The sequence below is a fragment of the Acanthaster planci genome, linkage group LG09, assembly GCF_054643075.1.
Source record: "Acanthaster planci isolate LZ-2023a linkage group LG09, COTS_SCS, whole genome shotgun sequence".
NCBI lineage: Eukaryota > Metazoa > Echinodermata > Asteroidea > Valvatida > Acanthasteridae > Acanthaster > Acanthaster planci.
This window is the reverse complement of record NC_141785.1, coordinates 2,444,838-2,512,375: the sequence shown is the minus strand read 5'-3', so window position 1 is coordinate 2,512,375 and position 67,538 is coordinate 2,444,838. Positions and strand designations below refer to the sequence as shown.

Here is a 67,538-nt window from a genome sequence, read left to right as displayed (position 1 = left end):
GGAATGAATGGCCGTCGCCACTTCCAGCCCTCCCCTAAAACGGGGCGTAGCGAAGGCGGGGCGGGGGGGTGGTGTCAGAGTCAATTTGCTGACTTGTCAATTGTTTGCCAACCTCTTGTCATGTAAAATGGAAATCCGTGATTTGCTGTATTTCATGCTTCAGGGGAAATGGCCAATGTATACTGTTTATGTACCAATTTTGGATTAATTTGCCAACTGAAGCTCTTTTTGCTGACTGGAACTTAATAATGGGGAGTGCTGCTTCCAACCCCCTTCCCCCAGTCGCTACACCCAGCTCAAAAAAAAAACGTACTCTTGGGTGTGTGGGGGGGTGTGTACCTTCTAGGATTTGCATCCCTTTCTGGTACATTCATTTTGTGCTTTCATGTATTAAAGGGTTTATTGGTTCAGAAAGGCACATTCAGGTTGAAATCATCAATAAATGTCCAGCCCAAAGTGCCTCTAAACATTACTCAAACTATCCGAACTCCATAATGTGATGGGGAATGTAGAGCCTGATGAAGCAATTAAAACGAAGCATGCAGCCAAACAAACACAATATGCATCTGTACTCTCACAGGAATCCTTCCATACTCCTGGGTAGTGGGGGGGATACAGTAACTTGCCTATAAGGTCACAGCATGTAAGCAACTGCTGATTTTGATACCCCAACCTTTAACTGGGAACCATGTCACAGATTCTAAACCCAGACTTTTAAACTGGGAGCCATGTTACAGATTCTAACTGGTATCTATGATGTCAATCCATTTCAGTCCATCACTGCTTGGAAATAAAAAGCAACACATGTTGCGTTACTAGTCTAATTCCATGGGGTCGATTTCTGCCACTTCATCTGACAGGTGAGGTTGAGCCAGAACGGACCTAGGAAATTCTTGTTGCATCAAAATGGCAATGTGCAAAATTTATCTGTTCTGGAACAGATCCTTGTTAAAAATGCAGAAGAGAGCAACTGTGGCAAATCAGAGCAAACCGTCACTGCTGCTGAAAGTTAATGGGACAGTGAGTTCTCTTGTCCAGTGTATTAGCTTCTACCATCATCGTAATGGCTTGATTTGTCTTACAAAGAAACCCACATTACGTGTCATTCTTTAATGTGCTAAACATTACATATGAGATCACTGTGTGGCAACAAAAGATGATAAGATAAAGTGCTTTGTAAAGTCAAAGAAAAATACAAACTGCATCTTTCAGTGAAAATGAAAGTCTTCTAGGAGCAACGATCTACATGTAACAGGCTAACAGCGACACTGATACACAGAATAAATGGACTTATTTTAATTTAGTCAGCTATTTTGTATTGTTTGGTAATTCCATGAAGTTTCTGGAAATGCTCATCCTTAGCTTCCATTTGCTTGAGCACCATATTCATTAACTAAACACCTAATCACACTGGACCAGTGGCAAAGCTAGGATTTTACTAGTGGGGGGAGGGAACACAAGGAGGGCACCAGCATCTTATGTGGGGGGGCACCAGCATCTTATGTGGGGGGGGGCACCAGCATCTTATGGGGAAGCACCAGATTTCAGTGGTGTGTTTTATTTGTCAGCCTTGTTTAATATCCATTCATCATTTTTTTTGGGGGGGGGGCACCAGGGACATGCTCCCCTCCCCGGCTATGCTCCTGCACTGGACCGAGGAGTGTTTCATCAGAGAAAAATGAACAATCCAAACAGAGAACAAATTCACTGTCATCAAATTTGGATAAACTGAGAATATTATTTGATAACTGAACTTGAATACTCATTCATTTGTGTGAAAAAAAGGGGTTAGATTTTCATATTTTGCTATTAAAGGTTTCCATTTTCCTTGCCCATTATTGTTGTTAATGTGCATGGCAATGAGCCAGTGAACAACCTATTCTCAGAAATGTTTTCATACAGCAACTTTGGGGTTCAAAATGTGAACATGAAAACATGTAAACTGAACAATGTCTGTCTGGATTTATATCACACTAACAGCGCACTCATTTGAATGAACTGTGCATTCCTGTGATTTGTAGATAGAATACAACTGTCTTTATGATGTATTTACAGTGGAGTAATAACGGAATATGTTAATTTCTAATCTAGTATTTAACTAAGAACCTTTGGGTTATTGTTAAAAAGTGGGAAAAATAACTGTACATTGTAGGACTTCTTATACTGACATATTCCTTGATTTAGAGTAATGCCAGCGCAGACCAATGACAGAGGTGACCCTTATCACGTGACCTCACTTCTTGAACAACTTCACTCGATGTGATTACATTGCATTACATACGTTATGAATTCTAGATCAGAGTTTTAATGAGTACCTTGCTGGTATGTTGAAAAGAGTGATAATATGTATGATAATATGTATGTATAGAAAGCACAACAATCAGTTACATAACACATGGGGTTAAACCTAGTGGGGTGGCTTGGGAGAACCCGAGGCATTTCAAGGGGACAACGAAGCCAAATGAAGTGAAACCTATGTATGTTTTTGTTTCTAAGATTGCATCAAAGTTCCAAAAGTCAGGTCTACCTGAATCATATGTGGGAGGATGTAGAACTTGCAGCCACACATTGTCATTGTTTTTATGACTGCAATGCAAGCGCTCAGTGTGGACACTTCACAAAAAACGTGTCGAAAACAGATGTGGTGTCAGGAATCATTTGAAGCAAGATATGGGACGGGTAGAACTCCCCGCCTTTGTGTTGGTCATTGTTTGATTGGAATCTCAGGAATTCTACTTCTAGGTGGATGAGTTAGGTAACAATAGTCTAGAGTGTGTATAGGGATTGGACAGGTAAGGGCGTACCTTTCTGTCCCATATCTTGCCTGGTATATCAGGAATTGGCATCTGCCACTGCTCACAGCATACTGTGAACTTTTCATAATAAACTTGATATTTTTGCACCAACACACAGTCATGTTGCAGATAAACCTTTCAGATTTTCCACAAATTTATTCCATCCATTTACTTGTGGGTTTAAGAAGAACTGCACCTGGCAACTTTTTAAAAAGGGAGAAATTCATTTAGTAAAACCACACTTACATAAAGCTGTAAATTCTGTGAAAACAGAGCAAACTCATCAAGTACCACCAAGTGTCAATTTTAGGTGTCAGCAAAAACATAACACATTCACTGGAAGGTCAGCCTAGGCAAAACAGCAAATACTCAGACTAGTACCAACCTTTCTGCCTTGAGACTCAGACTAGTACCAAACTTTCTGCCTGTAGACTCAGACTAGTACCAACCTTTCTGCCTGGAGACTCAGACTAGTACCAACCTTTCTGCCGAGACTCAGACTAGTACCAACCTTTCTGCCTGGAGACTCAGACTAGTACTAACCTTTCTGCCTGGAGACTCAGACTAGTACTAACCTTTCTACCTGGAGACTCAGACTAGTACCAATCTTTCTGCCTGGAGACTCAGACTAGTACTAACCTTTCTGCCTGGAGACTCAGACTAGTACCAACCTTTCTGCCTGGAGACTCAGACTAGTACTAACCTTTCTGCCTGGAGACTCAGACTAGTACCAACCTTTCTGCCTGGAGACTCAGACTAGTACCAATCTTTCTGCCTGGAGACTCAGACTAGTACCAACCTTTCTGCCTGGAGACTCAGATACAATGTCAGTTGGCAAGGCTTCCTCTCTCCTTCCTGGAAATAAATGGCAAATTTCGGGCCGCTTCTCAACATCGATGGCTTCCTGAGAGTAAAGCAAAGTTGAAAAGAAGACGGAAATGTTTTTTCCAAAGAGCACAGTCTTCTAGTCTAACATTTATAATATCAGTCATGTTTAGGGTAGAGCAAATTGTTGTGCAAGTAAAGGCCACTGAATTAGGAGTAACACAATAAACATCTTAAAAGTGTCACACTAAATGAGACAACAATACCCCATACAATGCTGGGGTTACATTACCAGCCACATAAACACGCTAAGTTTTTCACATATCATACATGTACTGATACTAAGGACTAAAAATAATCTTCTTCAGTCCCAAAAATAAACTGAAACTGCTTGCAAATGTAAAAGTCAACGAATTCATGAACAATACTATACAACATTGAATGTTCAAGGAACAGTCTCTTCAGATGTGTTCATGCCATATATCCGTGTTCCTGACTCATTGCAACTGCATCTTATTGGGCACTGAATTATATAGTCCATATAATGAAAAGCTAACTTAGAATTTTAAAATAATTTGTAAAAAAAAATAACTACCAACTCACCCTCTACTTCTTTTTTCCCTTCTCATTTTATTTTGGAGGTCAAACCCACTCACAACACCCATCGTACTTGATTAAACATTTACTTGATCAGTTTTCTTCTTCTGATGTTACTAAATTCTCACAGACCCCAACTTGTCCCGTAACACAAAATATATACAACTCTGATCCAACTCAACAAAATAAGTTTGAAATCACCAGAACTACTGGTAGTTTGGGGGTTATGTGCCCTTGAACATATCTTATGCAATGGAAACCAAAAGGAAAGGTTGTTTTTCACTCATGAAATCCATCTTAAACAAGGTGTAAAACCGGTACACTGTGGTACAGTGAGGAAATTAATATAGTGAAGTACTTTATGGGGGATACATCAGCTACTGACATGCTCATGGAAGCCACGCCACTGGCACATTGACTTCATCAATTGGGAAAGTAATAGACTGATTGCGCCCGCTCAATCATGTGACCTACAGTGGGTATCAGCCCCATATAAATGTGTGTTGAGTGTTGTTTACAAACGATAAAGCCAATTTACATTATAGTACCCAGCACATTTATTTTTGGTAAATGATACTTTGCTTTTAGTGGACGCTGTGTTTGTTGATATTTAATACCCACTATAGGTCACGTGACTTAGCGGCATGCACAAACGGTCTATTCACAGAAACTCCAGTAAGCTCTAAGCAGGAAACCAATGGTGTCATCTGCCAATGAAGATAAGACAGGAAACAGAGAATTGCAACATCTATTGAAGTGTCAAATCACCATCGACAAATATGTCACCAGGCTCTTCAGTAGAAATGACTGTGTAGACTACCAATCAAAGAATCATAAACTAATGACAAGCAACTCACATGACTTGATATTTGAGCCAGTGACTAATTGTTACGACGCTAAACTTGCATTTTCTGTTGTAGTATACTGGAGAGGCATGTAGCCAACAACAAATGGAATTCAACAGCTGAGATCTCACAGTAGGGCTCACTACTCTTTGGAGTTTCTGAAAAATGATGCAAACACAGATACAATGCTTCATGAACTATGGATGAAGACTTCAAAGATAACTATTCCATTGGGAGGACTGATGTTTTAGAGTATCTTGAGAGCTATCGCAGGATTGAACAAAGAAGCCTACAAATACAGCTATTAAGTACTGAAATCATCGCACCAATCGGCCTCTTCATAAACATAGTCTTCCTCTACACTGTCATGCGAGTGAAGTCCATGCATACAATCATCAACATCTACTTATCCAATCTGGCAGTTGCTGATTCACTTTGGCTCCTTAGTTGCTTAGTGTTTTCACTACTTTCACCTTTGGAGTACACATTGCTTTTAAACCAAGCAATTACGAGTATCCAAAGTATGCTCCAAGCTGCTTCTAATTTCTTTGTGGTTGTCATAGCAGCTGAGAGGTTCTCGGCAGTGCACCATCCACTGACTTTCAGAGAGAAAGCTTCTAAATCGCGAGCCGTAAAGATATCAGCAGGGCTCTGGGTGCTGATAGTAACCACTGGTGTGACTTTCACATTCTTACCAATCTCAAAGGACTTCTTTTTTGAAATAATCTTATGGACTGAATTCATCATTTCCATTGTTTGTTTGACTGTAACTCTCGCTTTGTACATCTACATAGTTGCAAAAATCTGCAATCAAACGACCAAACTGCCAAAGCATCCAAAAAAAGCAGGCAAGGTGCTACGTATGGTTATCATCAATACTGCAATTTTCTTCACACTGAACTCACTTGACACTACTTTTGCCATAATTTTCCTTGTTGCAAAAAATTACATTATAGACATACCTAGCCAGACTCTGGAAGCTTTGAAACTTTTAACTACATTACAGATTATGGTTGCATGTTCAGCAATCTTGCAGGTGATCAGCAGCTCCATTGATCCCCTAATCTACAGTGCCACTAACTCTGACTATCGTACAGCTGTAGTCCAAGCTTTCTCATTTCTCAAACTGTGCTGTCCTTGCTGCCCAAGACAGAATCCCAGCCAACCATCACAGCCAAGGAAACAGATTGACCTTCATGTGATTCCACAACCACAAAATGATCAACGGCACCATGCTGTCAGACCAAGCAGCAGCAGTAAGCCACCAAGCCAAGGCCTTGCACAACACACACAGAGTCAGCAACCACTGCACAGCTGCCAACAACAATGTTCCAGGCCAAGTAGCAGCAAGGCATCCATGCACAGTCAGCAGCATGTTCTAGTGCATGCACATGTACATGCAGAACCAGCAGGGATCCCAGCACTTGCAAGTTCTCATCAGGAACAAAATGCTCCAGTCTGACTGACTGTAAGCCATCCATGCAAGGCGGGCAGTGTTACATCTAGAACCAGCAGTAGAGAGCCAGCAGTCACTATAGCAAGTACTCAGGAACAGTGTCCTGGGTTGACTGACGCTTAGCTCTCAGCACAAGGGGAGCAGAGAGTGCATCCAGAACCAGAATGGATTCAGTCATTTGACAGTTGTCAAGAACAATGTTCCCTAGCAACTGGTAAGAACAAGTTAAACAGGTACAGGGAGTGAACAGTGTGCGGGCTCAGCAGTTAGTCAGAGTCAGTTACAAATAGAGTAGACTGTTACCAAGATGAACATAGGTAGCTGTTCCTTACATGTGGGCATAAAGAGATGTCCTCTTTGGCTCATAAAACGTTTTTGCTATAATTACTGTTGAATGCCTCAATTTCTAATTACCATGTATATGAATTGACTAAAAATAAGGGGAATATCTTGTGAAGATCAAAACTCACCGCAGATGCAGATGGTCTGTGGGAGGCTCTTAATTTCAATCTTGTTGATCTATCTCTGAAGTGAGGTGCCATTGCATCAGGTACCAAAGTGGTACAGATCATGGCAGTCCTAGCCATGCTAGTGGATATGTTGTCTTGTGGGTCCAACTCATGAACAGGAACTCAAGTAGTATTAGTGTACAGATTCAACTCACTTAGCCTGTAGTTTTACAATATTAAACAGTAATTTGCCCATGATTAGTGTTCCTTTTGCCCATGATTGGAGCTCATGTAGCATATAAGGGAGGGAGGAAAAGAGTTTCAGGGATTGAAAGTGCGGTATTTCACCCATCTCCTACCCCCCATCATCTCACCCATCTCCTACCCCTCCCCCCAATCATCCCATCCATCTCCTACTCCTCCCCACCCATCATCCCACTCATCTCCTACCCCTCCCCACTCATCATCCCACTCATCTTCTACCCCTCCCCACCGGTCATTTCACCCATCTCCTACCCCCATCATCTCACCCATCTCTTACCCCTCCCCCCAATCAACCCATCCATCTCCTACCCCTCCCCACCCATCATCCCACTCATCTCCTACCCCTCCCCACCCATCATCCCACTCATCTCCTACCCCTCCCCCCAATCATCCCATCCATCTCCTACCCCTCCCCCCAATCATCCCATCCATCTCCTACCCCTCCCCACCCATCATCCCACTCATCTCCTACCCCTCCCCACTGATCGTTTCACCCATCTCCTACCCCGGCCCCATCATCCCATCCATCTCCTACCCCTCCCCCAATCACCCCATCCATCTTCTACCCCTCCCCACCGATCTATAGTTTCACCCATCTCCTACTCCCCATCATCCCACCCATCTCCTACACCTCCCCACCCATCATCTCACCCATTTCCTACCCCTTCCCCGCCCGTCATCCCATCCATCTCCAAGCCACCTCCATTCCATCATCCCATCCATCATGTATATCACCCCAACCCCATTACCCAGTCCATCTCCTACTCAGCCCCCTTACCTCATCATCCCAATTTGTCTTCAACCAACATCAGCTATAAATGTGTGCATATAGATCTATGTTGTACAATTCCAAAGTTTGTGGAGACATTTGCTTTACAGGAGCACATACGATACAAGAGTGCAGTTTTTCATGAAAATTCAGTGAACAGCTCAACATCAACAATGTAGGGTTCTGAGAGATTGTACATAACCATGGAGGCATAATAACCGATCACCCAAGTACTAGGGGTAGTTGTCATTAAAATCACTTGAGAATGAGCAGCGAAGAAATAAGTTTTTATACTCTCGTGTCTAGAAATGTCCTCTTTCGGTACTGCTTGTAGAATTACCAGAAGTTTTAAAGTGCAGTTTTCTTAAATTCATCCAGCAAGCATCTGACATATCATTCTTGCTTCTCACTAATACAGTTTTGAGTAGGCATGAAGAAAATAAGAACAAGGTGCTATCAAATTGGCTTGATAAGATGAAATTATTTCCTGCTGGATGATGATTCAATGCTATCAAAGTCCAGCACATTTTTCTTCATGTTAAGAGTAAGTGCTCGTACCTCTCCCTTTCCAGTCTGCTGTTTTCCTCTACCTGCAGCTGCAGCACTCAGTATCTCTTCACAGTGATGCTCTTCTGTACAGGTCTTTGACAGGTTTTTGCCAACTATGGAAAGGTCAAGAAGGCAATATACCGTTGTATCAAAGTGTAATCAGGGCAAATATTCTGCAGTGTAAATAGCAGATTTTCGTTTAAAGAATGAACTTGTTTAAGTCCACATTTTGAAAGAAGTGGGTCTTTTTAAATTTTATTTTATATCTAAGATGGCCTCCATTTTCTTCAGAATTTATGACAACTGTTAGAACAGAGACATCCATGTATTTGCATTGATTTTAGCAGTTTAATGGGCTTGTAGCGATGTTCCACAGGTGACTACAACTACTTCCAGATTAGTCTGAAATTACATACATGCTTTGTAGCAGTACGGTGGGCTCAACAATTTGGAAGTGACCATAGGATGACATGTTTGGATATCAGACTGGGCCAGTTAGGTTAATGATATGGAAAGTGATCAGAAGAACCTGGAGCTAGAAGTTTGGAATTCTGCCTACAAGACATGTGACCTTGTAAAGCCCACATGCATACTCTAGTTGTAATGAAAGTCTCCTACTACAGAAGTTAAAAGGATGGTTCTTATAAGATATTAATTATTCATCATCATCATCGATTCTGAAAACCAATCCAAGAAGCGTGGCTAGAATTTTCCTTATGTTTTCTTACTTCAACTACAAACTGTATAAGCCCTATGGAACCCTGTCACGTAGATAGTTCATCTGAGTGAGAATAAAATAAGAGGTATAAGAGAGTTTATCAACAGCTCAGTCCTATAAGTCGATCAATTAAGTCTTCTTGTCAAATCAAGTTATTTCTCAGTCTGTAGAGATGTAGCAGTCAGTTGTAGTATTCCTAAACAAGTACTCCAGTTCACTAGAAGTTCTATCGCAACCTTCTCAGTCACTGTTGTCGTTGAGTACAGTGACAGAAAATCAAATTGTCAAGAAATGTGTTTCAGTTATCTTCATCTATAATAATATCCAGCTGACAATGCAAGCAGTACTGGTCGTATATTGGTAAACAATGGTCCCAAGGTTCTTTCAGATCAAAAGTAATATGCTAAGGACAATCACTTTGGGCATATAAATTTGCTAAGGAGTTCCTGAATCTTCAAAATCCATGACTGGGTGAGAACCCAAAGGCATAGAGTAAGAATGGTCAGGTATTTTCACCTTTGTAAACCCAACAAAATTTTCCAAAAACTTCTGGTGGAATTTGATAGATAGGGGAGAAGATCAGGGTAAACATACATGTATACAATGTATGTACATGTACGTACATGTAGTCTGCGGTACATACATCACAGTACATTTGAAACAGCTTGTCCAAATGGTTTGGAAATGGAAAGTCCATTGATTTTCCAATGCACATGAACAAGGCTTGGGTATGTTTGCATATATACATTCTTGGCAAGTCTGAAGAGGGAGATCTGAAGATATAGCATAGTCAAAGCGAAGGGCATTGGACTGAAAGAAAGGAAGAAGAAAAGGCATTGCTCTATCTTTTAGCTTTTCAACAAAGTTACTGAATAAACATAAGTATGCAATATATGTATTGAAAGAATTAATTGGTCTCTTCTACTTTCTTTTTCATTACTCTGATATCAGATGTTGAAATACAAGGCCAGTTTCAATCTCAAGGAGATAAATCGAGTAACTTCATGGTTTCAATTCCTTGTTTGTGATGTGACTTTTTATTTCCAATCCATGTGAGCTTATCCAAACAACAAAGTTGAGGGTTGTTTTTCCAGCACGGTTTTCATTAATTTACTCAGCACTTTCAGCACTGAACATATTCACTCCGAACGGCAACCAGGTTTCTGACTAATCCTCTTGACGCAGGTCCTGCCAGCAAAGATCCCTGAATCAGAAATGGCATTAAACCATAAATCACACTTGTCTACTTATCTCATGCCAGTCACTATTTTTACTATTTACCAGACACACAAGTACCCACACACAAGTGAAATACATTTAAATGCTAGTGTACTAAGCTGAGCCTCAGTAACAGTTCAGTGGAACAATCACAAAGGGTAAAGTACACACATGTAAGCATCAGCCTAGCTACTCTACATGCATTTCACATGTACAAGTATATTACACCCCTGAACAGTGGTGCATGTATACATACTGCCTTTCCTTTGCTCCTGAAATGTTAATGGAAACTGAATGTGTCCAAGGCATGGTAAAACAACTATGGTTTAGTTTAGTTGGGTTGTAGATCTTGGATCCCCTCAGTATTGGAAGTTGACATGTACGAAACTTTCCAAAACCTTGGGGAGCTAAAATATAACTACCATGTGACACGTAAGTCATGTACTCATGCACATGCATGGCCTGTTGTGAGAGAAAAAAGCGTTCAAAATTCACTGCTTTGTACAGCTACACAGTCATGAAAATCTGCAATCAAAGAGCTCAATTGCCAACCCATCTTGGGCAAGCAAGCAAGGTCCTACGTATGGTTATCATCAATACTGCTGTTTTCTATGTACTGAACTCATTGGCAATCGCTACTGCAGTAATCTACATCATAGCAGAAAGTCACAGTTTACTCATACCAAGCCAAGCTATTAAACATCTGAACTTTTTAACTAAAATGTACATTGTGGGTACATGTGTAGCAATCTTGCAGATGGTCAACAGCTCAAATGACCCCCTAGTCTACAGTGCCACTAACTCTGACTGTCGTACAGCTGTAGTCCAGGCTTTCTCATTCCTTAAACTGTGCTGTCCTTGCTACTCAAGACAGAATCCCGGCCAACCATCACAGCCAAGGGAACAGATTGAGCTTCATGTGATTCCTCAACCACAACATGATCAAAATACTGGCCTGAGTGTTGAGTCTGTCTCTTCTTAAAAACTAAGAAGTACAGTTGACTAAAATTTCCTCTTCACTGGTTAACATAATCTTGGTGGAGTATATTCCTGTAAATTCAAAACCACTTTAAGTGTACCTCAGTATGACCTGCGCATGATATCCCAACATGGAGACTTTGTCCAGTATCAATGCAGACGTAGAAGTGATTTAAAAAAAAAAACACAGCTGATACCTCAACTAGTACCAACCTTTTGCCTGGAGACTCAGATAAAATGATGTCAGTTGGCAAGTCTCCCCCCCCTCCTGAAAGTAAGAGCCACTGACTTTGGGAGCAACACACTGAAAAAATCTGGAATAAAATTTAAATAATAGACCAAAAACTTCCATAAAATGCCAGGGTAAGAATAGCAGCCACACAAACACAGGTAAGATTGGAAAGGTATCCCATTAACAACCTTGAAAAAATGTATATTTTCTTCATATAGTTACATAGGATTACCCCACTTGGCCTGAGCCCGGCAACCTCTGCTCCACTACTAGTAAAGTAAAAGAGGCTACTGAGAAATTTGCATATTCAAAACAAAAGTCTTATCAGTAGCCAAAGAAATTATTATACAAAGCCATATGCAACATATAGGCAGGGTGGGATAATTTGGGCAACACTTTCACCCTGCTTTCACAGCCAAAGAGAGAGTCAGACATTTAAGTATATGGGCAATTCCAGAAATAAGGGGTCCATTTTTTGTGGGGGTCCATCTCACATCTGACATAGCATTTTTAAGTTCAGCACATATTTTCTAATTGCCAAGAGTGACGATTAATGTAAATTACCTGCCAAACAAATAGTAATAGTTTGAAATCAATTTTGCTTTATTTCCATGTCAAATAACAAAGGTCAGATGTAACAGGGATACAAAAATCTCACACCTTTGGACCCCTAATTTCTGGAATTACCCATATCAAGGATTCTTTACATGTTTGCCCACCTCCTTTCCCCCCCCCCACTTTAATTTCTTTTTGTTGTTTGAGAGCCATTTCTGATAGGGCAGGCAGCCATTACCCCCTTTTACGACTATTAAAGAGATATTTTGTTCACTGTTGAATATACACATCAAGTTGTATATCCTGAAATCTCACTTCGTGTTCCAAATATAGCACAGATGCAGTAGTGCTCGCTAGTCCCATGAGGCTATTTTCCCAATTGAATTGTTACATCGGTGGAAATGCAACTGTTGAATGTTCTACCACAAATGGCACTCAGTATATATTACATATGTATAGCTTGTAGCTTTAGCTGATTTTATTTTAGTGAAGGAGTGTTGGTCCCGTTTGGAAATTGTGGTGGCTAGTTTGCCCAATCTTTGGTATCTGTCAAAATGATAACTGATGCATGGTTGAAAAAAAAAGATTCAAACAGGATGTGGCTGTGATAATCTCAATTGTTTCTGTATGTAAAATCATATTGAAATCGGAGGAATTGGGACTGTTAGGGTTAAGACACAGCCTACATTCATTTGAGTCTAAGTCTTAAATTACCAGAACTACGAATAGTTTTTTGGTTCCCCTTGAACATACTTCACACAAATAGAAACCAAAAGGAAAGGTTGTTTTTTTGTCCATGAAATCCTTATGTAACAGGGTGTGCTTATGGAATATAGGAGTGAAGAAGAATCCTTTGATACGCCTCATTTAGAAGGACCATCTCTTTCAATTTTGTTGCCACCATTCTGCTTGGCTGGTTACCAATGCAGGACACTATGGAGGATACATCAGCTACTGACGTGATCATGGATACCCCCCCTAGAACTCTGGGGTTTGTCGTCCGCCGAGCTCCGCAGCAGACAACGAACCTCCAAGTCCTGGGGGTAGCTCATGGAAGCACAGTTCCAACAGACTGCTTCAATCAAATGGACAAGCGATTCTCAGCTAATCTAACAACATATTTTTAAAGGAAACCCCAGGTTCATTCAACATTTCCCCTGGTAAGCTCCAAGCAGGATACCAACAGTGCCATCTCTGAGTGAGAACAAGACATGAAACTGAGAATTTCAACATTGACCTGCAGGTGAAATAACAACCATCACATAAATATATGCAACACGGCAGACTAGAATAGTTACTAAGTAAACTATCACACAATTATGAACCAATCATATCCATTTAGCACGACTTGGCATTTTGGCATGTGACTCTCTTTACAATTAAACTTTCATTTTCTGTTGTATAAAACTGGAGATGTATGTAAACCTACATCAAAAAGAATTCAACTGGTAAGATCTTGCCTTAGGGCTCACTGCTTGTTAAGCACCTGAACAATGTTGGAAACATAGATCACTGCCACGGGAACTATGGGTGATGGCTGTCAAGACAACCATTCTATTGGGAGGACTGATATGTTTGAGTATTTTGAGAGAGATGACAGGATTACACAAAGAAGTGAACAAATAATAGAGTTCAGTACTGAAATCATCCCACCAATTGGCCTCTGCATAAACATAGTCTTCCTCTACACTGTCATCCGAGTGAAGTCCATGCATACAATCATCAACATCTACTTATCCAATCTGGCAGTGGCTGACTCACTTTACCTCCTACTTTGCTTTGTAACATCATTTTCCTTCCCAACAAGGAATGAAATCCTTTCATTGAATGCAATTCTAACTGTGAGATGCATGCTTCAAACTGCTTCTGATTTCTTTGTGGTTACCATAGCAGCTGAGAGATTCTCTGCAGTGCACCATCCACTGACTTTCAGAGAAAAAGCTTCTAAATTCCGAGCAGTGAAGATATCAGCAGGACTCTGGGTGCCGATAATAGTCATTGGTATAACTGTGATATTCTTACTAAAATCTGATGAGGACCTCTTCAGGAACATCATCTTTTGGACTGATTTCATTGCTGCCATTATTTGTTTGACTGTAACTCCAGCATTATACATCTACATAATAGTGAAACTCCAAAATCCATTGCCAAACCGTCCCAAGCAAGGAGTCAAGGTCCTACGTATGGTTTTCATCAATACTGCTCTTTTCCTCATCTTAAATTCACTGCAAACCACTATTGCAGTAATGTCCATTGTGGCAGAAAATAACAGTTCTGGAGAACTTAGCCAGGCCATTGAAAGTATAAAACTTGTCACAAAAGCAAAAATTATGGCTACAGGTTTATTAATTTTTCAAATGATCAACTGTTCAATTGATCCCCTAATCTACAGTGCCACTAACTCTGACTATCGTACAGCTGTAGTCCAAGCTTTCTCATTCCTCAAACTGTGCTGTCCTTCAAGTTGCCCAAGACAGAATCCCAGCCGACCATCACAGCCAAGGGAACAGATTGAGCTTCGTGTGATTCCACAGCCACAAAATGATCAACAGCACCATGCTGTCAGACCAAGCAGCAGCAGTAAGCCACCAAGCCAAGGCCTTGCACAACACACACAGAGTCAGCAACCACTGCACAGCTGCCAATAACAATGTTCCAGGCCGAGAAGCAGCAAGGCATCCATGCACAGTCAGCAGCATGTTCTAGTGCATGCACATGTACATGCAGAACCAGCAGGGATCCCAGCACTTGCAAGTTCTCATCAGGAACAAAATGCTCCAGTCTGACTGACTGTAAGCCATCCATGCAAGGCGGGCAGTGTGTACATCTAGAACCAGCAGTAGAGAGCCAGCAGTCACTAGCAAGTACTCAGGAACAATGTCCTGGTTTGACTGACACTGAGCTGTCGGCACAAGGGGAGAGGTACAGTGGGCACATCCAGAACCAGCAGACAGCCAGCATGCATGCAGGCACAAGCAAGTACTCAGGAACAGGGTCCTAGGTTCAGTCATTTAAAAACGTTCAAGAATAATGTTCTCTAATGACTGGTGAGAGGAAATTAAAGAGGTAAGGGAAGTGAACAGTGTACAGTCTCAGCAAGAAGTCAAAGTCACCTATAAGTGCAGTAGACTGCAGCTATGATGAATGTTTCAAATGCCTGGGAATAAACATCCCATTTGGCACCCCAATTTTACTGAACACTGTTTGATCGAATTCTGCCATTAGCTCTTACAAGTGAATGGGGTTTAACAAAACTGCCTCATCATTTTAAAAAAGGTTGGATTGCATGTTCAGTAAAGAAACCAAGCACAAGTCCATAATGTCTGGGAATTCTGGCTTCAATTTCAATCTGAAGATATGAGGAGCCGGAAGTACTTTTAAGTCATAAACTGGTAGGAATCTGCAATGACAGCACTAGCCATCAATTCATCTGAAATGCTCACAGAATTGTAGTCCTGTCCATCCAACTTGTAAGAAGGATCTGATACATATGAAACCCCTGTAGTGCCATCAACAATAAATTTTCAAAAAGTGAGGTACATTTTGTCAAACTTCATTTTTACTTTGTTTGCTAGTGATATTTACTCTCGGGTTTGTTCTTATGAGATTTCTTTAGAAACACTTATTCTCCAGTTCATTATGAGATCTGTTCTAAAAATTATTTTCTTTTTGAACTTTCAAGAGATATATATTTTCAAGTTTGATTTTATATCTCATAAAAATGAACTAAAAAAAGCTCTTGAAAACATACTTAAAAAAATAGATCTCATAAAATGAATTTGGAAAAGTATCTCATAAAACGATTTGTTTCCAAAAATAGATACATTTCTATATCTACATCTCATAGCAACAAACTGGAGAATATACCTTTTGAGCTAACAAATTTCTGAAAAAACAAATTTTGTAAAAACTAAGTTGGAAACATGAAAACAGACTAAAACAATAAACTTTACCTTTTTTTAAATGTACCTGATAGCATTACAGGGCTTTCACAGTTATATAAATGTAAAGACAGTCAAGTTTGCTGTCAAGAGTCTTATTACAATGTGTCTACACATCTCAGAAAGAGGAATGGAATGCACCAATGTTATGCTGAAGAGTACGATATTACGCGAAATTCAAAATCACTCCATACCAAAAAATACCCGAGCGTCAGTGAAAGGTGCAAACATTCCATGTGTGCATTGTGTCTGTACACGGGACATCACACTGAGAGAGAAGTAGTCTTATCAGGCTCTTGGTGTTTTCTAAACCTCAGCTTCTTCTCAGATTCACATTTAGGCTCTGGTGTCATAAGGTGAATCCCTCTAGTTCCATGCAGTTGTATCTTACTGCATTGAACACCAACATCAAATTGGCTAACATGAGACAACAGTTTGCAGTAATTTCATTCAGTGCAGTGTATATTGCAGAATGATTTCATAGGAAAATTTGACTGTGAGGCTACAAAGATGAGATATGGAAAACGAGCACTTCTTGAACAGAATAAGGAGAGACCCTAAAACACTGTGACAAAATGTTTGGACATATAATACAGAAATGCCCATCTTCATGCACACTACAGTGTTTCAATGGTCTTCATATGGTCCAATATTTTCATGACGTATTTTTGCGTTGGGGAGATGTTAATTTATATAACGGGTTTTGCCCTTACCCAACATATATATAGATAAACACTGTATGCTCAGTGCTTGTCCGAGAGCTTGCAAAAAAATTCACAAGCTTACTCGGGTGGGACTCGAACCCACGACTTCCTGCTTACTACTGCAGACGTCTTAACCACTCAACCACTGAGCTTGCTGGGGTCGGCTGGCCGGTCTGAATCAGGTGAAGCAGCGGCTACCGCTAACTATTTTCAAGATCTTGAAAATAGTTCTGGGTGGTGGAGCGCTTTTGTTCCCGGTGGTAATCCGCTCGCTCTAAATGCCCCAAACCATGGTGTACTGTTTCAAAACAAGGCTGGATTATCTCCACTACTGAGAGTGAAAACATGTCAGTAATGCCCAGCAGCTCAGTCCTTTGTGCCGAGCACGGTCTTTTGTTACAAGGCCAAGCTCTTTTGTCCCGGTTTCAGGCTCCCCGACTTCGTGTATAAAGCCTGTGTGCTCGAAAATGGTCCCCCGGCAGCAAGTGGTTAAGTGCATATATCTGCATGCTACATCAATATACATGTAATGTTTAACATTACATATATTATATATAGAATTAGCAGTTGCTAGAATAGAATAGCAGCTTAGCTCCAATAAGCAGGAACCAATCTGTCAATTAACTCCTTCTATCACAGTGCCAATAACATCCGAGTTCTGTTTGCTGTCAAAGTCCATTATTGTTGTGCTGGAGGATTCCAAGCTTCTACAAAATATTCTTTGCACAAGTGTTGGTTCTCTGTTTGAGTGTTCTCTGTTTGAGCAAATTTAGTCATTCTGAGCTGCCACCCCAGAGGCCTGCCACCAAAGAATTTCAGGTGGTTGACAAGAACTGAGCATTCCCACCCAAGCACCGAATCTGGAGTGTCGAGAGCAAGTGGAACCAACAAGAGAGACAGGACCATCAAGAGAGATGGGGACCATCAAGGAAACCTGGGACTGTTGAGGGAGGCCAGGACCGAAATCCTTCAAAACTTTCTGATGGAATCTGATGGATCAAGGAGGGTTACATTCAACATAGCCATAGCTTTCCGGCCTGTAATACTGTACATCACACTCCATGCCCTGGAACAGCTTGCCTTTAGGTTGAGAAATAGTTTGGTAATGATAAGTTTACTGATTTTTCTATCTCACATAAACGAACAAGATTTAGGCGTGTTCGCATTCACACTCTAGGCACATCTGTTGGGAAAAATGCACAGAAAGTCCAAAGTGAAGATTTAACATAGAAAGAATTGTATAAGAGTGAAAAAGTCTTGGCTGAAGTGATGTACATGATCAGATGTTGAAATGCAAGAACTGTTACATTTGCAATGTCAGTGAGATGGGTTGAGTTTGTGTTGATTCAGTGACAATGTACATTTTGTATGAGCTTCTCAATAATTATCTACATACAATAGCTGAAAGGTGTTGTTCCAGTATGGATTTCATTTCCTCAGCACTTTCAGTACTATACACTTTCACTCTTTCAATGGCAACCAGGTCAATCTATCAGTCCTTGTTAATTCTCTTGATTCAGGTCCTGCCAAAAAGCTTCTTGAATCAGAAAATACATTACCATATCGCTTACACTAATGAATAAATAATTCTGTTCAGGTTTTAACAACAGAAGACATTTAAAACTTGCCAACCTTAATTAAACAGCACAGTCCCTGACATGCCAGACATCCAGGTCACTGCTGTAGGAGTAGAAAAACATATAAACCTAGAAAGTGAACATACAATAGGTCCTGACAGTATCCTAGCAACGGATTCTGAAGCAAAGGTACAAATTCTACAATTGTTCTAGAAGCTTCTCTCTACTGGAAAATTAAACCAAGACTGGCAAAATGCAAATGTTTCTCTGGTGTTTAAGAAAAGAGACCAAGCCCTTCCAAACTACTGCCCGGTTTCTCTTACAAATATTGTATAGAAACAACTTGAGCACATCTTTGCCAAAGAAATTATGGCTCACTCCAACACAAACATGCATTCCTTACTTAATGATACACAACATGGTTTTAAAAGTGGGAGATCTAGTGGAACACAGTTTTCAGGCCTTACATGGCTTGCTGTGCAAGAATCAAAGGTAAAAGGACATCAATCCTACAAGGCTGTGGCACAGTAGACTTCACTCTCAGCAAGTCTGCAAGAGGAAAATTTGAAGGTACTGAATGGAAAAAGTGAAAGAAATTGGACTTAAAAAAAATGGATGAGGAAAAGCACTGTTTTACATACAGTTTTGGCTTTTCAGCTGAAAAAGTCATGTATATAAAACTAGAAAGAAAAGGTCACAGCTGCTCTCTTTTATCACTTTGATATCAAGATATTAAAACATAAACGTTTGCAGTTTCAATTTTAAGGAAATAAGATGAGCGACTTCATGGTTTCAAGTCTTGGTTGATGCAGTGGCTACTTTTATTTTCAGTTCACCTGAGCTTGATACTTTATACCAAAGCCGACAGTTGTAATCCAAGTATGGGTTTCATTTCCTCAATACTTTTAGTGCTATAAACTTTCCCTCTTTAAAGGGCAACCAGGTCACTCAATTATTTCTGAGAACTTCCCTTGATCCAGGTCCTGCCACAAAGCTTACTAACTCGATGCTACACTGGCATACCTTATACATTTTTATAATCCCAAGCTGAACACTCAGTGTTCTACTGAGCATCAACGTCCCACTCACTGTTTTTTCCTGTTTCCCAGATTTGGACAAGAGAATATGTGCATTTGTGAATTATACACGAGCAAACCCAGCTGTTCTATGGGACTATTTCAGTGGAATTGTCAACTGGGTGAAGAATATGTGCAAGCGTCACCCTATGGCTATATGCTACATGCACACTCCACACCAACAGATGCCTCAATAAGGATGGGAAACTTCACAAATCGTCAATTTAATTTCCAAATTGAAATTGACTTGCATTTCATGAATGCATAAGTCACCTTATTGACTGCCTTGGCTCTCTTGGGCTTCAGCTGCGGACCATTCCACATCTTCAATGGCTGTAAGACAAAAAGATCCACATGTTTGTTTTTCATTATCTCTCAGTGAACAAGACTCTGAAGAAGAAACATTTGTTGCATTTATGTAGAAGTGAAGCGAGCATAGAACATGGTGCATAGGTTTTTTCGGGGAGGGGGCTTAACCTGCTTTGAGATACCTCTGGTGTATGCTCAGGCATAAAATGAAAGTTTACACTGTATGCTGAACAAAATATTGGAAATGGAGATCAATGCTGCACATCTAGGTGACAAGCTACATGTGATATTGACAGCATACCTAAAATGAACTGGTAGGAAATACTGAATTTTCTTCACAAAACTCAACATACCCTATCATGTAGTTACCAAACAGAGATAACCGCTGTAGTCATTAAACTGATCTAATAGGCCCTGGCATACCAACTCGTCCAATACCATACAGCATGCTCCACATGATCCTTCATGGATGTATGTCAGACAACTGAGATATTTCAGTTCCACAACCCCAGATCCAACTGTGGTCAAAATATATCACTGGGGGCAGGTTCTGAGGGACTTGCCTATCATCAGAAAAAAATCACTCCAAATTAACTAAGGATCAATGTGAATTCTGATCTCCAGTACCTTGTGCCACCACACCATCTGCAGGCTTCAACTGTGACACTGATTAATATTAGGACCAGCACACCATTAACATTCTTTCAACAAAATTGAGCATATCGAGTGTAAACTTATACACTTTTCAAATATGTAATTTTGAGGAGCGCATGAGTACAATTCCATCCTACTGTACTTTGTATACATTTTTACTTTGTGATGTACATGTACACATGAACAAAGCAAAAGTCTGACAGTTTAGCCAATGCAAGTGGCCGGTCTTGTACATGTACATGTAAATGGTTGGTCAAGATTTGGCTGGCTGATCTTAAAGGAACCAGGAAATAGAAATATTTTTATAAATGTTACTAAAACCCTTGAAATTGCATCTTTGGGTTTCAATTAACCTCATTTAAAATGTTTTGTTGTGCAATTTTAACCCACATTTTTAGGCTTGTTGGTTTATGTTAATGCATATTTGCATATTCATGAGCAGAACTATGATGTCACTGCCAATGACCACCAATGAGTCTGCATTTTGAGTCCCAATGGCTCATCACATTCTGCACCAATGTCCGTCAGGAAGTTGTTTACAACTACTAAAGAGAAGCACTTACCCATATCATATCAAGAGGGGTGTTGGACAAAAGATGAATTTAAACCAATAATCTTGAAATTTATAAGTTGTTTTGACTGACTCAAGAGGCATTCACGAGGGGGTAATTGTATAAATGTGCTTGGACAATGCATTTTCTAAAGCATGACTGAAGATACAATGTAACATCAGAAATATTGTGACATTTAGAAATACAGCAAATGGAAGTATGAAAGAATAGGCTGAGATAGAGTGAAACAAAAGAATGAACACTCATCTGTACAAAGAAAACCTAACACCAATGTCAACAGTGAAAGTTTACAGAGTAACTTGGTTACAGAAGTTGTCAGAACAATTGATCTAACACAATATAATGATATAATCAAGCCTTCACTTTCACTTTTACAGTTATTTAGGTCTAACATTCCTTGTTGGTATAAAACAGTAGCTACATGTATATCCATGCGTATTAAAACCTGCATGTACAACAAAAAGAGTTTTCAACTGGTGTGATCTCTCATTAGGGTTCACTAGTCTTGGCAGAATTTGCAAAATGTTGGAAAGGAGATCAATGACAAACTATGGATGAAGGCTACGGAAACAACCATTCAACTGGGAGGACTGATTTTTCAAAGCATGTTGAAAACGATCTGTTCGACCAAAGAACTTTCCAAGTAACATATTTGAGCACTTATGTCATCGCACCAATCGGCCTCTGCATAAACATAGTATTCCTCTACACTGTCATCCGAGTGAAGTCCATGCATACAATCATCAACATCTACTTATCCAATCTGGCAGTGGCTGACTCGCTTTGGCTCCTCAATGCTTTGCTGTACGCAGTGGTCCAAACTGCAGACACCAACATCTTTTTGTTCCATGCAATAGTATTTATCCCATTCATATTTCAAGTTGCTTCTAATTTCTTTGTGGTTACCTTAGCAGTTGAGAGATTCTCTGCAGTGCACCATCCACTGGCTTCCAGAGAAAAAGCTTCTAAATCTCGAGCAGCGAAGATTTCGGCAGGACTGTGGCTGGCAATAATTATCACCGGTGTGACTCCTATATTCTTACCAACATCTCTGGATGTTTTTATTGACATTATCCTTTGGATGAGTGCCATCATTGCTGCTGTTTGCTTCACTGTAACCGCTGCTTTGTACACCTACATAATAGCAAAAATCCACAACCGAGCAGTTCAACTGCCAAATCGTCCTAAGCAAACAAGCAAGGTCCTACGCATGGTTATCATAAATACTGTTATTTTCTTCTCGCTGAACTCTTCTGGAATTGCTCTTGCAATAAGTTTCATTGTGATAGTAAAGAATAATTTCATTGAACCGAGCCAGGACAGTGAATGTCTAAAACTTGTTGCTGCAGCAAATATTTTGACTGTATTTAAAGTACTCTTGCAGCTTATTAACAACTCCATTGATCCCCTAATCTACAGTGCCACTAACTCTGACTATCGTACAGCTGTAGTCCAGGCTTTCTCATTCCTCAAACTGTGCAGTACTTGCTACCCAAGACAGAATCCCAGCCAACCATCAGAGCCAAGGGAACAGATTGAGCTTCACGTGATTCCACAACCACAAAATGATCAACAGCACCATGCTGTCAGGCCAAGCAGCAGCAGCAAGCCACCAAGCCAAGGCCTTGCACAACACACACAGAGTCAGCAACCACTGCACAGCTGCCAACAACAATGTTCCAGGCCAAGTAGCAGCAAGGCATCCATGCACAGTCAGCAGCATGTTCTAGTGTATGCACATGTACATGCAGAACCAGCAGGGATCCCAGCACTTGCAAGTTCTCATCAGGAACAATGCTCTAGTCAGACTGACTGTAAGCCATCCATGCAGGGGGAACAGTGTGTCCATCCAGAACTAGAAAAACAGCCAGCAGTCACTAGCAAGTACTCAGGAACAATGTCCTGTGTTGACCATACTCAGCTGTCAGCACAAGGGGAACAATGTGTACATCCAGAACCAGAATGGAGTCAGTCACTCGAAAGTTGTCAAGAACAATGTTCTCTAGCAATTGGTAAGAACAAATGAAACAGATAAGGGTAATGAACAGTGTGCAGGCTCAGCATGTAGTTAAAGTTGCTTATAAGTGTGGCTGAATGCTGACAATCACAAACATCACCGCTAGCTCTCAGGCCTTCGCAGACATTGAAGGACTCAGCTTTGACACATGTATGAGTCAATGAGCCTTGAGCTAGACCAAGAGGGGATGCAATTTTTCTTGACAACGGAGGCTCCTTTGGTCAGACCTCAATTTCGCTGGTTTATGAACAACTCCCAGTGTGAAATGCATACGTTACAGTCGCATCACAACCAACAAAATAAACACGCTCAACCAATGTGGTTCTTTTCGACCACAAGGGGGTACTTCTGCTCAAGGCTGACTACCCTCAGTCTCTACAGGTTGATTGATATTTTGGGCAAAAGAAAAATTGAGATCGAATATTTATGCTAGGAACACATTTCAACTCAAGCAAATTTCACTAGCAATATTTTGTAGACAAATATGTTGTTTTTGTTGGCGCAAGACAGTATGAACTGGCCTTTACATTATGATTTTAGAAAACAAGGAGGGGTGTCTTGTAAAGAAACTCACCCAAAAATCCAAAATGTCTGATGGTTCTCAATTGGAATATCTAAGGTAGAGTCCACCTGTATCAGGTGGTGGTAGAGATCTGTTACAGCAGTCCTAGCCATAGATTCATCTGACATGCTAATGGATATGTTGTCTTCTAGGTCCAATCATGAACACAGACTGGCCTGTTATATAAATGTACATATTTAAGTGCATCATTTATTCATCATACACTGTACATACACATTGTTGTTGCTACAACGCCAGTTATCAATTTCCAGCTGGCACAGAGGTGCATGGCTCATCATGGCAACGATGAGAGTATGTGGAAAAAGAGATGAGTGTCTTCTGTCTTCAATAGATCTTACATTTAACGTGTCACCAATGACCATCGATGCTTGAATGTAAGAGAAAATATATGCGAGAATTCTTGGAACTATGCATTTGCCAACAAGTGTTACAAATTTTCCATTGTTCATAACATAACGACATGCTGCAGCGAACAACGTGCAACTGTGATTTCATTTTAAACAGATTTACATTGTAATAATAAACAACAGTTCTTCATTTTTAAATAAGGGTGACAGTAGGCCTGTATTTAAAAAAATGTTGAACTGTAGATTTGCTGAGGACTAGTGTTCTCTTTTCCCAAAGCTTAGAATGCATGGCGCTGACTTACCCATGATTAAAGCCTTGTACAGTGGTAAACACTTTGTTGTTAAATGTCAAGCATATTCATGAGCAGAACTATGATGTCACTGCCAATGACCACCAATGAGTCTGACTTACCCATGATTAAAGCCTTGTACAGTGGTAAACACTTTGTTGTTAAATGTCAAGGCCCTAATATGTCTACAATGTTTTAGCAAGAGAAATAGAATATACCAATGGTTAACTGTAAGTAGCACATCATACATCTGGGAGGATTCAGGATTCAGGGTTCTTCGTCAAAAATGCATGAGGGTCAGGGTAAATGGTTCATGAAATCTAAACTACAACTTTGGTTTATCAAGACTGCATGTGGTTCATAAACATATTTTGTGTTTTTCCCATGAGGCTTTGTCTCAGTTTTTCATCTTAAGAATTTAGTTCAATGGAGAGAATCCCAAGCTGAATCCCTTTGGTTCAATCTAACTCAATCTCCTGCTACAGCAAACATATTTTGCCTAATGCCGGTGAGGAAATGTTTTCACTGGGTGCCCACAGTTTCCATGTCCATCTACACTGGCGCTGAAACTGCAGACAATGATGAGCAGAAACCTTGGAAAACTGTGACAAATGTTTTGACATTACAAACCTGTAATTACGAAATGGCTGTTTTATGTGAGATGTTCATGAACGATGTACAGTAGTGTTTCTATATTTAGGTGTTCATCTTTATCAGTCCTGTATAGATTCCGTCATTTTGGGTCGTGCACCCAGAATGTATTTCAAAATTGTCAGCTACATGAATAAGAGGAGGAACGGTAAATTGTTGTCAGAGTGTATTCTCAAACCCGACTTCAATTCTTGTAACGAGGCATAAATATGATCATAATTTTCACTTATTCATCACAGCCAACTGGTATTAATTTGTAATGAACATTTATTTCATTGCTTTTAATTTTACTTACAAGTTCCCTGAAACAGTTAAACTCACTTTCATTTTAATGTGGCAGACTCATGAAGTCTAGGGCGTACAATTTGAAATTTCACATATTCTGATGACTTCTTGCTTGCTTAGCCTGTAAGTCTCCCAGTTGGGACAGGCGACAGTGATTACCTACTGACCATCAGTACCTTCAACATTCTGTTGATGGGGCACACATCACGACTTTCCTACCATGTATTCTCGAAGTAATCTGTACCTTTAATCAGAAATGGGATGGTCTGATGCATTTGTTTAAAGAAAGTTGGTTCTAGTAACATACTGTAACTTACGCACATAACGTAGCATGTACAGATCTCTTGCTAGAAATAAACCCCCTATTTTTTTAATTAAACAAACAAATAATTTTATCAGTTCAAAAGACTGCAATTATCTCATGAGAAAGAACCCCTCCTCCAGAAGGTAAGAATTATGCAACTTTGTAAATTGTGACATTAATTTTTTTTGTAGAAAGTACATTTATAATGCTTTTATTAACAAGATGGAAGCCAGCTGCGTAGACACAAGAATCTCCCAAGGATGGGAATAAAATGACTTGATACACTTGTCATATTGCTAGTTTTGATCTGGACATGTTCAACGGTGTAATTCATATGATGCCAGTTCCGTATTTGTTACCATTGATAGTACACATGTGTATGTTAATAACAGTACTGCGTTACTGAACATGCCCCTGGAAGCACCAGCAGATACAGTCCCCCCCTCCCCATTGGCATCTTGCCAACATCACCCTCTGCAACCCGTGGTTGGTGCTACAGTACCTCACCAGTCAAGATATCATCAGATGTTTCTTGCTTTGTCAGCTGCTTCCTACAGGGTACTCTAGAAGTCGCTTCTGCCAATTATTGACAACTTGTACTGCAAGTTGACAATTTTCTTCCTTCCAATATTAAAAATGATGCTATTCCCCCAGAACAGTTGATTTGAAACATGTGAGGGAGACATTTTATACATGTAAGTATGAATCTAGTATTCCTTTCCTATTCAGCATGGCAGTGACCAGTAATTGGTCTGTCTATACATGCCAAATTATAAAAAGAATGGGCTTATCTATTTTTTCCCAACTGTATAGTATTTTTCTTTCTTTCTTTTATTTTGAAATGTTACCTTCAAATAAAAGACAGAATCAAAATACACATACAACTTAACTGTTGACAGCAGCCCAGGGTGCAAGTTTACAGAGAGCTTGTTCCTCAGCTTATGACATCCACATTCATACTCTTTGTGCATGAGTGCATTACTAATTATCTTTTGTAAATACTACAATGGACCATCCCTGCTGAGTAAAAGCAACCATTCAGTTGTTTTCACATGGAGTACTCAACTCTTTTGGTTGAAATACAGCATGACATCAAGAATGTTGAAATACATGTATTCTTGAACTGTCTGACCTTTTTCCACTTGCTGGTCCCTTGCCCAACCGTGTGACATGTTTCTTTGGCATTTAGTCTCACAAACCTCACAAGTAGCTGGTTTTGTGGTTTGCTTCATTCAGAGCAAACATTTTGGCAATGGAAACCTTATCCAAGAAAATCCCTAAGAAACAATAATATTGGCCAATAAAGGAAATATTCAAATCTGAAAAGTGGAAGCACCAAGGTGTGTAGTGAAGTCAAGCAGGCAAAGGATGCGGCAGCGGCCTGGCCGCTCATGCATGCACTCAGGAAATATGTAGACAGACCTGGTCAAGACTAGCCTTGGAGTCGTCATTTCTCGTTTGATAGATTGAATAAAGACCTAAAAACTTCGGGCAAGATGTTCTTTTCAACAAATTGGATCTTTGTCCCAAAGCTTTTTGTGAAGCAATGTCCAAATGTTCACATACACACTGTGTATATTAGAGAATGAAATTAGTTTTGAAAAAGGGAAAGATTGAGCAAACAAGCAAGCAGGCAAAGGCAGAAAGAAAAATGCACAAATCAACTGGTTAACAGCACTGATAAATTCTGCTATTTGTTCCACCTTCTTACTGTGGCACCACAAGGACACTGGCCAACTATCATCAATGTAAAATGAGGTGGCTATTTTATTTCTTTGAACATTTGCAAGCAGAATTGCTCATTATCAAAAAGTACACTTTGCTGCCCTTTCATTTCATTCTCTTCATTTCACACAGCTGGGATAAGCAATTGTATATGTGATACAATAATTGTAAACTTCAACACCGCAACAGGTCAAGTCAAGAGCAACTAGATTTTCTAACTGAAATCATGTTTGGAGGAAACACTTTGTTGTTGCATCCAGCTGGACACCAGTAATTCCCTTATCTAAAAATCACAGTTTAACTGTTCATTTTGAATGTGTCCACAATGAACAATTCTGCAAATGGATAAGTCCCTTCCGTAAGACCAATGCATACAGCACTTCTCACTCTACATACATGTTATCACAAAGCCAGATATGGCAAGTAATACTCTCAACAAGTATCGAGGAGCCTGATAATAGCTCTGTCACTTCGAAAATATTTCATTGTTTATAAAGTAGAAAGTTCTACGGATTGTTAACAGTCCCATTTTTCAACCTAAATTTGATTTAAACATTGATTTCCATTACAGGCCTATCCTTTACCAGAAATATGGGATTGGAATTCGATCCACGCCTTCTTTACAAATCTCTCTTTATAGGCTTAACAGATTGTTTCTGGTGGGCCTGATGGTTGTTTTTATATTCATTGATTGTTGTCGCTTTTTTAGGGTACACGAACTTAAAACAATTTTTCAATTATTATTTATAGGTTAGAATAGCAATGGTAGCTAAATTTTATACATCTTCTGTTATTTGCTATAATCTTTTTTGGGGGGTGGGGGTGAGGGAGTAATTCAAGACAATTATTAATTTGTACGATACGAAAATCACCCTCTGATTCAACAAGCAGGATGAGATATTGTTGGGCTGTTGGGTACTACAGGGAATAAAACTCTATTGAAAAGTATTTTAAATATGAGTAACTAGATAAAAAAAGTAACTTCAACATCACATACTTTGGTAACACTTATGTGACTTACATTCTGTACAGTATAAACCACACTTAATGGACATTGAAAATCAAATGTTAAAACATTCAAGTGTACCCTTCAAAATTACAGCATAAACAGAAAAAAGGCACAACCCAAATAAAAAATCCCTTGATACACTTTTCAGATTCAAAGTCTGAGCAAAATTTCAATCATGGCTTCTTCTTTAAACTAATGTACTAATGAATTACAAAGTATTTCCTTTTAAATTTCCATGTAAGAGGAAATTAAAACCTCCTCAAACAAAGTCTTTGACGAAAAAAAACCCCCAAAAAGGATTTCTTTACCAAGACCCCTGGCTAATTCCCAATCATTCCGCGGCAACATGACTGTTCAATCCATCTAAACCATACCTTGCAATGTTTTGTGGTTGAATGTTTCTTTACCTTTTCATGGCTTTGCGATAACCAAACCAGAGAACTTATTTTTTTCCAGGGGAGGGAGAGTCAGGCTCCTCAGATTTTTTTTGTGACCAATATTATAATTGGTGACCAACGGACAAATATACATGTATCTAGGCATTACATTGTTACTGGTGTAAGAGTACCATTACCCTTTTAATACAAGATGTAATTTTTTTTAGAATTATGGCTGCAAATTGTTATTTCCATTGTTTATTTTTTTTTTGCTGTAAGAGCAGTGGGGTGGGTTTGACCCCAGAAACATTCCATCTGGATCAACAACTGCTAGAAGGAAGCATTTTACTTTGATTCAATAAGTCAAGTTCAACTTTTACTCATTTTTATCTGCTTTTTGGAATGGATTACACACATGCACAACATAAAATGTATGAGCTTAGTGATGAAACAGACCAAGCTATCAATGTTATGAGCAGTGTCTTTAAATAAATGCAGGCTTTTAGGTACATGCACTTGATATCACTGCAATAATATTGGATATTTTTTAAAGCAAATAGCAACATGGCAATGGCAATATTAATATTTTCATATAGAGTGGAAGTCAATTAATACTTTAATTGACCTATAGTGAGCAAAACAGGTAATTCAAACAACAAAATGCAAAACAGTATGACATGTCTACTTATTAAAAACCAATATCAAAATGTAAGTTACCCTTTGTAAAACATTGAGTAATGCGACGTTTAATATCAACCTAAATTACGTCAATTTCAATGCTCTTGAATTTTCCTTGTTAAACATACAATATAAATTCTAATACATGAACATATACAGATTGAGTGTAACTGGCAATTGGAAAGGTTGAACAGTACAGAATTACACATACTGGGATATGTGTACTGTTTCACTGCCACCTAGAACACATTGCCTCACAACTGAATTAAGCACACGTATCAGGTTCATGCTATGTATTTCAGTTTATTAGTCAAGGTGTGTCCACCTCTATCCATTTTGTTTGTTTCCTTATCATTAAGAAAACTAGGCCTGCTACCTTGCAGCCAATTTACAACATTTCATTTCTCCTTTTACACATCATGTAAGTCATTATCTTTGCAGGTTGCTGTTTTTGATTTTTTTTCACTGAAATTCATTGCCTTCAGAAGACGGATCAGACTGCTTGTTTTCAGAAATGTTAAAAAACTAAATTGACTTCCTTTGGGAAAGTTTTGTTGATTCCAGAACAAAAAGCATGTCGGGACTTCATGTCAACACACTGACAATTTCAATTCTAATAGATTTCATTACTGGTTAAAAGTTGATTAAAGTCACAATTAATTGGTGGCATTAGCCGATCCCGATCATCGTCCAGGAGCACCAGGCAGACGTCAATGGAACAATTGTGGCCCTGATGTCTGACACAATCTCACTAGTACCATGCAGAATATAATTGTAAATTTCCATTTCAAAATATCACAAGAGATTCTGTGAGATTCCAGTTGTGCATGCCCATCCGTACATCATTGCGTGCAGTCGAAACAGAAAACGTTTCTGATTTTGTTTTCACATTTTAAACAGCAGAGTTTGCTCTTCTATTCCTAGTGACAAAGCAACAATATCATAATATTTCAGCGTTCAAATCACAGGATCTACCCCTAGAGACTGCCTAGCAGAAGTATGGAAAACATGATTCAATATTCAGACCAAATTAGGCCGAAAAATCGGCAGCAAAACCCATCAAGCAGATGACCAAGTGTTCCCGAAGCCAACATGGCATTGCTGTCCAGTAAACTAGACAAGAAGTTGAAGGTCACCGTGAAATCAACATTGGCTGATGAGGCAAATCCGAGAACACCATGTCTTCAAATCCAAAAGGAGCTACAGGCAGTGAAGTTGTAAAGCGCATTGTCTGGCTTGAAAAGCTGGTTGTGAGATAGCTAGGCAACTGACAGGGTAACACATCAATCACTGTACCATGTTATGCCCTATCCCAAGTATCAAAATGTATTTGTCATACCTCTGTCTTGGATACCGTCTGTTCATTGGCCCAGAATGATTACACGCCAGGGCGACATATCTGCATATCACACTCACAGTGAGACATCTCATTCTGCCAAGAGCAAATGCATCTGACAGAAGAGCTTTGGGAAGTTCGAGAGCAACTGTTGTTGCTCATTTAATCAATTTTGCGTGGTACCTATGGTTACCAGGGAATTCAATCCATGCTCGCGCTCATACAACAGGCTCATTCACGTCCCCGCAGCATATCACCAAAGAAACAACTCAAGCAAGTGGCAAGCCAAAATCTGACACTAGCAGCAATCATCCAACCAAGCAGCCCACAGTGTAAATCATCATAGTGCAATCCGATCTACTGCCATCACTAGTTAGACCAATTGCCATCTGGCCGTAAGCTGACAAAACGTGCTCAAAATGTGCAACAGGAGTCCACAATAAGGATGACATAAAACCTTGTCACTCTACTATTGGTTTTCGGCCAAAATGCTGTCCATACACGAACAAATAACACCTTCATCTGGGCTTAGGGAAAGTGCTAAGAACAAGTACTTCTACCCAGCAACAGTACCCTTATAAGAATGCCCTTATAGCTCTGCCCTCCTTTAGATCTTAACGCTAAATGAGCCAGGTTACTTTGACCCATCTCACATAGGGGGGGGGGGAATTCTGCCCCTCCCCTGGGACTCAGCTGTGCCACATTCAATTGTTTTGAAACTTGGCATGCATGTAAAGACACCTCTTGTCGTGTCAAAAGCAAAGTTTGAAGTCAAACTTGCGGTTTTGTTGTAACGGTCATTTGAAGTTCAAGGCTACATTACATTCATATCAGTCCACATGCATTGAGCACTGCAATGGAAAAAGTATACTTTTTTGGCTTACCTGCACAGGAAAATATACACTGTGCAAGAACAGTATGTTTGACTTTTGCAAAATTGGTGTCAAAATGACAGTAAAAAGTTACTCTAAAATTCCTAAGGTTTAATTTGGAAAAAGTGTTTAGGGGGGCGGATTTGCCCACCCCCCAATCTTTTAGGGATAATAGCCCCATCTATTTATACATCAATCATTGTACCTTACATGTATTAGACCCTACCCATGTATCAAATGTATATAATATACATGTATATGTAGCAATAACCTGCATCTGGAATCAACAATAAACGAAGCAACTATCCAAGGAAAAACAACTCAAGCTTGTGAAGAACACACAATCTTACACTGTGAGGCTGCTGTGCCCAAAGTCAACCCACAAATTTTGGAGAATATAAACACACACTCAAAGTCTTGTGATCTGAATCTAGAAAGGGTACAAAAGCCCTTGATCAAAGGAATTACTGCCCTTGTGATAGCTTGTGAAGGACTACAACCAACTTCGAGTTGAACTGCTCCAGGAAGGAACTGATCAAATGGAATCTACATCCCACTTTGCACTGTGTGAAAATTAGAAAAAATGTCAAGGACCCCCCCCGGCTCTTTTTAGGGTTAAAGTCTGATGAAGCATTGGCAGTGGATACGAAAATTACAAAACTCCTTCAGAAAGACGTCATTGAAGTTTCAGATCCAGAAAGTGGCCAGTTAATATAAATTGTCCAAAACCTCAAAACGTACCTTTGCTAAACAACACAGCTTTCTTGGCAGAAAGGAGTATCAACAAGCTAGCTTTTCATTAGCTTCAAGAAGCCACATGCAGCAGTGAGCAAAAATACAACTGCAGGGTGGATTAATATTGTCATGAGCCATGCAGGAGTGGACACACTGGACAATTCAAGCCGCATTCAACTGGAGCAGCCCCAACTTCAGCTGCAAGGAGGCTACAGGTACTCATCCCAGAAATTTTTTGGATGATAGGATGGAGCAGAGGCTACTTTCCAGAAATACTACAACAAGCACTTCACCTGTAAGCAAGATAACATGGCTGATTCACTGTTGCAGAGGAGCCAATTTGTTGCAAGGTTATTCCAGACTTTATATAACTGTCCAAACTGACATCTTAAATATAACTGTCTACATGGAGGTCATTTGCAGTGATCTTTGAAAACAGTCGCTTTAGATTTTAAACCATATTGAACAAGCTTATTTTAAAACAAAGGACCCACAGAGGCCTACAACTTTGAAGTTATACCTTCATTGTTTATGTAGTTTTGCATGATTGTTGCATGAAGTGATCTCACTTCTTGTAGTTCAGACAAGGAACAATTACAAATTTCACATGCCGGCATCATGTTGTGATGAGGGCAGAGTTTGTAGGATATGCTCAATCCTGAATGGTTTTAGACATCTGGATCATGTCAGGTAGAAAAGAAGGGCCCAGGCTGACAGCTCTAAATTACCCTATTTTCTAGCTTAGAGTCCACTTCAAGGGACAATACCCACCAGAGGCATATTGTTCAATGGTGGACCCAACAGAAAGATTGCAACAGGTGTCACACTAGTAATAGCTACAGACTACCCTGATTCACCAGCCGATTCAGCCACTGGCAGCATTGCCAGTTCCGGGTATTGACATCCTTGGGGCATTTCATAAGGAGGCTGACAAGAACACCAGTTCCATAAGCACTGTGTGACACTGCTGAAGAGTTTAATAATCATAAGCTTTGAATAAACTCAGAATTGGCCACCTGTTTATTTTGAAGCCTTGTGGATTGTTTGAATCAAGTTCATTCTGGCCTTGGAAGGTTAGTCTTTGAGCTGCATCTGCTTCACAATTAAAAGTCATTTGGAAGTTTGATGCAACAAAGTGCACCCAGACCATCAGCAAAGAAAATGTGCCACTGCTTATCATCCTTGCCACTGACTGATGATCTTCCATTCTTTCCAAGTTTCAATTCCTGTGCTTCTTCCACCTTGGTTAGGACCTGTTTGAACTCGGCAGCAAACAAACAATGTGGACCTAGTCCAATAAAGGGGTGGATACCTCTAATGCAGCCATCCATGCCAAACCAGTATAGGTTCTCACGGTAGAGGGGAAGTTCTGTTGATTCAAACACAGAGACGGTGACTACAAATCCATCAATTTGGTTGAGGTGACAAGCTTCTGTTGGGACACCAGGAACCATGATCTTAGCAAGAATTGTTACAGGGGCTGATGGGCACTTTGTTGTGGACTTTGCTGAGACCCGGTCGGTGTGCTTAGCTCTCTGTAGAACAAATACATGATTTGCAACTCCAAGAATCACTTGGATGCATTTGTCACCCTTGCCAAACTGTGGGGTAACAGACAGACTGTTTACCGACAGTGCCTTTAGGAAGCTTCTCTCTCCAGTCAAGAGAACACCACTCTTTCCAGAAGGGCAAGAAGGTTGGTCTGTACTATGCCCGTTTTCTCTGTACCTAGTCTCAATGGGTTCCAGTGTGGCTGAATCAAGAATCAATATGCGATCTCTCAATGAAACAAAAACCATGCTTTCAACAAGAATGAACTGCTCAATGGTTCCAAGTGGCTTTGTTTGAAACTGCATGGTTCCATTTGTACTTATCAGCCTCAACCTTGATTTGATTTTATTGGTATGAAGCACCATATCCGTGTGCTCCGGATCATTGTCAAGAATTTCAAGACTGCTTGCTACAACTACAAATGTCTGACAGTCCCAGACACTATGACTTTGAACAACTATCCCCTTGGTATCAAAGATAACAAGCCTTGGTTTGAAGGATTTTTCAACTGCAACAAATATTTTTGCCGATTTGTCCATGTGATTATCCTGTGATGGCAGGCACCAAGTGGCATTAGGTTGATCAGGGCAATGAATTACAGGTTTATTGAATGTTTCTGGACTTGTGCAGTCTACAAAGACTAAAGTGTCAATTTCACCGGTGTCGTATACATGTGTGGTTGATGCTGCTGTGTAGAAGGCAAGAACAGCTGTAGATCGTCCTACTAGTGTTACTCTCATGAGGACAATGCTATGTGTTTCCAGTTCACGAGGCCCATCTTCCTGAATAGCCCTTAGCAGTTTCTTTTGTTGTTTTGGGGTCAGCTGTATGGAACTAACACACCTTCCAGGTGTCTTTCCCAATTTCCGTTTTATATCAATAAGGGTTAACCTTTCCCTGGAATCTCCATCCAATGCAGCTTTTAGAAAGTCAAACTGCATCTTTTTAGATTTAACAACACAGAAATCCAGGAAATCTAAGGCATCTTCCATAACCTTTGGATCATTACAGTAACCCTCATTTCTAAGCTGCTCCAAGATTGTCTCCTTTTTCTCAGCCATGATTGCCTCAACTAAATTCAGCTTGTGGCTACTGCCTTCACAACTGAAGTACAAAAGTGTTGCATGCGTGACAACCACCTCTTCCAGTTCCAGAAGTTTACTTTGAACAGTCCCTCTTTCAGCTACCATTTTATCATTCCATGTGAGAAGGGAGACAACATTACCCACATCAGAGCTGTATATCTTGACCGAAGTTGGAATGGACGTGTCAAAGGTCAAGTCAAACTCGGTGACATCATTCGATCCAAAGCCAGATTTGCAATTACTCCACGGCAGTGCCTCTTCTTCATGATATTGGTCAGGCACACAAATGCTGCCTGTGAAAGGGTCAAGCAACAGTGGTCTCAAGGGTGGAAGGTTTTGTATTAAGCAACCTGTTAGAAAACCATCTTTATTCAGGTGCAGACATAGGTTTTTAACCTGACTGTCTGTTACAGGCCAGTAAAGTGTATTCCAGATGTCTTGATACATATATTCATCATGGATCCTTCTGATGTCACAACCACAGAATCTGAATCGCCTTCTCCACACTAACGGCAGAGTTCTCAGATGTTTAGGATTCATGAACCCCTGTTTGCCTGATTTATTGGTATGGCTTTGCCATTCTGAGAACACCCACCACGGATGAGACTTTATGTCTGGGCCAATAAACACTGATACAGCACCTGGTATCCGTTGTGCAAGTGCCTGACTATGTGATGCGTATTGTTGAACGTAATTCATGTAAGACTCCTCTGCTTCCATGAAGTATCCCAGCATTGCTTCAACCAATGACAGATGAAGGTTTACCTGTGGAGCCCTGGCGGCAAGTCCCCTTAAGAGGTGTTTTGCTTCCAACAGCCATGCTGTATTTTGACCGACTGAGCAATCGCCATGAGTAGCTGGATATCCTGAGTGGCAGTGCAAAAAGGATTCAGCTGCCATTTGGACAATGTTTGGGTGACACTCTGGCTGGACAACCGCTGTGCTCCAGGAATCTGCTGCTCTTACTGCCAGTGCATTGCACATAAGTCCCTCATCGAATGCAGTAGCCATGAGCATCAAACTCTGCATTGAACAGTCTACTGCTAAAGCAGGGATGTGAGTTGAACACTGGTCTGCAGCTTGTTGATAATAAGTAACTGCTGGTTCTGGCTGGCCAAAATACAAATGTGCCCGTGCTACTTCATTCAAGTACAAAGCTTTCTGCAAGATCCATTTACCCTCACTTGTTGACTGTACTTCATCTTCACCTTCACTCATCTGTGAAGGATCACTTTCCAAATCACTTGGCATTCGCTCAGCGATTCTTAGAAATATTTCTTTGGCTTTAGACATATCACCCCTGCTCCACCATACATAAGCGACTGCAGGCTCAAAACAATATTTGACAAGCTTTGGGCAGACTCTTGCAAGGGCGCAGCTGACTCTCTTGATGGTCGCTTCCAAAGCTACTTCCACTGCTTCTTTCTCTGACTGTGTCCTTTCAGTATGTGGTTCTGACTTACGAAGAGGAAGTCTAAGAGGTAGCATCATCTGAATGGTATGGGCCAAAGCAGCAATACACCAGTCACTAGTCTCTCTCCCTTCCACTGCAACTGGTAAATACCAGCAGGACTCGTCACTGTACATACCAAATGTGTAGCCACAATACAAATACTGACGTGCATTAAGATCCGTTTCCCATGCCGGACGGCAACCACGAAAGAAACCTATGTCTGGAAGTTTGGAAGAATGGTTGACACATAGTCGCAAGTGCTCCTCAATAGTCTTTTCTCTGTTGATGAGTTCGTTCAAGAGCCATGTCAGCTGGATTCTTTGCAGCCTCTTTCTTTCCTGTTGTCTCCTCAACAGAGGGCCAAGCCCCGGGGGGACATGGATGGGTTTTGTGTCATCGCTGCTAGACATGACCTCATTCATACAAAGATTCACCAAGGAGGGCACTCTGGATAAAACAAATCCTTGGACTGGAATATCCGCGCTGGCAGAAGATCCTAAAGATTCGTCAGAATGATCTGATTGGTGTGGTAGTGAGAAACCAAAATTGAGCGTGTCCACATCCTTGGAGTTATCAGGGAGGTCAACAAGTCTTCCAGAGTAGAAGTCATCCTCCCACCAATACATATCTTCCATTGATGCTTTGATGCTAGCCGCTTCAGTGTCCCTATCTTGTGCCATGCTAGCTTGGTAGTTTTCTCATAGAAGTTGATGCTTTAGCATGAAGCAAACACATCTGTGATGGATGAAACAGATAAACATGTTACACTCTTCCATAAAGACATTCGCAGACTTTACAATTCTCTGAAAATGCATTAAAGCTTTGCAAGTTTTCTAAAAACATCTTGGACAAGGGAAAATTTCTTGCTTGTTTTGCTATTGACAACTTTTAAAATTTTTTTGACATTCAACAGTCTCCAACTGAATGTTCTGGTGTTTACATGTTTATCATGTTCTTGATATTGACAGAGCTTTTGTAGACAGGTGACTTGATCTACTACAAGAAAGTTTAATTACATGTATTTAGACCATCAGATAAACAATTCAACATGACATACTGGCATGTTGTGAAACCATTTTCAGGATGGTTGGTCCATTTTTCTGTTTTACCAATAACCATACTAACTCACTACATGTATTCACTTACGTACAGGCCTTGTGCTAACTTTTTTTCCTGGCTAGCTCACTGGGCTAGTTAACTGGATATTTTACAAGCCTGTTTAGAGTTTTACTAGCCCGTGTATAAAAAAATTAACGTCCTGTCCCGCGAGCATCACGTTTAAAAAAACACAAGTAAAAACACATCCACAACAACTCAGTTTTTGCGATCTTGTATTTATTACAAAAAGCATTATACATGTATATTTTTATCACAGTTTTTACAGGTAGGCTTAGTCTGAATTTTTCACAAGCCCACCGGGCAACCAAGGAACCAAGTTAAGAAAGCCCGGAGCATTTTTCGCTAGAATTTGTACACTGGGCTAGTACTATTTCGAGGCCTGACGTAAATGTTGAGTGACATCTGCATAAATTTGTATATATGACTATCTGTGTAGAGTACTGAAGTGTGAAGTCATACTGAATAAGTGTAGTGTAATTGAATGGTGTACATGTACATGTACTGGTTCATGTGCTGGCCGGTTCTCCACTAATACCTTTTACACACATAATTGTGCATGTGATGTCCTCACTTTGGTACTCTATAGTTAAGGTCCAACACACTACTTATGCAAATGTATGTCTTGATAGGCGATATTTTCCGACCATGTAATGTTTTGAGAAATAAAGTAAGTCTGTATGATCACACCAAATATGAAAAATCCATTTTTTTTGCTTTAATTTCTTTGTTATCATTGATGACAGAATGAACATTAATAGGGGCTCCTATTTTGTTGTAAATTGAGGAATATTCATGAAATGCATTCCAGTACATGTACATACACATGTACATGCTCGTGATGTGGAACTCAAAGTCTTCCATTCAGAATGACCTGTGTGTGTACGGAAAAAGGGTACATGTAGGTGTATGTGTAGGTTTGAGATTGGACTACACGTTTCCAGATAAAGCAACGGCAATACAAGCTATATAAAACTTATATAAAATGGATATCAGTGGTGGACGGTCCAGTGTGCCCTTTGAATAGACCTCCACATTCCATCCTTAGCAGTTTCACCCGAGCCACTCAGACAGTAAGATCCATGTATAATGTACACTGCATCTACATGTATCGTTCAGAGAGTGATATTAGCTGTCATTTGAAATCACTAACCCGATTTTAGCCTGACTTGCACTCCAATGTTGGACAAAAGCATAAGCTGTCTTCAAAGTGGAATAGCAATCCAGACATTTTCTGCGAATAAAAGGGTGGATTTGAATAAAGACTATAAAGAATAATTTATTCCTGCAATAGACTTGGACACACCAATATCTGGTCAAAATGTGAGCGAAAGTGATATTGAAACAATTTCCTTAGATACAAATGCTAAATAAAATTAAAGACAGATTTGTTCCCAATACAGCTGGGAATACATCATGCAATTGGACTTTCAGCAGTGATCCTGAAAGAATCCTTGAAGTGGATACAAAAATACAAGTCCTGACTCTTGATAAAATATGGACCACACAGACACTACGTTTTCTAGTGCCACTATTTAGATAGATGCTTCTATATATGTGTATACTCTACATGTGACAGACATTTTGGATGGGGGGGGTGAAAGGGTGACAAACTTTTGGATGAGTGTAAATAAGGGGTCCCTCAAAATAACTGAACTGTAGTGCATACTGTTAGTTGTGACTCACGTCATATTAAGTAAGGGAATAAACATGTGCTGGGCAGGTTTTAAACATGCATTTAAGACCAGCTCAGGAGAATGGACGTAACTAATGTCCTCGCCTGAACGGCTCAGGCATTATCAGCACTCGTTCTCCTGAGCAAAGTCTTAAACGCACATATTTATTCCCATTCATAAATACCTTTTCATTCTGAGAGTCTAAAGAAGTCAACATATAATGGATTTCCAACAATTTTGTTCTAAAACTTTACTTCATTTTCCTGAGCACCCCCGTCCAGTGGTATACATGTATCCCTTTTGAAAGTTGTCCACAGAATCCCCTTCAATGAACTTGGCATGCATGCAGCACATGCACACAGTCCCCTGACCTTTTGGGGGGTCAGGGGCCTGAGCCCCCAGGTGGTCCCCTCCCAATGTGCCATGTTAAAGGGGACCCAACAAAGGAAGAGTGAGCTTGCGTGGATCCTCACGGGGTCAATTATTTTTATTATTCATAGACATGCATATGGGTACATTTTAAGAATTCATCTATATTGGTTGTTGATAATTGTCTCTATACTTTCCTCATGGCACATTTGCCATGATGCCAACGACTGAAAATAACAGATTGTTCAGCTGTGAAAGGACCAATACCCCAAGTAGTAACAGGTCCTCGGTGACTGACAATTATCACATTAGCTTCACTGTAATCGTGATTCAGGGCATATGGTTTGGGTCATTTATTTTGATTTTAGAACAGTTTAATGTAATGGATTCACTTTCGTTCTGCACTTTGTAAGTGAAACACTTCACCACCGAGTAGAGGGCACTTTTGACCATGGGAAACTCCAAACCCTTGTTGAGATGGAGGCAGAGAGGTTGCTATAAATGAGTTCAAGAACAGTTTGAAAGTAAGTATACCCAGGGGCATGGTGTTGATATACATTATTTCGATTCATTAGAAAGTCCTGATAAAAAGAGCAAGTACAGCTTACTGTTTTTTCCTCAAATAATTATGTTGGTGTGAAAAACCTTCACCCACTTACCGAGGGCTGTAAGACTCCCCCAAAACCCCATGCCCCAGGTTGCAATGAGGCCCCAGCGATCGGAGAGAATAAAATCAACTACTTCAATGTAATCTTGAGGTGGGGCATGAGGGTTGGGTATTTCATTCAAATTTCAGAATAAAGAACTGACTGTAGCATCACCAGAGAATAATTAATTTCAACTCATCTCGGCAATGCTCAAGGAAGGGTCCTCATCTCTGTGACAGCGTTCACAGACCAGCCCAAGAAGCGCTTGATTTCTGTCGTATGCCGACCACTGGTAAGCATCTCTGCTACTGGAACTCCTGCTCTCCCCTTTGGGGGTTTTCAATTACGAAGGCATAGTAAAACACTCGCTTGTTTTAACCCATACTTGTTCTCACCATTGAGCTAGTGGCATCGAAGTACAAGAGGACTTTTTTCCACTCTATTAAACAAAGAGCCACTTGCTCATCCATCATCACATATACCATAAAGGGAATTGAGGAAAAAATACTGGATGACACCTCCTCCTGAGTATTTGCAGTTTGGATAAACGTCTTTTGTACACACAGTGAAGCAATTTGACCTCATGGAGAGCATTTTTGTGTAATTGTGTCCAACTGCTTGTGTCAGTGCTTTCCTCAAGATGTCCATTGAGGGGCAAGTTGTCAAGTTTCCTGCTTATTTTTCTTCTTGGCTAATGCCCCTACCTAAGCAGCCCCAAACAAATATTAGATGCACCACTGCTGTGGGCAGAGTTGTGTGTGCATACATCACGCTGAATGGCAAAGTATATGTATGTATGTAAATGTCAACACATGCGTGTGCATGGCGAAAAAGCTTTTTTTCTGTTTCTTTAGCATTCCATCATGTTAATAGGTCCGACTTAGTCCAAGTAACTTGGACTCTACAAATCGCCTTTAACATATGGATATGGTGTACAGTTTCAATATGATCACCACTGTTGGACATGCGATGAGCCTCAGGAATCAGTCATTGGCGCGTGTGCCTACATGGCATGCCTTTTGTGAGTGGTCTGCTAGGGCTAGGCCGGCGCGCCATACCATCATCTCCAGGACATTAACAACACAGTTCAAATCACTATTTCAACAAGATGGTGACACCAAGCTCGACGACAAGACCATTTCCGACTTGAAGGGAAATTTCTCTTTTCTTCCCAATGTGACTAAACATTATCATCATAATTCATTGTTGGAATCTCCCATTCTCACTTAATCCTAAGCCCGCACATTTAAGGCCCATTTTGGAGGTGAATTCAGAGGATTTTGATTCAAGGTTCCGTTTAAGCTATTTTGAGTGAAATGAATTAATGGGATGGAAAGCCTATGGAAGGTACCTGAACTCTATTATCACCCATATCAAAATGTTAAGAAAGGCGATTTGTAGAGTCCAAGTTACTTGGACTAGGCCCGACTTAGCCCCAGACTAGGGGCCATTCTATTGGACTCCCTCCATATCTTTGGCCCCACAATGGTCAATCCAAAAAGTGGAAACTCCGCAAAAACGCATGCTATGAAACCCCTTTTGTGTGTATGGATCACTCACTCGATCAAACCACCAACGTATTAATATGGGCGATTTCCAATATGTAGAAGTTCGTGAAATTTTAGTTTTGATTTGGACCAGTCATTTATTACATAGGCCTACAGCCATTAACTCCGACCCGATTGTTGACCAATGCCAAACACAGTCGGGATCTGTTTAGTCTGGGAACCAGACAGCATTAGAGACGGTGATTCCAACTGCTGTTTTATCACCGACTTTGTATCACTCGTAATGAAGCCTTGTGTGCATGCATGAAAGCAATGAATGTGTAGAAAACAACAGCCGTCAGGTATTTTCATGGGTGCTTGTCATCATTGTGCGAGATAGGGATTCAGACTCAGATCCCAGGCATCATATATTTTGGTTCATCATTCATCAACGTTCTTAGGCAATATAATGCTCTGGGGATCTATGTCATAACACTTTACTCTGCAGTATCCTACTCTACTCCACTGGCTAGCAATTCATCGCAATCTTCTCAGTCATGGTTGTTGAACTTGAGTAAAGTCATGGCAAAAACACATTGCTAAGATATGTGTTCTGACTGTTTTCACAACTAGTTCTCATTCCATCCTATAATAAGCTAGGCCTGATTTAGCCCCGATAGTCATGCTAGTGAGTAGTGTGGCACACACCCTCGCTCTCACTCAGCGAGTGTCCGTGCCACACTGGTGCCAGTAGTGGGGCTAGGCCTGACCGAATTCTAAGTAAAAACAAATTTTGGAATTTAGGCCAGGGCCTAGGCCCGGGCCCTACTCGCCCTCCCTACCAATTGTTACATGTTCTGCAGGGCCAGTCATGCTATTGCCAGTGCAGTGCTCACGGGTCACTGCTCAAATTAAACAATCCTCAACACTAACTACTAAGTTTTGGTAGGCCTACTACTAGCCTAGTGCTGATGAATGACCTACAGCACACAGTGTACATACAGACGAGTTGCCCATCCGTTCTGGAACTGCAAGTGTTTTATTCCTCCATGGTTGAACCATAGAGCAAGGAACAGACTAGGTACGTTGGGTATGTAACTTCCTGTTTACCATGTGTGTTTACCATTAATTTAACACCGGCACCAAATGGGTTTGTCGCACAGGGGCCAAACGGTGCACATAGCTCTAAATTATGGATTGTCCGAAATCGGCAGTGTCTCCGTTCCAGCCTCCACCCAGTAGTATCTCCTACTGACGTTTTTAGCTCATTTTAAAGTTTGTTGTAAACAAATTATGTAATTATACCTTTTAGATGTGAAAAAAATGAAGTACTTAAAATTACAGGTTACTAGGAATTTCGATTTGAGGAACACCGTTACTGCAACAAAGCCGAAATTTTAAAAAATGAGGGATGATTGCACCTACCCAGACGTATCTCTCACGATGATAATTTGGTTGTGTTTGGTCATTGAAGCACCATACTATGTCTTCAAATTCTGATTGGACGTTTTCAATCCGAAACCGTAAAGCTGCCGCGCGGCGCGCTGCTCAATCACCATTTGATGATTTTTGAAACAGCCTACCTCACCTGTCAATACTTGTAATGCTTTTGTATTGACTGCTTTTAGGTAAGATTAAAGAGTTCCATGTATGAACATCACTTATTTCCCCTTGCAGTAGTTTATTAGCCATCAGAAAGTTATAACAGTTCCTAAAAGTCAAATTAAATAAGCCTAACGTCTGAACGTAGTGAACTGAAATTATAATCAGTTGTAGCAGACACAGAAGGCCTAGACCATGTAGACCCGTAAACAGGGCCGTCGTAGTCGTAGAGGAGTAGACGGAGGGGTATTCGTCGGACCCTGTTTACGGGTCAAAAGAAGGCCTAGTCTAGTCTGAGTAACTTGAACCCTACATGGTCGGCCTTAGACAGTTTAAGTTCGTCATGTTCGTCACTTGAAGGACCATTTTGGAGCTGAATTCGGAGGATTTTAATTCGGAGTACGAATTGTTTTGAGTGAACGCATTAGGCCTTAGGCCTAATGAGCAAAAGCCTGTGGAAGGTATAGGCCTACATGATCGCCCGACAAACTTTTAAAAAAGGCGACTTGTAGGATCCAAGTTCAACCAAAGTTACTTGGACATGTTGGAGAGTCGGACTACCCCTACCTGCCTACACTATCTGATGATGTCACCTGAACGCTACATACATGTACTATGTAGGCCTAGGCCTGGCTATGAACAATAATCATGATAATGTTGCCTGTTCTCTGTGTTGTTAAATTCTAACATTTACCTTTATATATTACAAGATTTTGTTCATGCTTCAATTTATTTCAATGAATCAAATGCTGGCTTCAGTTCAAATTTTAACAATTTTGAAATTGGAAATTAAATAGAGGAGCTACAGCGTGCAAAAAGAGACACATTTTAATCAGAATTTCCTATTTAAGAAAATGAGTTTCCAAATAGCGCCCTCACTCACTTATTCATGTCCCTATCTACGATCATGACCAGATGACGATGGCTGTTGGTGGGACTTCGAAAATGTGTGTACGCACAATCATATGCATGCGAAGTTAACAAATCGCCTCATTCTTATTAAATATTTTGACATGGTTGGCGATACTAGACTGCTATCAACTCCGTCATGTCGGGATATTAAACTCAACCGTTGAGGCAAATTGACCATTGGGCATGTTGGGACATTTTATCAAAATAAAAACAATATTATTTGTATATTATAATATATATTATATATATATATATCTTATATATATTTATATATAAAATATATATTTTATCAAAATAAAAACAATTTATGAAGTTGCCTGTTCAGACATGTTCAATTTTGACACAGCATGGACACAGAGACAACTTGACTGTGCCAAGTCATGAACAAGTCGTGTTTGGGAATATTTGCGTGCGTCACGATGCATTGCGACTCGGCATACATGTAATGTGTGCAAGAACCTGGTGACACAACGTGCATACTGCATTAGGCTTGGATGGTATTTCAATATTAGCCAATACTAGTGGCAGTATTTTTGCAATGCCAAAAAATAGGCCTACTGACTGGGGATCTATAAATACTGGCAAATACAGTGTGGAATTTCAATACCATGGTATTCTTGCTAATATGCCTTGAAAATAAAGGAAAAACCACTACTCTTTGTATTTCACTCTGTTCTCTGTGGTACAAAGCATGTCATCCAGTGTCATGTCTGCATTGTCATATGGGCTTGACGCGCGCGTGCATTTGGCAAATCACAACACCCTATTGGTTGAAGAGGCATGTAACGCACGCATACCACCTGTCCACGAGCCTTGTGCCACCGCAGTAATGGCTTCTAATTCTGGTGGTCGAATTACACAATAGCATTAAAAAACTCATCGCAATATAATTTGCCAGTAATTGCTGCATGTCTACATGTAGATAACCCAGTGTGATCTCATTACAGTGAATCATGTTGGTAAACTCATTGTGTGCTGTCAGAAGATTTATGTGAACCTTAGCGAATTTCTGTTTTGATGATATGATTAATTCACAGCAACACAATGAGCAGGTCAGCTCATAGACCTAGTGCCATGAGCACTAAAGGAATCAGTGCCCGGACCAGCTGTTTGAATCAATTATTTGTCGGTAAGACAAGCACGACAGGATGGAGAACACACATTGCTCGTGAGGGGCTGCTTGATGCACTGCTTGTATTGTATGAAGAATGCCGCAATGAACAGTTGATGAAAGACAAACACATTGCTTCATTTGTGGACAAATGTGAGTAAAAGTGATATTAAGAAGACTGATTACTGAAAATAGAGGCTGACCCAAACTGAATAAAATGGCAAAATCAAAAGACAAATTTGAGGAGACGCCATCCTTCTGGGGCATCACATTCATGAACAGGTTTCGCTTGAACACTTGTGTGCATTTTCGCAAGTCACAACACCTTATTGGTCAGAGAGAAACATTGCCCATGTACCACCTGCATGCATAAGGGATTGCCCCGTAGTTGTAGTCATGGCTTTTAATTCTGTTTGCCGGATTATGTAAGTGAATTGGCTCCAGATATTCAGATATTGAAGTCAGCCTCTGAAATATCGTGCTTTCTGGTTGTGATTAGCAATTTCATCTGTGAATGTAACATGTAATTCAATTATAGCCTTGTCTCTCTTCACCTGACCCAGTAACATAAATGCACACTGACTCCTGGATTGGTTGGAGTGCTAATGTGCATTATACTTAATAAAAGAGCCAAGAACCAAGAAAAGATGCACGTTTTTAAGCACATAAAAAGTAGCATTTTAACTGAAGTAGCTGTCTTTAAAATTAAAAAAAAAATATTTTATACATCCAGCATGTCATTTTCATTCTTGGTTGATTGGATAAATGTTGAGTTTCCTTTTTGGCTAATATTACAGATAAGTCCACTATTAATGAAGTGAAAAACTTGAGAATTGATATCAATGACTTTGAAGTCAAGAAGGTCATTGGTAGGGGTCACTTTGGTGAAGTTCAACTAGTTCGAGAGAGGATATCAGGGGATGTTTATGCAATGAAGACCCTCCGCAAAGATGACACACTATCAAAGGAAAATGTGAGTATTCCAGTATTTAGTTAGTCATACAACATTCTGATCCAGCTTTCACATGATTTCTTCGTATCTAAACTGGTACATGTACACTGCAATTATTTGGCGTTACTTTTTCTGGCCTTTTATTAGAGCTTTAGCCTTCCTTCAGTTGCAGAAGTCACAATCAAAAATAAATCACATACATTTCTCCCTGCTATGCTACTAATAATATACATGTACATGTATATACAGAGACAAGACACTAAGGGCCGGATCATAATCGGGCTTGGCTATACATGCAACTGATCAAATTTCATCAATATATAAAAGTAGGCAATTGTCGTATGATGCTAGCTTTTCGATTGTCATAACTTGTCAACAGTCAAAGCACAACTACGGTACACATGTACACGTACCAAGTTATATTGACAGTCATAGCAAGTCAGTTCTGCTTTTTGTAGGCAAGGGACCCATAAAGCTGTTAAAATGGTCACTTGACTTATTTGGACCGAGGTGACAACTTGGTTCAGAATAGATGTTTGCACAGGAGGGTTACTCATTCTGGATTTGGCACTGTGCAGTTCACGCAAAGTGGAAGGTTTCAAACAGTCATTTGGGAAAGTGTGCCTTGTCAGCCATTAGAAGCGACGGCAATGACAGTATACTACATGTATTGTTGCCATGTTCTCAATCTCTTTGCTGGAATCTTTAGTGGCTTTCTGTTCATCCCTCAATCTCATCCCTGCAAAACTAATCAGGCTTTGCACTAACTTTTTTTCCTGGGTAGCTCACTGCAGATTTTACTATCCAGTTTAGATTTTTACTAGTCCATTTATATTTTGAGCTTTCATTTATTTTTTTGTATTTTTTCCCTTAGTTGAGACTATTTTATTTCAGTCATTTGTAAAGTTGATATTTTGGAAAATAAAAGGTTGGGTGTAAATGATTTAGTACTGCAAGCATTACATCATGTACTTGTAACTTAATTTTAACTGACAGGTCACTGAATTTTTCACCAGCCCACTGGGCAACCAAGGAAGTTAATCTGGGTAGCCCGGAGTGATTTTTGTTGGAATTTGTATGCCGCACCTGTACTGTTTTGAACCCTGCTAAATACCTTTTGGTTTAGGAAAAAAGAATTCAAAAGACAGAAGTATACAACACATGCACTTGTAAGGATGCCACAGTCAAGACATGATAGCAGGGTTTACTGTTAATGAATGACATTTGGATTCTTGTGGATCGTATTGCAGATTGCTTTCTTTGAAGAAGAGCGTGATATCATGGCACGTGCCAGCAATGAATGGTTGACACACTTGCAGTATGCCTTTCAAGATGGCACTAACCTGTACCTAGTCATGGAGTTCCATCCAGGAGGGGACATGCTGTCTCTACTCAGTCGTTTTGATGATGTGTTTGAGGAGAATATGGCACAGTTTTATCTGGCTGAAATGGTGGCTGCCATCCATAGTTTGCACACAATGGGATATGTGCACAGGTAAGGCATTTGTTTGAACTGCACATTTACTGTCAATTGGCTCTTGTATACTCAACTATGCATGTTAACCACTTCCTGCCGGTAATGCTGGGCCGGGATATTTATCATTTTTTTCTGTTTTCAAAAATCTTTAAAAATTCCTATCTTCATTTACTGGACACTTACAAACACGTGAAGGACTGTCTGGTGGCCCCTCTAGCGTGACAGACAAAATCTATTGACGCCTGAGTATTTCAGCCAGGCCTGCAGCCTTGTAAAAAGAGCCCAGATTGTGCGATGTTATACAACTTTCTTTTGTTCACGAACCTGGCTCAGTGCACTGCTGACCTCTTTTCAGTAGGGGCCAGATTAGCATGCAGCGGTGCTGTGCGGCTCATCACTGCGGTGGTGGAGCGCTTTTGTCCCCAGTGGTAATCCGCTCGCTCTTAATGACCCAAATTAGGTATACTGTTTCAAAACAACGCTGAATTATCTCAACTTTTGAGAGCGAAAAAATGTCAGTAATTCCCAGCAGCCTGGTCTTTTGTTCCGAGTACGGTCTTTTGTTACAAGGCCCTGTTCCCTTTCTCCGAGTTCGGAGACCCTGGCCACGCATATAAAGCATGTGTCCGGATCCGGAATCCCCGGCAGGAAGTGGTTAACAGAGCATTCAGAAAGGTGACAAAAACTTACTTAAATGGAAGTAAGTAACCAATATCAAAACCAAATAAACCTGTGCTACACCTCAATAATTCTTTTATTTTACAAGGCATTTATGTATTTTGTTTTTCATTCAACAGAGATATAAAGCCAGATAATGTTCTCCTGGATAGAACTGGTCACATCAAACTTGCAGATTTTGGATCTGCAGCCAAGTTGTCATCTGAAAACAAGGTACAGTAAACTTCCAAGTCATGGAAGAAATGGATGTAATGTCTTCTGCACAACTGAGGAATTGCCAAGTGTTTCCAAGTGATTGCACAAACTCTGCTGAGACCATGGTACACATCGCATAGACCTGTCCTCTGCATAGGTTTGAAGGCAGCTTAATTAATAATTAATAATTTCCTGTGCTAAATTGCATGTTATATTCCATCCATCCATTGCTTCACTAAAAAGAATATGCAATCAGTCATCCCATGAAATTATTCTTACCATTGCATTGAAACTCTCTAATTTGTTTTCTGTATCTGTTGCAACTGTCATATTGCCCTAATCATTTTTACTCATATTGTTTTTGTTTTTTTCTCAACTTGTGCAGGTCTGTGCCAAGATGCCAGTGGGTACTCCGGACTATGTTGCCCCAGAGGTGTTGATGAGTATGAACAGTAGAAAGGAAGGGACGTACGGCCTAGAATGTGACTGGTGGTCCTTGGGCATTGTAGCCTTTGAAATGCTGTATGGAAAAACACCATTCACAGAGGATTCAATAGTGATCACTTACAGCAATATCATGGACTTCAAGGTAAAGTGACCTAGGCATCTGGATTCATGGTATTCCAGTGTTCCAAGCAAGCCTTAATGACCCAAAATAGTTGGACTAGGTTTATAATTAAATGGCCATGTAGAACAAGATGACATGAGAGAAATGTACATGTGTAGGTATTTATAGTCTCAGTGTCACATTTTGTTTGTGTCTGCAGTGTAATGTCTCCATAGTTGATACCTCAGGCATCACACACCTGTTTGCATACAAAGTGTGGACATTCCTTTGTTCTCCTGTGGTTAAGGAAACTTGAGGGAAAGGCTCCTTTTTCTACCACTGGGATAACTTGTTCGAGCTGGATATTTGATGATGATTTCCTGGACTGTTCTTCTTCATTTTGCCACAGATAACCTTGACCCCAAAATGCCTCTGAAACTGTTTTACAGAGAGGGCAAAACATTGTGTGGACGTGTGCGAGTCCACACAACGCCATTGCACCCTACATTATGGGGACTTCTTTTGTGTTTAGGTCCTCACAATGTATGCCATGCTTGCACACCAGTGTTGGATCTAGAGCAAATTTTGGGGGGAGGGATGCAAAGTGATGCAGACAAAGAAATGACAAAAATTATACAGGAGTTGACTGGATAAGGATGTTTTACTCCGAACAATTAGTGGCCGGGGCATATTACTGTTGCAAAATGATGTTGAAATTGAAATTTTGAAGAATTTGTAGAATCTCACTTGTATATGCCTATTATATATCAAGGGCTTGGCTGTCAAGTTGATAACTGTGAAAGTTGCCTAGTTTGTAGAAATTTGGTTCAAAACCTTTTAAATGTGTAGGAGTTGGTTATTATTGCAGAACAAGTTGAAGTTTCCTTCCGAGCCAGAAGTCAGTCATCATGCCAAGAATTTGATGCAGAATCTCCTGAGTGACAAGTTAAGCAGGCTTGGCTATGAAGGCCTGGGATGTCATCCGTTCTTCAGTAGCATCGAGTGGGCAACACTGAGACAAAGTACGTATCCCTGTGCTCTTGAGGTGTCAATGTCTCTCGTGGGAAATGACAAAGTATCAGTGAACAAGATTTCGCAAAATTGCAAGATAGAGGCCATTAAAATAGTCAGGAGGACGGAGAGTTTAAACAACCTTTTGCACACATGTAGAATGAGGAGGGCCAAAGAAACAATGTCATGTTGCACAAAGGTTTCACTTTTCCTCACTACAATATTGAGGTGAATCATATCGCGCATGCATGAATCTCCTGGCATGGTGGAATTGTGACTGACTCTGAATTTGGATTTTTTTTTTGTCCTTCGTCGTGCTTGTGAGGATGAATGCTTCACAATAATGAATAAAATGGGGAAAGGAGTAGGGTAAACTAATTTCTTTTGTGTGTACTTGTGTAGGTGTGCCACCCTTTGTACCGACTGTAACTAGTGTTGATGACACGTCCAACTTTGATGAATTTGACATTGAACCTCCGCAGTCGCGTTCTAATTTCGATACCACCAAACATGGCTTTTCAGGCCGTGATTTGCCATTTATTGGTTTCACCTACACCAAGGAACTGGTTAACGTCAGTGCTGTGGAAAATCTCAGGTTAGAAAGCATTTCAATCCCCATGCAGTGTGTGGAAGATTGCAACACCTCCAGTAGCCTATGATATCAATTGCTTGTCTGATTTCAATCTAAATTGAACGTGCATTGCCCGAAAACACCACCATGCAGTGTTCTAACGCCATTTTTCTATACTACCTTCCACTGGCAAGTGCTGTACAGTGGTCAGTTCATTTTGCAAATGATGTTTTTCTGTTTGTTGCAATACAAGTAATTGGCATTTCTCAGTCGTAAAGACACCACCTGATGCGTCATGTGATATTTACGATGCATTGATCAGTATACTGAGCGGAAGTATATTCACTCTACATTCATGATGCTATCATCGTCTGAAGTTTGTGTCGCAAATCGTTTTGTTCTTGACACTGCCCCTGTAGAAACAGTGCCAACCAGGAATGTGCATCACCAATGACAAAGAGCAACTTGGAACGGCGTCTTGCAGCAAAGACACAAGAGCTGCAAGATATTCACAGTAAATACCACCATACTGAGAGTTCGCAGGCTGCCTTGACCAAACAGGTCAGTTAATCTGTTCATCAATGCACATCCTTTTAACAGTTTTGCAGAGTCTGCCGTTTCCATAGTATGGTGTACTGTGTGTTGTCCATCCTCAAACCCTGCTTCTCTGTACATCCTTAACCATGAACTTCTCACCCTTTGCCCATCCCCAAGTATTGTTTAATTGCATTTTCCAGCTGATTTTACAACTGTAAGGCCTTAATTGCCATCCTCCGTAATTCAAGCACATCTCACTCTGACACGTCGTACCTCTAGGTAGCAGAGCTTCAAGGAGCAGTCAGAGATAAGACAGCATCTTTGAAAGCAGCACAAGCAGAGAAGACGGCTCTAGAGAAGGATCTGGCCCTCTCTGTCGCAGAGATTTCTGTAAGTCAAGTCATTACCTTTCTCTCGCGCTACAACTGTTGGTAATGCACAAGGGAAAAGTGAGCAATATGCTGCTATTCTGAATTTGGTGATGGAAAATGTTCCCAAGAAATAGAGTGCCCAGAAATGAGAGGTTTACGTAGTAGATAGCCCTTAATGAAATGAAGCCCCCAGATGCATCTTTTGTTGAAGCAATAAACATGCGTCTTCTGTGCATACTTGATTAGAATCTGAAGAGGATGTTGGAGATGGAGAGAAGCCAAATCAAGGCATCTGATACCAAAGCTGTACAGCTCCTTGGTCACATCAGAGAGGCTAACAAGAAGACAACGCAGATGAAAGATGAAGAATTCAGGTCAGTGCTTGGAGGAAGAAACAACACTATAAATGAACCCAGGCATTTAGTTATATTATGAGTTCTTCTGGTAATGATGTAGGCATTTTGATAGCTATGGTACTAAAACCTGGCCCTTGATGATTTCACTGGACTGTAGGCTCAAGCAGTGCTTGTTCCATTTCTTGGGGCTTCCCTGTTTTACAGTGATCACATGCCCAGATTTGTCATCACAAGCAGTGCTTCTTCCATTTCTTGGGGCTTCCCTGTTTTACAGTGATCACATGCCCAGATTTGTCATCACAAGCAGTGGTTCCTCCATTTCTTGGGGCTTCCCTGTTTTACAGTGATCACATGCTCAGATTTGTCATCACAAGCAGTGGTTCTTCCATTTCTTGGGGCTTCCCTGTTTTACAGTGATCACATGCTCAGATTTGTCATCACAAGCAGTGCTTGCTCCATTTCTTGGGGCTTCCCTGTTTTACAGTGATCACATGCCCAGATTTGTCATCACAAGCAGTGCTTGCTCCATTTCTTGGGGCTTCCCTGTTTTACAGTGATCACATGCCCAGATTTGTCATCACAAGCAGTGCTTCCTCCATTTCTTGGGGCTTCCCTGTTTTACAGTGATCACATGCCCAGATTTGTCATCACAAGCAGTGGTTCCTCCATTTCTTGGGGCTTCCCTGTTTTACAGTGATCACATGCTCAGATTTGTCATTACAAGCAGTGGTTCCTCCATTTCTTGGGGCTTCCCTGTTTTACAGTGATCACATGCCCAGATTTGTCATTACAAGCAGTGTTTATGCAGACATAATGCAATGCTTTAATAACGCTGTGGTCAAACTGCCAGCAATATCAAGTGTCACACTGTAATTTTTCGTGTCCCATGAGAAACCACAGTATAAATTCTGCCATTTGGAACGAATCCCCATATTTCATAATTTACTCACATGCCCAATATTTGAAGTCTATCGTCACACTTGGCAAATTCAGCTGAAAAGGTAGCATTGAAGCAATGCCATTTTCTTTCACTTGTGTAAATTTTATTTGGTACTGAACATAAATAAGCTTACAACAGGGCAAAATGATTCACTCAAACAATGATCCTCTAGTGCTTTGCTCAAAACAGTCTGCCCCTATAGTGAGTGGTCACTGCCTCTGGCTCAATAGAGAATGTAGAATAGTGTGCACAATTTACAAGATACATCATCAAGCCCACGTCATGTTGGAATTCAGTCATTGATGGGTTGAATACATGCATTGTACCTGTATTGCCTGACTGATTTCAGAGCCGAGTTGGAGGAGCACCAGCAGGCAATGGCCCAGTTGGAGTTGGACCGCTACATGGCCACTCAGAGAGCTAGCAAAATGGAAGCTGATCTCAAGACGACTACAAAGGCATGTGAGGAAGCTAAAGCCAAAGTGATTGAGCTCCAAGCTAAACTGGCTAAGGTGAGATGGCTTTGTAACTGACTGATCATTATAGCAACTGTTTAGGAAAGTCACAGAGAAATAAGGGTTATTCCTCCATGGCTGGTACGTTTCTGATCACACGGTCATGTCACATTGTGTTTATGTTTTGATGTCTGTTCCCCCCCCCCCAACTGCATACCGGTACATTTCTGATATCTTACAGGATTTTGGCCTTTTTTTCATTTTCATTTCATGTTCCTCAACTTGTTTGATTACTGGAACAGTTGAAAATAACTTTCCAATCCAAATTTGCTGTAAATCGATGATAAGCCGGTCTAATCTCCTAGTTGTACTTCAGATAAAGATGAAGGGAAAATGAACCAACCAACCAATTTGGCTGGCATGCACATGTTATGAAATTAAAAACAACGATTCGTGAAAAATATCAGCTCTTGAACTTTAGTACATGAACGCGTATGCAGTTTTTCAACAAATCAGCTCATATTTTAACCCCCAAAATGTACATGGCTTGAGTTCTTTTAAGTGAAGGGCCATGTGTACTGTCATATATTAATTGATAAACATGAAGAAAAAGATGTCATTTCTTACAGAAGAATATATAAAACATAAAATGACGCAAATAGTAATTACCGGGTACATGTGCTGTTAACCCCTTCACGGGGGGATTATTTTGACCGCAACTGCTGGGCTGTGGTATGCCCTTCATGGCAGGCTTTGTGAGGCAGCAGGCCCCATTGAACCAGCAGCTGCATGGTGAACAGACTGTATGTGTGGTATGCACTAATACTCACACAATGGTGCGGCAGTAGCAGTCCTCTGTAGCGAAGGGGTTGACCCTGAAAGAACGGGGTTATTTTGGATCATCTCACAGTGGGGGAGGGGGGATTCTGCCTCCCCTGAGAACTCGGCTGTCCCATTCCAGATTTTTTATAAAGATTGGCATCAGTACAAATGTGAATGTTTGAATCAATCTTACGTTTTTTTGTTAACACGGTTATTTTAAGTCCAAGGCCACGTACATTCCTGCCCGTGTCATTGAATATGTGTGAAAAAGTATACGTTACTGGCTAACCTGTCTTGAAAAACGGGCACCATTTAAGAATGGTACGTCCAAATTTCTGGTGTCATTATGACTGCAGGACATTACTAAAACCCTACGGCTCTGTGCATGAAAAAAATGTGCTGTGATAAATTGAGGAAAAGTGTTGAGGGGTGGTTGACTCGCCCCCTGCTCTTTTAGGGTTAAACAGATGTTCAGTGTTTGTGAACAGCTGACCACATAGCACTGTAGATGTTTAAACAATATGATCAGAAGCTAAGTTTTAAAAGAAAGTATCTAAGTTATGATTAAAATGTCTATACCCTTGGACTGACAGTAATTAAATATAAGTTTAAGACCTGACCTACCTGTATTCCGTGTTACCTTTTTGCGTTAGTGATGAATTAGTACATGTACCTTTCTGTGTAACTAAAGTATGTGAATAAAGCATGCTTTGATTGACCAGTTACAGAGAGAATGGTACCCCCTCAATTGGTGGGGTCTTAACCCACTGTAATTTAATTACTTTCAGTCCAAGTCTGTAAAGATTTGACCACAGCTGTACATTTGATTCTCAAGCATTATCATGACAGAAAAGATCAAGATAATTATGATTGGATGTTGAGCAGATTAGATGTGGATGATTTGTATCATTCCGCAGAGTAAGGAGGCATCAAGACAACAGGTTAAAGAACTGCAGGCCAAACTTGATGAGGTAAATTGTTATATATCTATTAATTTTTGTCAAGTTTTGAGCTCTGTGCCTGGACCCTGAACATGGAGTTAGACCACACTACCACTGGGCAATTATCTCGATTAATCGTGATTAGTTTGTGTGGGATTAATCAATTAGCAAAATTCACTAATTGCCCAGCGGTAGACCACTCATGCTCAGACATAGTCAACTTTGAGTCTGTTTTAATGTCAAGGTCAGCAGACTTTGTATAGTGTCATCCACTTTTGTTTGGACAAATACTTGTGAGGCAAATGGTCGGGAAACGTCTGATGTCCAAATATAATTGTTTAATCTGCAAGAATTTTTAAAAGTTGAATACTTTGTGCTTGGCAGCATCCTGTTTTTTTTTTTTTAGTTTTTTTGCATCTTTATGCCCAGTTCCTACTGGGCTCACAAGCAAACATACATATACATTGTAAGTGCCAATATATTACATCTCAGCAAATTGCAAACGTTTGATTGACTTTGCGTTTGACATTCTCTTGGAGCACCATTTAAGAAGCACACAGAACAGTTGAGGCGGCTAGGTTTCCTCTGTCATTGTAGTTCTGCTGTGAGTGTGTATCACTCGGCATTTCTCACTGTGACAGATCTCTACTGCTAGCAGTAGAGAAACAGCCCAGCTGCGTAAGAAGCTGTCCAAGGCAGTGGAATCCAGCAAGGAGGCAACAGAGCTCCTGGTCAACCTACGTCAAGAGAAGAATCGTCTGGAAGAGGAGCGAAGGAGGAGTAGAATGCAGAGGGAATGCTGTCAGGATATGAGGAACAAGATGCAAGAGGCTCTGGTAGGCTGTTGCTTACATCTGTAGTTGTGATCTGTGTCACAGGGAGTTGTAAAGGAAACTTCTTGAGCTGTGAGAATATTTATAGATATCTTCAGGTACATTGCATGGTATGCCTGAGTTGAACAATTGTTTGCTGTCACGCTTGAAGTCTTGTAGTTTTTAAGAAAAAATCTAAGCCTCTGAATTGTTAAGGCATGATATTTTAAGGTAAAGTTTATTTTTATATATTTAAAGTAAAACAGATGTAACATGAAATCCTATTTAGTTTGGTTCATATTTAAAGCTTTTTTGGCACCATTTTCCCTGAAATAAGCACTTGGCAAATATGCGGCAGGCCATTTCTGAGCTCTATTTTGGACATTCATAGTAAACCCTTGTACTTTGGCCAGGAAATCAGTTACTTGACACAAAATTTCAAAATCAAGACAGAGTCTATCAAAAGATTCCTTGAAATGATAGCGATGCTTTCCATTAAGTGTCGGAACTTCACAGAGGCTGGTTGGTGTACATGAGGTTTTATACTGTGTCCACCAAGCATAAGATGCCGGCTTGTTTTGCATAGTCCACATGCTCAACCACTATCAGAGACACCCTAGAACTGTGACTGAGATAAACACCAGATGGTGACACATGATGCTTCATATCAAGCAAGATATGAGACGGTGACAACAGTCTAGAGTGTGTGTAGCGATTGGACATGTTGGGGGGTGCCATTTGGTCTCATTTCTTGCTGGATATATGTTGCTTCCCCCCCCCATTAGAATTTTTTCCTGTCATCCACACTTGTTGATTGTAGGACTGCCAAACCTCTCTAGAGCATCGGCTTCAGACTGTAGAGCAGCGTGAAGCTAGGCTGATTGAGGAAGTACAGACAAAGCATGGTCTACATCAGGATCTCACTAAACAGATCATAGTAAGTGCACAACCTTTTGCCTGCAAAACTCAGCTAACCGTCATAACTTCTATTGTCGGAGGTGTCCCCCCATAGCGGTTTATAAATCAATTATTTATGATATTTTTGAGTGATTTGTGTATTAGCTAAACCTGTCGCTGGAAGAAGCCGTGTTCTTTGATCGGAGTGTGTTTTTGTTTGCATCTGAAGGAGTTGGAAGAAAAGTATGAGGCTGCATATGAGGAAAGAAAGCGGCTTGAAAGGAGTCTACACAAGAAGGAAACTGAAATGGAACAGAGAGTGAAGGTAGGAAGGGAAAGATTTCTTGGATGTATGATTCTGGGCTAGAGCCAATGATAGTCTTTTTAAAACCGCTTCTTACTGGGATGCCCAGTACCGGAGACATGGTGCGTAGCCTACGAGGCCAGGGTGCCCGAAATCGGGACTTTCTTTTAAAAAAAGATCCTGGGCATTTTTTTAAAAAGGTACTTGTTGTCAGTCAAAAGTTTGGGCCATCAGCGAAAGTAACTCTATCATTGATGGGCAACAATGGATTCACTTGGACCGGAAAAGTTGGCCTTTATTCATGGCTGGGGTGACTGAACTTGGAAACAGACTAAACTGCTGGGACTTACCAATGAAGGTTCGTACGCTGTTAGTGCAGAGTGCTGGCCAATAGCAGAGGTGATCTGTCATATAAATACGCTTTTGCCCTTATCCAACATATATTTATATTTAAATAATCCATCATTGTTTTGAAACAGTATCATCGTTTGCTGCTGCCACCACCTGCGGATTATCGGTGGGGACAAAAGCACTGGCTCTAGTGATTAGCGATACAATACTGCTGAGTGCTTGTGGAATTTGGCTGTCCGGTGTTGCAACACACTGGGCTAATTCCCAGAATAAAGAGGGAATTATGCGACACCACATAATGGGGCTCTTTACTGGGCAGCATGCATGGCTGCAATACTCACGCATCAGTGGAGGTTGCCTGTCAGATTAGAGTCGCCACAGGACTGTCATTCTTTTGGGTGTACACGTCCAGTAAATGAAGATGTGAATTTTTGAAGAATTTTGAAAACGGAAAAAAATTAAAAAGCGCCCAGCCCAGGAGCATAAATATCAATAACTCGACCCAGAGTGAAGTGGTTAAATGGAAGTCATGCCATGTGGAAGAACTCAATCTGTGGCTTCATCAGCTCACAGACAACCTTTAGAGTAGATATGCGTAAAAGGAGCAGTTCTTCTGTGAGAAAATAACTGTTCAATTGCTTGTGGTTTTGTCACAACTTACACTGTATAAAGTTCTGTAGCCATCTTTGGCAGAACCATTTATAATCTTTAGATTTCATTTGAGTTGGTCCTTAATTGGTTTTCAGCTTGACGTCTGATGCCAGAAATTCTGCTTTCAAATTTTATCTTGTGTCTCAGAAGTTGTCAGCTAAACATGGCTAAACTAACTTCTTTGTCAGCAACTTGGTCACAGGTATTTAGTATTCACACAGCAAAATACTGTGGTGGGAATTCCCATAAAATCTCAAAACAAATTGTTCCTTGTCTCCATCATGTTTCTGAGATAGACACTTAATCCTTTTTTTTTTCAAGAATGGAATCCTTTTGATGGATCAAGTTGATTAATTCTGCCTATTTCCCACCAAATCCAGTATGACCAGCCTTTCATTTACGGTTTCAGTTATCCATGTAGACTGATTGGATATGATATTGTTGCTTTTGAATGGCAGGATCTGCAGCAGCAATTAGCCATTGCTAAGAGGGAGCAGCAGGCTGTCGTGGAGAGACGAATGGCTGGTGCCTCAGAGGAACAGCAGGTTAAGATACAGGAACAACAGGCAGTGAGTACCAGCCAAACACAAACAGATATCTTGTTAATTACTATCCATTCACAAGCAATGATTTCATTTTGATCTTCATGGTGAACTTGCCTGCTATCTGAACAGGCAGTTTACATGTGAGTACATCTTCCATGTGATTACATCTTCCATGTGATTACATCTTCCATGTGATTACATGTTACATGTGATTACATCTTACATGTGATTACATCTTACATGTGATTACATCTTACATGTGATAACATCTTACATGTGATTACATCTTACATGTGATTACATCTTACATGTGATTACATCTTACATGTGGTTACATCTTACATGTGATAACATCTTGCATGTGATTACATCTTACATGTCATTACATCTAGGTATAGGAAAATTAAAATAGTAAGCTTTCACAATGCCAATAGCCTTCCTCATAATATTAGCATACAGCATAACGATGCCATGTTTTGTTTACATGTGCACTCTCCTATGGGGACTTGGTGGATCGTGTCCTACCTTGCTGCCACAAGGCACACGTGTAAACACAGCATGACGTAATTGTGTTAAGGTCTATTTTCAAGTGGCGTTTGCCGTTTGTGGGTCAAATTTTTATAAACTCTGGTAAACTAACTTGTTTATATCTGTAGCTTTAAATTTGTACAAGCTCCAAACCTGCCTACATTCGCATGATTCACATAAGCTCTTATGAGACAGTTTTGAGAAACACCCTAAGCTAACACCCATTGTTCACTGTGGGTTAGAATCTCACAGAGATGTCAGACCATTCCAGAGTTGATATTTCTGATGCAAGCAATACACCAAACCATACGCAGTCTATTTAGTCCAGGAAATCAAGTTTGAATTAATTGGATGTTTTCCTATGCCTCCCTGCAAGCGATTTGCCTTGAGTGTTCAACAGTCCGTACTTGTTGGTCTTTACTCTTATCAAGTTGCTTGTTGTCAGTATACAGGGAACCAATCTCAAGTGTTTTTGGTATCATTGCACAGACCATCACCATGCTACAAAGCAAGGTCGGTGTGCTTGAAAGGCAAATCGAGGAGATGATAGAAACCAAACACGACAAACTACAACAAGAAAGGAAAGAACTCAAGTAAGTGTGACACATCTCATGAAGCACATTACATTGCTTTCTGCCGTGGTGTGAACCCCTTCAATGCACGACTGCACTTCTCTCAGACAGTAGTTCCCTATTCATTCAAATCTGAATAGTATGCTATTATATGGATTCTTGTGTGCGTGGGCATCGGTAGTCTCTACGATCTTGCTGTGTCACAAACTTATATTGTAGGTAGTTCAGTTTGTCAGAAAGAAGAAGTCTTTGAACATTTTCTAACACATCAGTCTGAAAATAATGTCATGTAGTGGCATTTCATTAAAAAGGCGTGCAAATGGTAATTTTGATCACATGCTAAACTTTCAGATTGATAGGTTTCTCATCTAGCATATTCTTTTCAGAGTTCCTATAAACATTTTGAAAAATACTCCGCTGAGCTCCTATGGAAGACTAAACTTCCAACAAGAGAGGAGTTTGGCCACTGATAATACCCGTACAAGCTTGAGAGCCATGAGTTGATTACCGTTACAATTAGCCTGGTTGTCTTGGAGTAAACCATAGAATATCCTGGTCTCTGATAGACTCACCTTTGTGAAGGCATACAAACTGTGAGTAAATCATGAAAGAGATTTTACATTGTACTGCCACAAACCTTCACATCGTTGCTGAGCCCACCATGCAAACTTTTAAATTACATTTCACCCGTTTCCATTGTTTTTTAACTTCTGGAACCGTTTGATTGGACTTGACGTACATTGTCGCAGACGTGTCGGGGAGGAGAAAGTTGCCGATCTCCAACAGGAGAAATACTACCTTGAGACACAACTTGGCAAGGTAGAATGTGAGCTGAAGAGAGCCACCATCGGCCAGGAAAGCTTCCAAAAGAGGATCAGTGAGCTACAAGGACACCTTGACCAGGTAGATAAGAAGCCGCCGTAACATTGCCGTTATCATCAGAATGGTATGCTTAGCTTTGTTTATCCAAAAAGAAATAAAACAGGATTGTGCCCTCGTTACTCTGTGGAAACAGTTCTCGTAGTCGTCCAGTGGATTTTTAAAATGTCCAGATTTCCCTTGTTTTTAGAAGCTTGGGTACTTTAGCATTTTCAGAATTGCAGAGAACAGCTTTTCCTTTTGGCAGAATGCTAAATATCATGAGCAAGAGATGCAGGAGTTACGTCAGCAGCTCAGAGATGCCCACGCTATCACCAGGGATGCCAACCAGAATATTCAGCAACTAGAGGATGCTAAGGCTGTGTTGCAAGACAAAGCCAGCAAGCTACATGCAAAACTAGACTCCTACAAGAAGGAGGCAGAACAGCAACTACATCAAATACAGGTACGGACAAGTTCAGATGGGACACGAGAAGATATTGAAACTAAAGGAAAACTGAGACTGAGGGTTATTTGCCAGGGTTTCAGTTCAGGAAAATAGCTGCCAACATGTCCTGTGTGGCTGGAATGGCATGTTACCAGAAGGTATAATCACTGGTCCTGTGACTGGCCTAACATATCCAGCAGGTGGATTTACTGTTTATGTGATCAGGACAGATGGATTGGTCGATGAAGATGCCTGCCACAAACTTTCAACTCTTGCTGGAACAGCAGTTAGGAATTAAGTGTGTCTGGGGTAGGATCCGAAGTAGTTGCTGCCCTCGTAACACCATTTCCACATGTCAGAATATTTCAGAACATGAAGCATTGACAGATGTGCTTGCAATTTGACCATGTGTAGTTCTAAGGGATTGTCTCATAACTTGGAATAGTTAGAATGATCAATTTGAAATACCTAGTTTTCATTCCAGTAAAGGCAGCTATTCTACAGGGAACACAACATTCCCATTGGAATGCTGCTTCAGCACGGTCAATGCACAAAGCGGACCATTCATACTATCTGTTTCAATGAAACGCTAGCATGCCAGTGGTTTCAATGAACGCTACCATGCCAGTGGAAACTGTTTAGCAGAACACCAAATGCTCCCAACTTTTGAGATGCTCCCTAAACAGAATTGTGATATCATCGAAACATCTTTTTTCTCAGTTGATAGTTCATCAAAACACAAAATGGCGCTAACAGTTCTTCCACTGGTAGCTTTTTGCAAATTTTCTGTGAAATGGACACCACAGAAATTTGGGAATACATGTATAAAAAGGTTCTTGGAATTTTCTATATATGTACATAAAAGGTAGATGGTATTAACATCAGTGGATCAGTTAACTTCACCCAGTTCCCTATGTCTTAGTTTTGTCCTCAATCATCCATTGCAGTAACTACAGTTGCCCTGAACATTTTTTTTCCATCCCGCTTAGGAAGAGAAACAAGAGATTGAAGATAAGTTTGAAACCCTGAAGAGCAGCTGTACCGTGATCACAGAACTTGAAGAGCAGCTGACGGAGACATCAGAACGTTGCCAAGAACTCATGCTACAGAATAATGAGATGGAGAAGGAGATTGAAGGACTGAGAGAGCAGAATGAAAAACTGGAGCTGAACGGAGAGGAGACTGACGAGGAACTCAGAGAGAAACGAAGGACATGCGCTAATCAGGAACTGGTAAGGAATGGTTTCATTACACATTTTTTAAGCCTCAGAGGAGGTTCTGGTCATTACTGGTGACATTTTTGTCATTGGCAGATTTGTCGTGTCCTAATCGTAATGTATCAATAACCACTTCTTGGATTGGGCAGGCCATGCAAAGGGGGAGGGATGGGAAATAGTTGATGGGTGCATAGCAGTGTTTGAGTACTCATTCTCGTACTCGAGTATACCTAAGTACTCAGCCTGTACTTGAATATCAGTACTCAAAAATTCATTGTACTTGGCCCGTACTTGATTCTTTGTACTTGGATTTTGGGTGTGCTCAACCCTTAGGTACTCGGTACTTGACCCTTGTACTCGAGATCAAGTACTTGTATCTGCAAGTTGGGAAAATTAAATAAAAAAAATTAAATCCTGTTGACATTTCTGTCTTCATTACACCATGGAGAAAGGACACAGAAGGAGTTTTAACTGCCCGGGCTCTAACTTCTGGCCAATTACCACTTCCTGACATTTCTATAACCAGAATGCAGCGTGCACTTGCTAAGCACCACCTGTTTCACAACCATAAGACCCCTTTGTACTCTATGATCATCACCACAATTTTTCGTTGGTAATCTACATCCTTAATTAAAACTTTGAGTACTGAAGTATTGGAAGTTGAATATTCATGCCATCGTTGGTGCCCCGTATGATCTGACCACAACATCAAATTTAATGCTTGCGCAGTTGCTTATATTAGGCTGAGTACCCGAAGTGTTCTTGTGCAGTTACTGCCCTAATTAACGCTTTCTTCTGGACTTATTTTGGGAATAAATAGCCAAGTTTATAAGATTTTGTGTTTTATTTGAATTATTTTTAATATGGAATTTATACAAAAAGGCATTTTATGAGATCTCATGATCACTCCTTGTGATGAAATAGTGCATTTTGTTTGTTATGAACTTAACTGTCCTGTGGTGTTCAACATGCTGTTGGCCAGTCTTAGCCAAATTCATACAGAGACTTTGAAAACTGATGTTTCAGAGTGAAGAAAAGAAAATTACAAACATTGCATGGATAATGGAAAAGTGTGTCAAAATTTAAACAAAAAAGTTCATTCACGAAGGCAGAAGTAAATTTAATGGTAGAGACTTTTTTTCTCTGTTTCCTGGTCACTGAGATACACATAAGTTGTCGTTAATTGCAAAGAAAACAGCAGAAATATTGCGAGGATATTACTGGCCCCACTTGTCCGGCTTAGATACGGTAGTAACGGGGCATTTGTGGAATGTTTACTATTGTTTGTCTGGCCATGCGGCGATGATTATCAAGTACTTCGAAGTGTCAGAGTTGTGACTCCTGTATCCTTCCTCCATGGTTATACTACACTGTACATGTACATCACGCAGCTCTACAGCTGCACGTCGTAAAAACATTGATGTTGAAAGATTTCTGCAAGTTAATTCACAGAACTTGATACCTTGTCTATGTATTTTCTGTGTTCATGAATTTCATATGAGGTTGTATTGCTTGTACTGAAGCAAGCGTGTTTCCACAAATTTCCTGCCGCGGCACAAGTTTATCACCCATCCCTTTAGGTGCATCTCGAACGCTTACCACGCAGTGAACAGACATTGTTTGCCAGATTCCTGCTGTGATTACTTGACTAGCATTGTGTAGAGTGGTGTGATTGTTCATAATTCTTAAGAACCTTCGATTGTAGATATGTTTAAATTGATTAAGGCAACTTTTCATCACTTTTTATGATGTAAACATTTTTTGTATAAATAAAAGTTGAAAGTGGTAACTACTCGGTACAGGTGATAAGTGTATGGTGTTTGAAGTGTTTGCATTTCATTTGCATAAAACCGTCTTGGTATGACACATGTATATGTACTCCCACTTGGACTTCGGTACTCGGACTTGGCCCAGTACTCGGCCTTGAACGTACTTGTACTCGGTGCTTTGGACTCGGACTCATCACCAATGTACTTGTACTCGGCCCGGGACTCGGCACCTAAAGTACTCGGAGTACTCTGTACTCAGGTTTGAGGACATGATGCCAACATTGGTGCATAGTGCTCAAATTACTCACCGTGGAGATGAACTTTTGCAAAACTAAACATTGCTTCTTCATTGCCAGACTTGAGTAAGTGAAACACCTGTTCCATAGGCAGAGCTCAGTCTTGCTATTTCTACATATTTTCAGTAACCTTTCTTATAACCCCCATGTCAGACCATCTCAATGCTGAAGTCATCTTGCATGATGCTGGAGGAGCAGATTGTAGACATGGAAGCCCTGAGTGCTAGGCTGGAAGACAAGGAGATGACACTTAGAGAGGAGAAGGAGAATCTGGAGGAGGAACTGAATCAGAAGATGATGGAGCTTCAGAAAACTGGCCAGGCACTGGACACTGAGAAGCAAGCTAGGTAACAATATGATAGTCACATTACTTGTGTTGTGGAATATTAGCCTTGATGACATTTCACCAATTAATGGTTCAGTTGCAACCCTTTGTTGCTTGCTGCCTGAATGACATTAAAACCTCAAATGGATTTCTCTGGAGAGTCATTTTTAGTACTTGTACAATATTTTGTCTCACAACTTTGTCTTTTGAACACATTGAGGACAACCTCGGAGCAACATTGCTACTGGTACAATGAACAGGCCATTTGCAGTACTTGGCTAAACCAGTTTACCACCCGTGGTCAATCTCCATTAGTCTGTCAGACAGTGCTGATTTGTGTATAAAAAAGAGCAACCACCAAATCATGAGGTTGAATGTTTACGTAACCCACCACTGTGAAGATACACAAGTTGAACAATCTATTGAAGCATAGTATCATGGATGAAAGTGAGCAGTGTCCGTGTACTGCTTGGGCAATATGGAATCTTCTGTTATTATACTTTAGAGAGTGGTCTGAAGAGAAATTGAAGGAGGCAAACAGCGCCTTGCAAGAAAAGGAGAGGACACACAAGGCTCAGATTGAGATGTGGCAAGCACATGTAGACGAACATAAAGAGAAGGCAGGCAAGATGGCAGAGAGTGTGAGTATTACAGCCACTGTGCGCTGGTCATACCAAACTCAGCTGATCATCATGACATGAGTCTGTCATTCTGCACATCCAATCTCACACCCAATGGAGTACATTGAACTTCGCAGAGGCCAATATTACTGGATAACTTGGAGCATTTTCGAATCCCTGTTCTTGACAACACTCGAGTTACACGGGAATGGTGTTCTTGAGCAGGTTGTTACGAACCGGCAGGTGCGTGTCGGAGACAAAGCAATGCCAAATGGCTGACAGATCTCGAATCTTGCACTTATTTGAGGACTATTCAGAAGATGAATGTGAAACCGATCAAAATATTATCTTCATAGCAGCCCCTCTTTCCAGGGAGAAGAGAGTGAGAGTTCATGGGTTGACCAAAAATGTAATTCCGGCCATGCAGGAATCGGAATTCAGATCCCATTTTCACCTGTCTACCAAGGCTGTTGAATATATTCTGCATAATCCATCAGTTTGTTCTAGCTGCACCTCGATCAACCCTGCAACAACTGCGGACTGGCAAAAATCGATCCGCAAACACCCTCTGTGGTCTGTTTGTCATGTTTGAGACTGCTGTTCTCATGTCAGGTCTACCCGAGTGTTGTCAAGAACAGGGATTCGAAAACACTCTTAGTGTCCAGAATCATCTTAATATTTACTCTTCAGCTTTTGGTTGCCTGTGTTATTCTGTGAACAAAGTACTTTCTATTCCTCTACTTAGAAGTTGCAGAGAATACAAGTAGGGTTGAGTCATGGTCAGGACAAATTTAACCCCTTCGCGGCTAGACATGCCGTAAAAATTATGATCCTCAGCCCGCTTTTCAACTATCATTCTCGGCCCACGCTCTAGCAAACACGGTGAAAGAAGGCATACCCTGGCTCTTGTATATATGGTGATTGGCCTTTGTGTGTAGCCCAGAAATGAAAAGAATTTGCATCATAATCACCAGCTTCACAATAGTTCCACTTTTAAAAGAGGCAACGGGAATGTGGAAGAGTGAGTAAAGCCGCATACCACCGAACAATGAGCCTTTTCACTGTGTAAATCAAAGCGTGCAGAGCACGCAGTGCCACAAACCGAGAATTTGCGGTTTGGCAGGTGGCCTTTGTGGCCAAGCGAGGCTGGAATTCTTGGAGTCGGCTTTCGGAAAGAAATTCCCGGTGCGAAGGGGTTAACTCATTCATTCTCAGGGTAATCCAAATTTGTTTGGTATGTGTAACATTCAAACTATCTTATCTCTTTTATGGAATTTTAAATCAGGGAAATCACCCACATGGAGGTCATGTGTAACAGGAATGTGTGAGAGTGAATATGAATGGAATAATTGGCTTTGTGGAGTGTACATTCAAGCAAGCACAGTCTTATGATACTTGATACTTGATACGCTGTTCCTTATTTCTGTAGATGAGTGAACTTGAAAAACAACGAGCTATCCTTGAAGTTAATCTCAAGGAAGTGGAGAAGACATGCAGTCAGGAACAAGAAACTAATGAACGCCTTGAGAAAGAGGTAATTGTTCCTGTAATTTGCCACTGTGTGACACTAAGCCAGCTGTGCTGTAGGCATAGATGACAGGGATTGGGGGGTGCTGTAGGTATAGATGACAGGGATTAGGAGGTGCTGTAGGTATAGATGACAGGGATTAGGAGGTGCTGTAGGCATAGATGACAGGGATTAGGAGGTGCTGTAGGTATAGATGACAGGGATTGGAGGGGTGCTGTAGGTATAGATGACAGGGATGGGGGGTGCTGTAGGTATAGATGACAGGGATTGGAGGGGTGCTGTAGGTATAGATGACAGGGATGGGGGGGTGCTGTAGGTATAGATGACAGGGATGGGGGGGTGCTGTAGGTATAGATGACAGGGATTGGAGGGGTGCTGTAGGTATAGATGACAGGGATTAGGGGGGTGCTGTAGGTATAGAATGACAGCGATTGGGGGGGTGCTGTAGGTATAGATGACAGGGATTTGGGGGGGTGCTGTAGGTATAGATGACAGGGATTGGAGGGGTGCTGTAGGTATAGAATGACAGGAATGGGGGGGTGCTGTAGGTATAGATGACAGGGATGGGGGGGTGCTGTAGGTATAGATGACAGGGATTGGGGGGGTGCTGTAGGTATAGATGACAGGGATTGGAGGGGTGCTGTAGGTATAGATGACAGGGAT

General features: G+C 40.6%; 3 protein-coding genes across 4 annotated transcripts; 2 read left to right on the top strand and 1 right to left on the bottom strand.

Moving 5' to 3' along the window:
- The first annotated feature begins 20,758 nt into the window (after nucleotides 1–20,758).
- Nucleotides 20,759–24,438, top strand: LOC110983575 (uncharacterized). Its single transcript, XM_022242930.2, has 2 exons — nucleotides 20,759–21,726; nucleotides 21,998–24,438. The coding sequence occupies exon 2, from the start codon at nucleotides 22,165–22,167 to the stop codon at nucleotides 23,107–23,109; it is 945 nt and encodes a 314-aa protein (XP_022098622.2). The 5' UTR covers nucleotides 20,759–21,726; nucleotides 21,998–22,164; the 3' UTR covers nucleotides 23,110–24,438.
- Nucleotides 24,439–27,309: 2,871 nt separating this feature from the next.
- Nucleotides 27,310–42,833, bottom strand: LOC110983569 (uncharacterized). Of its 2 annotated transcripts, none has more exons than XM_087141113.1 (3): nucleotides 42,661–42,833; nucleotides 38,651–38,731; nucleotides 27,310–37,116 (listed from the first exon to the last, which is right to left on the bottom strand). In XM_087141113.1, exon 3 carries the CDS (start codon nucleotides 37,059–37,061, stop codon nucleotides 33,396–33,398), a length of 3,666 nt encoding a protein of 1,221 aa, XP_086997239.1. In that variant the 5' UTR covers nucleotides 37,062–37,116; nucleotides 38,651–38,731; nucleotides 42,661–42,833; the 3' UTR covers nucleotides 27,310–33,395. The 2 variants fall into 2 exon arrangements, with proteins under 2 accessions (XP_086997239.1, XP_022098610.2); XM_022242918.2 differs by having other exon boundaries at nucleotides 42,679–42,833.
- Nucleotides 42,834–43,190: 357 nt separating this feature from the next.
- cit (citron rho-interacting serine/threonine kinase) lies at nucleotides 43,191–66,959 on the top strand. Its single transcript, XM_087141506.1, has 24 exons — nucleotides 43,191–43,304; nucleotides 45,228–45,454; nucleotides 46,099–46,274; nucleotides 47,504–47,748; nucleotides 48,528–48,621; nucleotides 48,989–49,192; nucleotides 50,019–50,172; nucleotides 50,564–50,756; nucleotides 51,152–51,293; nucleotides 51,549–51,659; nucleotides 51,887–52,014; nucleotides 53,286–53,448; nucleotides 55,131–55,184; nucleotides 55,796–55,990; nucleotides 56,787–56,903; nucleotides 57,093–57,188; nucleotides 58,628–58,738; nucleotides 59,732–59,835; nucleotides 60,564–60,717; nucleotides 60,941–61,138; nucleotides 62,110–62,352; nucleotides 64,556–64,749; nucleotides 65,233–65,368; nucleotides 66,777–66,959. The coding sequence occupies exons 2-24, from the start codon at nucleotides 45,235–45,237 to the stop codon at nucleotides 66,942–66,944; spliced, it is 3,600 nt and encodes a 1,199-aa protein (XP_086997632.1). The 5' UTR covers nucleotides 43,191–43,304; nucleotides 45,228–45,234; the 3' UTR covers nucleotides 66,945–66,959.
- The last annotated feature ends 579 nt before the right edge of the window (nucleotides 66,960–67,538 follow it).

What these genes read in the sequence shown, in the direction of transcription:
- cit (XM_087141506.1), top strand. Translation starts at nt 45,235, where the DNA reads ATGAGCAGGTCAGCTCATAGACCTAGTGCCATGAGCACTAAAGGAATC. An exon ending in ATGAAAGATGAAGAATTCAG is followed by an intron (nt 52,015 to 53,285) that starts GTCAGTGCTTGG and finishes GACTGATTTCAG; the next exon opens with AGCCGAGTTGGAGGAGCACC. An exon ending in AAATGGAACAGAGAGTGAAG is followed by an intron (nt 57,189 to 58,627) that starts GTAGGAAGGGAA and finishes TTTGAATGGCAG; the next exon opens with GATCTGCAGCAGCAATTAGC.
- LOC110983575 (XM_022242930.2), top strand. Translation starts at nt 22,165, where the DNA reads ATGAGTGCCATCATTGCTGCTGTTTGCTTCACTGTAACCGCTGCTTTG.
- LOC110983569 (XM_087141113.1), bottom strand. Translation starts at nt 37,061, where the DNA reads ATGGCACAAGATAGGGACACTGAAGCGGCTAGCATCAAAGCATCAATG.